This window comes from Caretta caretta, chromosome 1, assembly GCF_965140235.1.
Source record: "Caretta caretta isolate rCarCar2 chromosome 1, rCarCar1.hap1, whole genome shotgun sequence".
Lineage (NCBI taxonomy): Eukaryota > Metazoa > Chordata > Testudines > Cheloniidae > Caretta > Caretta caretta.
In genome coordinates this window covers 213,178,527-213,237,355 of record NC_134206.1, presented here as the reverse complement: position 1 = coordinate 213,237,355, position 58,829 = coordinate 213,178,527, and the positions used below count along the sequence as shown (strand labels likewise).

General features: G+C 49.6%; 1 protein-coding gene and 1 long non-coding RNA gene across 2 annotated transcripts; one reads left to right on the top strand and one right to left on the bottom strand.

Annotated features, from left to right (window-relative positions):
* The first annotated feature begins 6,693 nt into the window (after positions 1-6,693).
* On the top strand, positions 6,694-58,281 carry LOC142070623 (uncharacterized). The gene is made up of 2 exons (XR_012666535.1): positions 6,694-7,130; positions 57,691-58,281. It is a non-coding gene; the product is annotated as an uncharacterized LOC142070623 (long non-coding RNA).
* TMEM139 (transmembrane protein 139) lies at positions 40,457-46,749 on the bottom strand. Its single transcript, XM_048821473.2, has 3 exons — positions 46,270-46,749; positions 43,455-43,763; positions 40,457-41,750 (listed from the first exon to the last, which is right to left on the bottom strand). The coding sequence occupies exons 2-3, from the start codon at positions 43,700-43,702 to the stop codon at positions 41,339-41,341; spliced, it is 660 nt and encodes a 219-aa protein (XP_048677430.1). The 5' UTR covers positions 43,703-43,763; positions 46,270-46,749; the 3' UTR covers positions 40,457-41,338.
* Positions 58,282-58,829: the final 548 nt, after the last annotated feature.

Below are 58,829 nucleotides of genomic sequence, written 5' to 3'. Positions count from 1 at the left end.
AGCCCTATTTGGCCTCCTGTTTTTACCAAATTGTCTTAATTTTTAGCTTTTTGGAAGGTATCACTCAGTAGCACAATATTGTCAGCAAAGTTCTAGGTATTTGCCATCTATCCATGCTATACCAGAGTTTGTGTTGCTCGTACACTTCTTCACTCTCCAGTCTATGGCAATGCCAAACAACAGTAGATATATCAATTATTTAGATAATGGCATAGAGAGTACACTTATAAAGTTTGTGGATGATACCAAGCTTGGAGGGGTTGCAAGTGCTTTGGAGGATAGGATTATAATTCAAAATGATCTGGACAAACTGGAGAAATGACTGAAGTAAATAGGATGAAATTCAATAAGGATAAATGCAGAGTACTCCACTTAGGAAGGAACAATGAGTTGCACCCGTACAAAATGGGAAATGAATGCCCAGGAAGGAGCACTGCGGGGAGAGATCTGGGGGGGGTCATAGTGGACCACAAGTTAAATATGAGTCCACAGTGTAATACTGTTGAAAAAAAGCTAACATCAGTCTGGGATGTATTAGCAAGAGTGTTGTAAGCAAGACATGAGAAGTAATTCTTCCGCTGTACTTCATGCTGATTAGGCCTCAATTGGAGTATTGTGTCCAGTTCTGGGCACCACATTTCAGGAAAGATGTGGACAAATTGGAGAAAGTCCAGAGAAGAGCAACAAAAATTATTAAAGGTCTAGAACAGAGGTTAGTTCCCTCTAAGGTGCATGCCTGGGCAGCCGCACACAAGAGAATGAAGGACCATCCACCTAATTAGTGGAGCTGTGCAGGCATGGCTCCACTAATTAAGTGCCTGGACCCTGGAGAAGACCCACATGTAAGGTGAGGTGGTGGTCTTGGGGGAATAAGGGATAGGTGGGAGGGGGAAGTGGGGTGATAAGAGGGGGTGGGAGGAATTTGGGATGTGCAGGGTTGCAGCGGCCAGAGAAAGAGGTGACTTTCCCCAGCTCCGGGTCTGTGGCTGCCGGGAGAGACGGCCCTCCTTCCCAGTCTCAGCTCTGTGGCTGCTGTAGCGGGGGAGAAATGCCCCTCCTTCCCAGCCCAGCTCAGTGGCTGCCGTGGCAGGGGAGACCCCCTTCCTTCCCAGCCCCAGCAGGGGAGAGAGGGCACATCCATTGCATTAGAAAGGTAAGACTACTGATATTAAAATATGAGTTGTGTGTTCTTATTTGTAGAACAAAAAAAGTTTATTATTTTTAAGTTTTTATTATATAGCGCTTCTATCCAAAATGCTTTACAATAGTTAGCTAATGGTACAAACAACATTTGGAAAGACCCTCAGCAGTTTTCAAGTGGTCCGCAAAAAAAAAAGTTTGAGAACCACTGGTCTAGAAAACATGCCTTATGAAGGAAGATTGAAAAAATTGGGTTTGTTTTGTCTGGAAAAGAGAAGACTGGGAGGGGACATAATACTTTTCAAGTACATAAAAGGTTGTTACAAGAAGAAGGGAGAAAAATTGTTCTTGTTAACCTCTGAGGATAGGACAAGAAGCAATGGGCTTAAATTGCAGCAAGGGAGGTTTAGGTTGGACATTAGGAAAAACTTCCTAGCTGTCAGGGTGGTTAAGTACTGGAATAAATTGCCCAGGGAGGTTGTGGAATCTCCATCATTGGAGATTTTTAAGAGCAGGTTAGACAAACACCTGTCAGGGATGGTCTAGATACTTAGTCCCGTCATGAGTGCAAGGGATTGGACTAGATGACCTCTCAAGGTCCCTTCCCGTTCTATGATTCTATAAAGTGCAGCCTTGTTTTATGCCAGTGTCCATATTAAATCACTGTGTTGTCTGGTTGTTCACTCTTACAGAGCAGAGTGCATCTTTATGCCTGGTCTTGATGATGATGTCAGCTTTAGCTGGGGTTCCATAAGATGAGAATATTCCATAATGTTTGTCTGTGTAGGCAGGGCCTGATTAACCTTTTGTGGGCCCCAGCACCAAACATATTTGTGGGCTCCGAGTGTGGGCCTGGTGTGGCAGTGCCATTGGTGCCATAGTATACCCAGTACTAAATCTCTGAGACACAGTCCAAAGGGGCCCCAGCCGGCCCAGCCTGCTCTGCTTGGGCTGCAGCCCCATCAGCTCTTCTCCGCCCCCCGCCTCTGTCCCATACTGTTAGCCGACGGCCAAGGATGTTTGGTGAGGTGCCAGCTATGCCCGTTTATACCATGCGTGACTTTAACCGCTAGGACGCACTGTCCCTTCACGGCGGGCAGCCCGGGCTAGGCTGACGGATGCCCCAAGGTCCTAACCACCCGTGACTTTAACTGCTAGAGCTCAGAGCTCCTTCGCAGCGGGCAGTCAATACTGACTGACAGGTGCCCCAATGGCAGCACTAAGAGCCTCTCCACACCCGTGACTTTAACTGCTAGAGCTCAGAGCTCCTTCGCAGCGGGCAGCCAGGATTGACTGACAGGTGCCCCAAGAGTTTGCCCCGTGGAGGCAGCACAACTCAACGCTAGGCTCTTAGTACTCTCACCTAATGGCCAGGCTTTAGAGCCAAAACGGCTGAGGTTCTTTAATTGTGTTGGCTGCTTTACAGTAAACCAGAGAAAACAAGTCAGGCTTATGCACAAATGGTTACCAAAAATTTATTAAGCTAGATTCTAATCATGTGGTTACAAAATTGCTAGTGCCTACTTATTTAAATGTAGAGATGTTACACACACAAACAAGTTACAAAACTGAAGCCACAATCCCAAAGAAAGAAAACGAAGTATAGAGCTCTATTTCAAAATATGTGTACACTAAAGATAGGAGATCAGGTGTGGGTGCTTTTTACCCTCCTTGCATCTCTCGATTCCAGCGGTGCCAAGCCAGGATCGGTCACTCAATTCTGCGGAAAGACGAATAAGGGACAAGGCTTAGGGACCCTCTTAGCTGCAGAAGCCTTGGGAGGCTGTCACTTATCTGACCAGCAGATAGATAGTGAAAAGCACTCAAAAATCATGGTGCTGTAGGTCCCCTACTTATACCTCTGTACTCCTTTATTCTCTTTTTCCTTTCTTATGCCAAATTGAGGCTGGTCTGTCGGGGTGACACCAGCTTTCGCAAGAGTAGTTTACACTTGCAAGGGAGAGAAACAATAAGTTTTGACTACTGGACATTTCTTTTATCAGGGTAAATATTTTCCCACCTAGGATGTTGGTGTGTGTGCATCACGCTGTTTAGTAGGGGCTAAGAGCCATGTCTGTCACAGGGCCTCTGCCTGCTGTGAGCTTAATCGTTGTATATGTTCCCAGAGGCACATTGTAGCAGCACACCTGTGCTTTTCACAGCTTCAAAGGCTGTGCTGGAATATATGTTAAGTGCCCTGTTCCGGCTTCCTCCTGTGTTTCCAGCAATGCTGGTCTGGGGGGGGGGGGGGGGTGGCTGTCTGTCTGTCTGGCTACACATACCCACCCACCGGCAGCCAAGTTCCCACTTCTGCCTCCTCCCCTAGTATGCTGTGTTCCCTCTCCTCCCTCCCAGCGCTTCCCCCGCTGCTGAACAGCTGTTTGCTGGCGCCCCTGGAGGGAGCGGGAGGAGCAGGGCTACAGTGCACTGGGAGAAGGAGGCAGAGAAGAGGCAGGGGCGGGGCCTTGGGGAAGGGGGTGGAATCAGGGTAGGGCAGAGCAAAGGTGGGGCCCCTGCATTCCCCCTACACATACCCCCCCCTGCCCTGAGCCTCTCAGGGCAGGGGGCTGGGAGCACAGAGCCCCCCCACGACCCCAGCACCGTGCCCTGACTCCTGCATCCCCCCCTCGGACACTGTCACGACACCAGCCCTGACTCCTGCACCCCCCACACATACCCAGCCCCCCCACACCCCATGCCCTGACTCCTGCACCGCCCCCTCCACATCCCCACCCTGAGCACCAAACGGGAGCTCCTGCACCCCCCCACATTCCCACCTGCACCCCTCGCACCAAATAGGAGCTGCCCCAGGTAAGTGCTCCGCACCCAAATGTCCTGCCCCAACCCTGAGCTCCCTCCTGAATCTTAACTCCTAACATAACTCCTGGCCAGACCCTGCACCCCAACCCCCAGCTTGCTCCTGCACCCTAACTCCTGCCCAGACTCTGCACCCTGAGCCCCCTCCCACACCTTAAGTCCTGGCCAGACCCCGCACCTCAACATTTTTTTTTACTTTTTTTTATAAAGCACTCTTATCCAAAGCACTTTACAATAGTTACCTAACGGTACAAACAATATTTGAAAAGATCATTAAGTGGTCCGCCGAGACTCCCAGCGATTTTCAAGAGGTCTGTGGAAAAATAAGTTAGTCTACAAAAACAATCAAGGTACCTCACTTTATTTTCATTTACTTGCTATTACTTATAGGAGGAGGATGAAGAAAAAAAGAATGAAAAACGGGGACGGGAGGGAGATAAGAGAGAATGTTCTTTTTCTTGGCTCGGTCCTAAGGAGGGGGCCCCAAAAATGAAGCTGAGCACAGAGCCCCGCTAACTCTAAATCCGCCACAGCTCCCCATGCTACAGCCAGGGGCTGACCACCCCCACCCCCCCGCCGAGCTCCACGTGCTGCTTGCAGGACAGGGGCTGATCCCTCCCTCGCCCCAGTTCACCGCACCACTGCTAGGAACTGAGGCTAACACCTTTCCCACACCGCTGCCAGAAGCTGGGGCTGGCTCCTAACCACACACCCCCCCTCAGCTCCATTCTACCTGGGGCTGACCCCCCTGGCCCTGCTGCCTGACACCTCACATTGCCCCACCCCCCCACACACACTCCTCCACACCCCGCTGGGGGACACACAGGACTTTTTTTTGTAAACTGGGCATTTGTTCATTTGCTGATCAGTTGGCAAGAGCAAACAGGATAAAAGCCCATTTTTGTCAAAAAATGTCAGGATGGCCAGGACAAAGCTTAAAAAGGGAACTGTCCTGGCCAAACGGGGACGTATGGTCATCCTATCTCCAGGCAAGTGGGTCCTGAGGCAGTCCGGCCAGGGCAGGAGCAGACCCTGGCCTGGCTAATTGTGCCACTCCCAAAAGGCTGGAGTGATTCTACGCCCTGGCACTGGGCCGGCCCCAGCTGCGCTGCCACCTCAGCCTGGCAGACACCGTCACCTTCCAGCTGGGTCAGTGAGTGTGGCCAGGGGGCAGGGTGTGAGGGGGGAGGGTCTCTGGAGGTGTGGGGGGGCTGCTGGCCAGTGGAGGGTCTGTTGGGGGGTGGTGCAGGAGGTCTGTGTGTTGGGATGCTGGGCAGTGGCGGGTCTGAGTGAGGTGATGTGTAGTTGTGGTGGTGGGCTGTGGGGAAGTGCATTGGGCAGCAGTGGTGTGGCTGTGTGAGTGGGGTGCTGGGCAGGGATGGTGGAGTGTCACACCACATCTACGTCAGCTCAAGCTTCAGGTCATCTGTTCGATAGGCAAAGGCCTATCAAGCACGAGATGTCAGCAGTCACCACATATCTTTGCATTGCTAAACTGAAATTAAAATAGAAAAAGATCAGCTTTAAACAGAAAGTTGTAAAGAAATCAATAATACAAAACTGGAAACAAAGGAGTACACACAGCCATTTACCGAGTAACTAAAATCCAGTGTGGAAATTTCAAAAATTTAAAAAGCAAAGATGGAAAAATGTTTACAACTGAGTTAGTTCTCAAGCTGTCTGGCAGCATAGAGGACACCAAACACATTATGTGCCTCCACATCAACTGAGGTAGAACAGAGAACCAGTTTGGCAGAGCATTTCAAAGAAGTCCTCAACAGAGCCAGCCCCACCTCAGCAGCAGATTTCAATGAAACAAGCAAACTTGATCAACTTGACATTAGCATTGGTCCAATAGAGATGTCAGAAGTACAGGCTGTAATTAAGAAGCTGAAAAACAACAAAATGGCAGGAGGTGATCAAATCACAACAGAAATGCTAAAATCATTTACCACAACCCTAAAGTCTGAGAAAAGGAAACACCCCTGACCAGTAGTAACATGGAATGATTGTGAGAATACAAATGAGTGATCTTATTGACTGGAGAGGAGTTAACTCTACTTTGTTATGGGGAAAGCCTTCTGCAGTCTGGTACTACACAGGATGAAAGAGGCAGGATTGGTAAACATGTCTTATAGTGTTCCTTGACTCTGTCTATTTAGTTTAACAAACAGAAGGTTAAGAGGTGACTTGATTACAGTCTGTAAGTACCTCCATGATGAACATATATTTAATAATGGACTGTTCAATCTAGCACAGAAAGATATAACATGATCCAATGGCTGAAAGTTGAAGCTAGATAAATTCAGACTGAAAATAAGGTGTATATTTTTAACAGTGAAGGTAATTAACCATTGGCACAATTTACCAGGGTCATGTCGGATTCTCCAGCTGAAATTTTTACATGAAGATCAAATGTTTTTCTAAAAAATATGCTCTAGGAATTATTTTGGGCAAGTTCTACTCCTGGGGGAATTCTGCATCACTGTGCAATGCAGAATTTTGCAGAAATTAATGTGTGTGCAGAACTTCCTTTCCTCCTCCCCCCTCCCCCCCTGAAATGGGCTGCAGAAGTATTGGCCACCACTAGAGGCCGCTGGACCCAGCAGAGCCCAGCTCACAAATAGAAGACAAGGCCAGGGGGAGGGGAAAGGAACCGGAGGGTTCCCAGCAGCTGAAGTTCCCAGCATGCCCTGAAGGAAGGAGCAGTAGCGTAGCTATGGGGGGAGCGGGGCAGTAGCTGCTCCCGCACTGAGCAGAAGTGGCGCCTTTTTAATTACTTGGCGCCTTTTAAATTTTTACTCACCCAGCGGCGCTCTGGGTCTTTGGTGGCGGGTCGGGGGAGTGGAGATAAAAAAAGGCACCACCCCCTGGTACTCACCCGGTGGCGCTCCGGGTCTTCAGCAGCCCTTCTGTGTCGGGTCTTTCACTCGCTCTCGTCTTCGGCGGCATTTGGGGGGGTAGGGGGGTCCTTCAGTGCAGAAGACTGGAGCGCCACCAGGTGAATACCAGGGAGTGGCGCCTTTTTTTTTTTTTAATCTCCGCTCCCCCTGTTTTTTCCACCTGGCTACGTCACTGGGAAGGAGGCTGCGGTGCACAGAAAACTCTGCAACCCTGGGAACCAGCATCAGGCTATTTCTCCCTCCAGATCCTTGGGCTCTGAGGAGTAGAGGGTGAGTGTCTGGGCTGGGAGGGTGCGGCTGGGCTCTTGGAGAGACGGGGTGTAAGTGTCTGGGCCAGGCGGGCTCCGCAGATGGCCTTTTGGAGGTAGGGGATGTGAGCGTCTGGGCCGGGGGGCCTCAAGGCTGACCTCTGGCAGTGGGGGTGAGTGTCTGGGCTGCGGGGAGTTGCAGCGTGCCTCTGGGGGGGTAGTGACTGTGAGTGTCTGGCCCCCCGGCTGAGCCCTGGGGTGTGTGTGTGTAAGGGGCAGAGAAACAGGAACTGGGTTGTCATAGGGGTTTAACTCTCTACTCCTGGGGGAATTTTTGTATATGTCTATATTGTGACAGACATACTTGCTGACAGGTATTTTGAAATAAATTACCAAAATAATTGAAACTGGGTGTTATTTTGTGTTATTTTGACAAATAAAATTTGCAGAATTTTAAAATATTGTGTGTAGACTTTAATTTTTTGGCGCAGAATTCCCCCAGGAGTAAAGTTCTATGGCCTGTGTTATACAGGAGGTCAGATTAGATTAGATGATCACAGGATCCCTTCTGGTCTTGAAATCTATGAATCTAGGCAGTGGATGCAAAGTTTACACAAGAACAGGCTGGATTCAAGCCCAAGAGATCCTGTGTAGATCAGATAGTCATATTAAGGACCATTATAGAAGAATGTACAGAATGGCAGGCTCGCTCATCAATTTCATTGATGTTCAAAAGGCATTTGACAGCCTACACACAGTACCGGATATACCATTTCACCAATGGCTCCATAGCTCCAGGCCCAAGTTCAGAAGGGGCCCCATAACACTCACTTCCTCCCCTCTCGCAGCACGGCAGATGCTGAGGCCCTGAGCGTGAACCTCAGAGCAGCAGGGATCCAGTATGGGAGCTGAGAACCCAAGGGGCCTTGGCCAGCTCCCTGCCTATAGAGTTCCTGGAGAAGGGAAGGAACTACATTTCCCAGTATTCCCTGGCACTGCAGCTTGCTGTGAATGGAGAGCTGGCTGTTAGAAGGGGGAACAAGTATAAACAAGGAGTAGAAGGCTTTGACCCAGATATCACCCTCAGAAGACTTCCCCAGACTGGATTAGGGATGCTGGTGTGACCTCACCTGGCAGCCCCCAAAGAAGGAATTGGGTGGACTAAATGGACAGTGCACCTCTCTATCTGAAGCCTAGCAAGGGAGGTATGTGGATCCCACCAGAAGTTAAAATGATAAGTAAGGGAGGGAAAGCTCTACTAGAGGACCTGGGCAGCTTTAGATGCAGTATCAGGCACGTAGGAGGATTTCCACATCTGAGCTATGGAAGCAGAAATTGGCTTTTCCTTTCCAGATTTATCTAGTATTCAGAAAGGGAATCTTAGCACCTGCCTTCCAGATTTGAACACTCCCAAAATTCAGGAGTGCTGAAGCTCAATTAGAAAAGGAGTACTTGTGGCACCTTAGAGACTAACCAATTTATTTGAGCATGAGCTTTCGTGAGCCACAGCTCACTTCATCAGATGTGTACCGTGGAAACTGCAGCAGACTTTATATACACACAGAGAATATGAAACAATACCTCCTCCCACCCCACTGTCCTGCTGGTAATAGCTTATCTAAAGTGATCAACAGGTGGGCCATTTCCAGCACAAATCCAGGTTTTCTCACCCTCCACCCCCCCACACAAATTCACTCTCCTGCTGGTGCTAGCCCATCCAAAGTGACAACTCTTTACATAATCAAGTCGGGCTATTTCCTGCATAGATCCAGGTTTTCTCACTTCCCCCCCCACCCCCATACACACACAAACTCACTCTCCTGCTGGTAATAGCTCATCTAAACTGACCTCTCTCCAAGTTTAAATCCAAGTTAAACCAGAGCATCTGGGGGGTGGGGTAGGAAAAAACAAGAGGAAACAGGCTACCTTGCATAATGACTTAGCCACTCCCAGTCTCTATTTAAGCCTAAATTAATAGTATCCAATTTGCAAATGAATTCCAATTCAGCAGTTTCTCGCTGGAGTCTGGATTTGAAGTTTTTTTGTTTTAAGATAGCGACCTTCATGTCTGTGATTGCGTGACCAGAGAGATTGAAGTGTTCTCCGACTGGTTTATGAATGTTATAATTCTTGACATCTGATTTGTGTCCATTTATTCTTTTACGTAGAGACTGTCCAGTTTGACCAATGTACATGGCAGAGGGGCATTGCTGGCACATGATGGCATATATCACATTGGTGGATGTGCAGGTGAACGAGCCTCTGATAGTGTGGCTGATGTTATTAGGCCCTGTGATGGTGTCCCCTGAATAGATATGTGGGCACAATTGGCAACGGGCTTTGTTGCAAGGATAAGTTCCTGGGTTAGTGGTTCTGTTGTGTGGTATGTGGTTGTTGGTGAGTATTTGCTTCAGGTTGCGGGGCTGTCTGTAGGCAAGGACTGGCCTGTCTCCCAAGACTTGTGAGAGTGTTGGGTCATCCTTTAGGATAGGTTGTAGATCCTTAATAATGCGTTGGAGGGGTTTTAGTTGGGGGCTGAAGGTGACCGCTAGTGGCGTTCTGTTATTTTCTTTGTTAGGCCTGTCCTGTAGTAGGTAACTTCTGGGAACTCTTCTGGCTCTATCAATCTGTTTCTTTACTTCTGCAGGTGGGTATTGTAGTTGTAAGAAAGCTTGACAGAGATCTTGTAGGTGTTTGTCTCTGTCTGAGGGGTTGGAGCAAATGCGGTTGTATCGCAGAGCTTGGCTGTAGACGATGGATCGTGTGGTGTGGTCAGGGTGAAAGCTGGAGGCATGCAGGTAGGAATAGCGGTCAGTAGGTTTCCGGTATAGGGTGGTGTTTATGTGGCCATTGTTTATTAGCACTGTAGTGTCCAGGAAGTGGATCTCTTGTGTGGACTGGACCAGGCTGAGGTTGGTGGTGGGATGGAAATTGTTGAAATCATGGTGGAATTCCTCAAGGGCTTCTTTTCCATGGGTCCAGATGATGAAGATGTCATCAATATAGCGCAAGTAGAGTAGGGGCTTTAGGGGACGAGAGCTGAGGAAGCGTTGTTCTAAATCAGCGTTGTTCCCTCCTCAGGCCCTACGCTACCAGCACTCCCAGCTACCTTAGAGACACCACTGACTTCCTGAGGAAACTTCAATCCATCGGTGATCTTCCTGATAACATCATCCTGGCTACTATGGATGTAGAAGCCCTCTACACCAACATTCCACACAAAGATGGACTACAAGCCGTCAAGAACACTATCCCCGATAATGTCACGGCTAACCTGGTGGCTGAACTTTGTGACTTTGTCCTTACCCATAACTATTTCACATTTGGGGACAATGTATACCTTCAGATCAGCGGCACTGCTATGGGTACCCGCATGGCCCCACAGTATGCCAACATTTTTATGGCTGATTTAGAACAACGCTTCCTCAGCTCTCGTCCCCTAAAGCCCCTACTCTACTTGCGCTATATTGATGACATCTTCATCATCTGGACCCATGGAAAAGAAGCCCTTGAGGAATTCCACCATGATTTCAACAATTTCCATCCCACCACCAACCTCAGCCTGGTCCAGTCCACACAAGAGATCCACTTCCTGGACACTACAGTGCTAATAAACAATGGCCACATAAACACCACCCTATACCGGAAACCTACTGACCGCTATTCCTACCTGCATGCCTCCAGCTTTCACCCTGACCACACCACACGATCCATCGTCTACAGCCAAGCTCTGCGATACAACCGCATTTGCTCCAACCCCTCAGACAGAGACAAACACCTACAAGATCTCTGTCAAGCTTTCTTACAACTACAATACCCACCTGCAGAAGTAAAGAAACAGATTGATAGAGCCAGAAGAGTTCCCAGAAGTTACCTACTACAGGACAGGCCTAACAAAGAAAATAACAGAACGCCACTAGCGGTCACCTTCAGCCCCCAACTAAAACCCCTCCAACGCATTATTAAGGATCTACAACCTATCCTAAAGGATGACCCAACACTCTCACAAGTCTTGGGAGACAGGCCAGTCCTTGCCTACAGACAGCCCCGCAACCTGAAGCAAATACTCACCAACAACCACATACCACACAACAGAACCACTAACCCAGGAACTTATCCTTGCAACAAAGCCCGTTGCCAATTGTGCCCACATATCTATTCAGGGGACACCATCACAGGGCCTAATAACATCAGCCACACTATCAGAGGCTCGTTCACCTGCACATCCACCAATGTGATATATGCCATCATGTGCCAGCAATGCCCCTCTGCCATGTACATTGGTCAAACTGGACAGTCTCTACGTAAAAGAATAAATGGACACAAATCAGATGTCAAGAATTATAACATTCATAAACCAGTCGGAGAACACTTCAATCTCTCTGGTCACGCAATCACAGACATGAAGGTCGCTATCTTAAAACAAAAAAACTTCAAATCCAGACTCCAGCGAGAAACTGCTGAATTGGAATTCATTTGCAAATTGGATACTATTAATTTAGGCTTAAATAGAGACTGGGAGTGGCTAAGTCATTATGCAAGGTAGCCTGTTTCCTCTTGTTTTTTCCTACCCCACCCCCCAGATGCTCTGGTTTAACTTGGATTTAAACTTGGAGAGAGGTCAGTTTAGATGAGCTATTACCAGCAGGAGAGTGAGTTTGTGTGTGTATGGGGGTGGGGGGGGAAGTGAGAAAACCTGGATCTATGCAGGAAATAGCCCGACTTGATTATGTAAAGAGTTGTCACTTTGGATGGGCTAGCACCAGCAGGAGAGTGAATTTGTGTGGGGGGGTGGAGGGTGAGAAAACCTGGATTTGTGCTGGAAATGGCCCACCTGTTGATCACTTTAGATAAGCTATTACTAGCAGGACAGTGGGGTGGGAGGAGGTATTGTTTCATATTCTCTGTGTGTATATAAAGTCTGCTGCAGTTTCCACGGTACACATCTGATGAAGTGAGCTGTGGCTCACGAAAGCTCATGCTCAAATAAATTGGTTAGTCTCTAAGGTGCCACAAGTACTCCTTTTCTTTTTGCGAATACAGACTAACACGGCTGTTCCTCTGAAGCTCAATTGTGGCTGCTGTTACTTCATTTCTCCCAAATCAAATATGCTGATCCACTGTAACTTGCTGTAGAAAAAGTAGGATAAAATTGAGCAACAAATGGTGGCATCTCCCCAGCACTAACTAGGACTGGAATTGCGATTTTCAACAACCATTACCATTTTTTCTTTAGTTTTGTTTGTTTAAAAGGAAGACAGTAATATTCTATTGGCAAATTCCCCATAGAAACGAAGAGTGGAACAAAAGAATAATAAAGGCAACTCAACTTTTCCTCATTTATGTAGGACAGTATTATAATATGGACCCAAATATCCTCCAATCACACAAGCTGAAAATTGTTCCACTTTACTGCAGTTCTGTAACCATGCAGGAACCAGTCCTGTCTGTGTTCTGTGCACATCCAAAATTCCTACTGAATTCAGAAGTGCCTTGCTTTTGTGACCATACTACCTGATATTTTCAGCCCTTGTAAGTGAAGCAGGTTTACGTTTAGTAATTGGGTAGGAAGCCTCTCAGAAAAAGTTAGGTGCTGTGGGAGGTGTTGCTTATTCACTAGGTAATGTGAGACCTTCCTGTTACAACAGTAAACCTGTGCAGCATAGAATGCACTTTGTTCCTAAAGTCTAGTGTTGTTCAGGCTTCTAACCAGGGCAAGACAGTACAATTGTGGGGTGCAAGGCTGGGGAATTGGCTGGAGCCTCTCTATTGTTGGTTCATGAGTGGCTGGCCAACCATTCATGTAACTCAGTTGGGTGTGTCCCTGCCTGTGGATGTCTGTAAGTGGCTTAAAGGCTTGTGGCTTAAAAACAACATCACAGTGCAAGAGGGATACCCTAGATTGGTGGGACAGAGGGCTCAGTGGTCCCACAGTCCAGGTTGCACCCCAGGAACCCCATCATATGGGGTCAATCTGGTTTTTCATTTTGCCATCTTATGAATTCCATGTTCTTCAAGTAGTATCCCTATGGGTGCTCCACTGTAGGTGTATGTGCGCCCCTAATCAGAGATTTTTGCTAGCAGTAACTGTTGAGCCCGCGTATCTGCCCTCCCTCCCTCATGGTCTGCCTCCAGGCTATTTAGCACTGCACGGGCAAACCCCCCTCACTTCCTTCTGTACTGCCTTGAGCAGTCATCCCTTCCTTATCTGTGTCATTAGCACAGGGCTGGCCTTACCATGAAGCGAACTCAGGCAGCTGCCTCAGGTGCCAGACTGTGGGGGGGCGCCACTAGGACCCAGACTGTAGAAAATGTGTCTGCTGCTGGTGCATATGTATTCTCTCTGCTCTAAATGCACAGAGATGGTGGAGTGCTGTGCTAGAGGAAGGCGGGCACAAGAAGCATAACAGGCAGGCAGGCGAAAAGGTGAGAGGGAATAACAGAAAGCAGCAGGAGCTGCAGGGAGATAAAGGAGGAGGAGTGTACCTCTCTAGCACCCCCAGGAGCCTGGACTGATTAACACCAGCTTCTCAGGGAGCTTCCTGTTGCTTCCCTGAACCCACTTGAGGAGAACAGGCAGATAACTGAAGTAGGAGCCAGTTAGGCCCTTAAGACGCTGTTATCTTGCCTCACTCAGGCCTTGCTACCAGCCTGCTTATTTGTCCCCTTCAACTGAGTGTTGAGAGCCACTATACCTGGCACAGAACAGCAGTCGTGAGTGAAAGAAAAAAACACCCCTCTGGGACAGCATTCAGAAAAAGAAAGAAAGCAAAGGGAAGCTTTTCTAGCTAAGCAGAAAGGAGCTCTCCTGAGATACATAGAAACAAATGTTCATGCTGAGCCTTCTGGCCCCACGGAGGATGTGAGTGGTGAGGAGATGCCTGATCTTCCAGTTAGTCAGAGTGCAGGTGACCTGGCAGTTACCGCAGCATCCATATCTCCATCTCAAATGGATGTAACCGTGCACACTCCTGAAGAAAAGTGTAGATCAGAGAAGAGTGTGGTGGAGGCACAAGAAACAGCTGCTGCTGAGTTTAGTTCCTTAAGTCTAGATGATCCAGGACTGTGGACCCACTTGAGCAGTAGCCTGAGGGACTTCCTTATACTGCATGCACCACAGCAAGTGAAAAACTTCATGTTCCCCAAAGACAATGAAAATAGAAGTTTCCCTCCAACACGTTACTGGCATGAAATCCCCAATGGTGACAAAATGGAGAGGCCATGGCTTATGTACTCAAAAACCCAGAATGCTGCGTACTGTTTTGTTGCAAACTCTTCCAGTCTAATGTTCCAGCCACGTTGGATTCTACAGGAACAAAGGACTGGAAAAATCTGGCTAGAAATCTGGCATGCTATGAGAAGGCAGCAAATCACCAGAGAGCATTCCATAGGTGAAAAGAGCTTGAGATGAGACTAAGGTTAAAGGCCACCATCGATGATCAGCATCAAGAGAAGATTGCATCAGTGTCTCTTTACTGACAAAATGTTCTGAAAAGGCTCATTGACATTGTGAGAATGCTTGCTACATAAAACCTAGCACTGCATGGCACTTCAGATCAGCTGTATGTGCCAAACAATGGAAACTTCCTTAAAATTGTGGAGCTGATGGCTGAGTGATGCTGTACTCCAGGAGCATCTAAGAAGCATCACCACCCAAGAAATGTACACACACCACTGCCTTGGGAAAACAATTCAAAATGAGATCATACAGTTACTGGCAACAAAAGTCAAACAGAAGATTGTGGCAAATCTGAAGTCAGCAAGATATTACTCTGTTATTCTGGACTGCACACCTAATGTCAGCCATACAGAACAAATGACTTTAATGGTGTGTTTTGTAACAGAACCTAGTGAAAATGTCCCTGCAATGGTGACTGTCAGAGAGCATTTTCTAGAATTTATTCACATTGATGATACTACGGGAGCTGGTATAATAAATGTGTTTCTTTTTTTGTCCCATTCATGCAGTTCTCATTCATTGAACTTGGTGGTCAGTGATGCAGCATCAGCTTATCGTGAGGCTGCTGAATTTTTTTAATGTATTTTTCTTTGCATCAACTCATCAATGGCAAATTTTGAAGCAACTTCTGGGAACATCCTCTCTGACACTGAAACCACTGAGTGCCACACGATGGGAAAGTTGAGTGGAGGCGATAAAGCCTATCAAACACCACATTGGTAAGATAGATGATGCCGTAGTTGCCATTATGGAATATAATGCTATGACAGGAACTGTTCGTGGGAGAACAGTGGCAGAGGGAAATGGAATCACCAGAAACATACATAACTTCAAATTTCTGTGTGGCTTAGTGTTGTGGCATGACATACTGTTTGAAGTAAATGTTGTAAGCAAGAGACTCCTAGGTGTTGACCTTGATATATCTGTAGCAATGGAACAACTGGGCAAAGCGAAGTCATATCTACAGTCTTACCGGTCAGATGAGGGATTTCAATATGTTCTGAAGAGTGCACAGAAGTTGGCAGAGGAACTTCACACTGAAGCTGTTTTCCCATCCATTCAAGAATACAGGAGTCACCGAAGAAGAAATTTTAATTATGAGGCACGGGATAATCCCATAAGAGACCCCAAACAATAATTCTAAGTTGAATTCTTTAATCAGGTGCTAGATTGTGCAATACAGTCAGTTGAACGTTTCATGCAGCCCAAGGTACACAGCAGTATATTTGGGATGTTGTATGATATTCCAAAACTCCTCACTATACCTGAAGAAGACCTACACCAGCAATGCAGGGCACTAGAGACAGTGTTGACTCATGATGACATGCGCAATATTGGTGTGAGTGATTTAGGTGATGAACTTGAAAGCCCTTTCAAGATACAATTCAGCAGGATCAACTCCAAAGGCTGTTCTGGAATATATGTGCACAAATAAGATGACCACCCCCTTTCCAATGCTTTTGTTGCTCTGCGCATACTTCTAACACTTCCTGTAACAGTTGCCAGTGGAGAACGCAGCTTCTCCAAGCTGAAGTTAATAAAAACACATCTATGCTCCTCAATGACACAGGAGAGGCTGGTCGGCCTTGCAACCATCTCAATAGAGCATGAGCTGGCCCAGACTGTGGACCTTCAGCAGGAAGCTGTTCAGCTCGTTGCAACCAAGAAGGGATGGAAAGCACCACTTTGATTATTCAAACAGATAAAAATGCCAGTGTTTACTACACAGACAAGAAAAGTTACATTTGCTGTTCAGGCATTTGAAAGTTAAGTGTTACTTAAAATTTGTGAACAAGGCATTTTATTGGGGTAGGTAGCAGAGCAGTACCATGAGAGGAGTAGAACAGGAATAAGGCAGAATTGAGCCTTTCCAAATTTTGGCCCAAATGTGGGTGCATGGGGGCGCCATTTGAGCTATCCGCCTCAGGTGCCAAAATGTTGAGGGCCAGCCCTGCATTAGTATAATTAGTGTTTGTTTTGTTACCTTTGTTCTCCTTAAAAGTAGTTAGGCTAGTGCTTCTTTATTTTATTTTATTCTAGTCTAGTCTAGTGTATTCCTTGGGGTTAAAAAAAAGAGAGAGAGAGAAAGAAACAGAACGTCAATTTTCCTGCCCTCTCTGGGGGCATTCCCAGATATCTAGTAGACGCATTCTTTTTTTTTTTAAACAAAAAGTAAAGACGATGTTCTTCTGCATTCCTCACTGCTAGAGGATGACAACCTGCTGCCTAGGGGCATGCCTGGCTCCCTCTGCTCCAAGCAGTGCCTCTCCTGCCAGGAGTCAGTTCCTGTAATGGCTAGACACTCTCACTGTGCCTGGGAGAACCTCACAGAAGTGCTTTACTTGCCACAGCTAAAACCGCAGCCTCACAGAAGCTGGGAGCTGAAGTTAAAACTCCTCCCTATGGAAAAAAACACTTCAGTCTGCAGGGGACTCTGGTGGGTGCTGACCCTGGATCATCCCCAGAGCCTTCACTTCAAAAGGGGTCGAGTTGTGAAGAGGAGAGGAGAAGAAGAAAAACAAACAAACCACCAGCAGACTCCCCCCCCGCCCCCCGAGGCTCCTCCAAGCAGCTGGCTAGCCAGAGGGGTTCCCCAGCGTGGCCATCTCGGGCACCTATCCAAACACATGGGTTCTTCTTCGAGTGCTTGCTCATATCGATTCCAATTAGGTGTGCGCACGCTGCGTGCACAGCAGTCAGAGAATTTTTACCTTAGCAACACCAGGTGGGTCGGCTGTGGAGCCCGCTGGAGTGGCATCTTCATGGAGCCTCCTGCCAGACACTAGTTTCCAAGCTTTGTTGGGCCTCAACCAGAGCCTTCAAAGCTTCCCAACCTCGACAGCAAGAACGTGCTTGAGTCTTGTAGGGCACATGGCTTCCTGCACATACGTGACCTGGCATGCCAGATTACAGCTCCGCCCACTTCAAGCCTGGCTGGCATCAGTCTATCGTCCAGGTCGAGACAGCCTGAACCTGGTGGTCACAGTCCCAGAAAAGGTCCTTGTCTGTCTCCACTGGTGGCTAGACCCCAGGGCAGTATGTGAAGGGGTCCCCTTCCACACCCCTCAGCCCTCCTTGTCCCTCGTCACGGACGCGTGAGCCCTGGGATGGGGCGCACATCTTGGGGACATCCAGATGCAGGGTCTGTGGGCCCCGTCCGAGCTCTCTCTTCATATCAACGTGCAGGAGCTGATGGCGGTGCATCTTGTGTGTCAAGCCTTTCGGGAATGGTTGCATGGTCGTTGTGTGGCAGTCCTCACAGACAACAGCACGGCCATGTTCTACATCAACAAGCAAGGGGGGGCCCGTTCCTCCCTCCTCTGTCAGGAGGCCACTCGACTGTGGGAGTTCTGCATAGCCTACTCCATTCACCTGGTAGCGTCTTTTCTCCCAGGGGTCCAGAACACATTGGCGGACCACCTCAGGAGGTCCTTCCAATCCCATGAGTGGTCGCTCCGTCCCGATGTCATCCACTCCATCTTCCTAAAGTGGGGGGGTTCCTCAGGTTGACCTGTTTGCCTCGTGCAGCAGTCAGAAGTGCCTGGTGTTTTGCTCCCTTCAAGGCTGCTCTCCGGGCTCTCACAGTCACCTTCCTACTCCCATGGACGAGCTGATTGTTTTACGCCTTCCTGCCGTTTCCCCTTGTACACAAGGTCCTGCTCAAGGTGCACAGGGATAGAACACGGCTGATTCTGGTCACCCTGGCATGCCCCAGGCAACATTGGTACACCACACTGTTGGAGATCTTGGTGGATGCCCCAGTTCCACGGCCTCTTTTTCTGGACCTGATCACTCAGGATCACAGTTGCCTCTGTCATCCCGACCTACAATCCCTCCACTTCACAGCATGGATGCTGCATGGCTGAGCCACTCAGAGCTCCTCTGTTCTCATTTGGTGCAGCAGGTTTTGTTGGGTAGCAGGAAAGCTTCCACTCGGGCCACATATATGGCTAAATGGAAGCGATTCTCATGCTGGTACACTCACCATGGCATGCCCCCCCATCCAAGCGTCCATGCCTCTCATTTTGGACTATCTCCTGAGCCTGAAACAGCAGGGCCTAACAATATCATCCATCAGGGTCCACCTAGTGGCCATTTCAGCTTTCCACCCGGGAGCGAATGGCCGATCTGTCTTCGCCAACCCCATGGTCGGTAGGTTCCTTAAGGGCCTGGTACGGCAGCCAGTCCCCACGTGGGACCTTAACCTGGTCTTCTCCAGGCTTATGGGGGCCCCGTTCGAGCTGTTGGCCACCTGTTCCCTCTTATACCTCTCTTGGAAAACAGTGTTCTTCGTCACTATTATGTCGGTGAGGCGTGTATCCGAGCTCAAAGCTCTTACCTCGGAACCACCATACACGATCTTCCATAAGGACAAGATGCAGCTATGACCCCACCCAGCCTTTCTTCCCAAGGTGGTATCAACCTTTCATATCAACCAGGACAATTTCCTCACAATTTTTTATCTAAAACCGCATGCTACTCGTCAGGAACAACAGCTACACTCCCTTGATGTTTGTAGGGCCCTTGCCATCTACAATGAGCATACGAAGCCGTTCAGGAAAACGACCCAGCTCTTCATCGCAGTGGCAGACCGGATGAAGGGCCTCCCAGTCTCCTCCCAGCGGATCTCCTCTTGGATCACGTCCTGTATCCGTGCTTGCTATGATCTGGCCAGTGTTCCAACCCCGCCCCTCAGCGCTCACTCTACAAGGGCTCAGGCCTCCTCGGCAGCTTTCCTGGCCCAGGTTCCAATCCAGGAGATCTGTAGAGCTGCTACTTGGTCTTCAGTACATACTTTTGCCTCTCACTATGCCATCGTCCAGCAAGCAGAGAAGATGCGGCATTAGATAGAGCAGTCCTACAATCTACGGTACTTCACTCCAACCCCACCACCTACGTGAGGCTTGGGAGTCACCTAATTGGAATCGATATGAAGAAAAGGCGGTTACTCAGCTTTGTAACAGTTGTTCTTCGAGATGTGTTGCTCATATCCATTTCAAACCCGCCCTCCTTCCCCTCTGTCGGAGTAGCCGGCAAGAAGGAACTAAGGGGGCGCTGGGTTGGCTGGGGTATATATCCAGCGCCATGAAGGCCCCACTCCAGGGGGCTCCACAGCCAACCCACCGGGTGTTGCTCGGGTAAAAATTCTCCGATGGCTGTGCATGCAGCATGCACACACCTAATTGGAATGGATTTGAGCAACATATCTCGAAGAACAACAGTTATAAAGGTGAGTAACTATCTTTTCCGAGTAGCTGGCCAGCCAGTGGGGCTCCCCAGGGCAGCCACCTCGGTCGGACAACACCAGCAGCTCTGAAGTACGGCACCGAGAAGGGGCCTCCAAGCTCTGCACCACGGGCACCCAGAAGAGGCCCCCTGCTGTGAGGTCTGCCTCCCCAGCACTGACGGAGAAGCCTTCTGCAGTCAGGCTCTGAGGCAACAGTACCGCCCACTAAGGAGAGGGGACAATTACCGTACCATCTCTGAAAGAGCAGCACAGAGAAACCCTTTGGTACCAAATGCAACAAAACTCCCATCTAGGAAGCCAAAACTCCCAATCTAGTTTTTCACCTTCCCAACCATTGATACTGACAACATACTACGGGCACTGCTCTGTGGTACCATGTGAGCCCATGGTAACACACGTGCTCTGGTACTCTGGAGACCTGTGGCCTCAGTACCCAGGGAAAGACAATTACCGTACCATCTCTAAAATAGTGGTACCAACAAACTTTCTGTACCGGACAGAACAAAACTCTCATTTAGGGAGTGCTCTGCCCAACTATTGGTACTGACAATGTACCATGGACACTCCTCTGTGGTGTCAAATGAGCCCATGGTACTGCATGAGCTCTAGTACCCTGGAGACCTGATGGTTGGGGAAGAACCGCAATCCCCATTACTGGTACCAGGACCCCGGCATCGAGCACATTCCAGCATCCAGAATCGCTTAGTACTGGGCTGTATGCTGCCAATACCCCAGTCAACACCACCCTTACCCACTGAAGAATCTGACACTGGCCAGGAGGAGATCATTTCCCTGGCCCCTCATTGTGGGCACCGTCACACTACAAGTGTCCTCCCCAATTCCATCAAGCCAACCTACAACTGCAGTGCAGGCCCCCTGAGGTAAGCCCACCTCCCATGCCCGCCTTCCTCCCTCTCCCAAAGACCATATTGTAACTCTTGGGTGATGTATACACTCATGTCGTGACCGTCCCCGGTGTCTCTCAGGGAGAGTCCACCAGATGGTTTGCTACAACCTGGCTGTCCAGAGCACCTGAGCCAGGTCAAGAGAGCTTTTTCAGAACAGGAAAAAAGAACCTGAAGAGGAAGGTACCCCTCCAGCACACTTCTCCTAATCTCTACCAGATGAGGCTGTGCTGCCCAGCCCTCATCACTAGGTGAAGATTTTAAGAACTTTCTGGATTTTACCAAGAGGGTGGCAGACGAGCTGCAGATTCCCCTACAGAAGGTGGCGGATACACATCACAAGTTGGTGGAAATTCTGCACACCACCTTCTCCTCTAGAATTGTCCTCCAAATTAATGAGGCGATTCTAGATCCTCCTAAAGTCATCTGGCAGACACCAGCCTCCTTTGCACCAAACAACAACAGAGTGGTTAAAAAAAAATCCACCCTACGTCTCTACCCAAAGAGGCAGACTTTGTTTTGAACATCTGCACCCCAACTCCATCATAGTGGATGTGGTTAATGGACGAAGCAAGCAATATAATGCCAACTCAACTCCATACGATCAGACTTGGCAAGATGGCATATTCATCGACAAAATTACTGTTTAGAGTCATGAATTCCCAAACTGTCATGGCCAAATACAATTTTACTAATTATGGGAAACCTAGTGTGTTTCTGGAACATTACTGGAAACACAAAAAGAACAGATTCAGACCATTCTTAGAGACAGTCAGTTAATAGCCACACTGGTCCTAGAGACAGCACTGGATGTGTAGCTGTTACAGCTGCCTTCCCAGTCTCCAAGACAGTGGTACTGAGGCAGGTTGTGTTTTTGTTTTTTGTGGGGTTTTTTTGGCAACATCTCTCTAGATTGCCCAAAGAGCTACAGAATTCCAGTTTGAAGGGCCAAACTCTTCGCGTAGAAGACAGGTTTTCTTTCCAGATCCTGAAGGATTCTCGGACCACATTACACTCCTTAGGAATCTACATTGTTGGACAGAAGAGAAGATATACCTCTCAGCCACACCACAGGTCACAATCTTCTCAATACCCACCATCTCAGTGCTGTTATGAGCCACAGTGTAAGAGGTCCAGAGTTCAAAAGTGGGAACAGTCTGCACCCCAGTCCATGACCTCTCAAACTGCCTCTTATAAGCACGTTTGATGAGCTGCTCAAGGGCCTGAACAATGATACCTTACAACATCAGCTGCCATCTATACACCTGTCACGCCACTCAGAAATCACCTTGCCCTACTTCACAGCAGTTAAGACCAGTTCTAGAGCATATTCTAGCCCTGAACCTACAGGGTGCCTGTCATAAATAAAGGGAAGGGTAACCACCTTTCTGTATACAGTGCTATAAAATCCCTCCTGGCCAGAGGCAACATCCTGTTACCTGTAAAGGGTTAAGAAGCTCAGCTAACCTGGCTGGCACCTGACCCAAAGGACCAATGAGGGGACACGATATTTTCAAATCTTGCGGGGGTGGGGATGCTTTTATTGTGCTCTTTGTTTACGTGGTGGTTCTCTTTTGGGACTGAGAGAGGTCGGACAGAAATCCATCTTCTCCAACCCATCCTAATCCAAGTCTCCAATATTGCAACCAGTATAGGTAAGCCAGGCAAGGCAGATTAGTTTATCTTTTGTTTTATGTCATTTTTCCCTGTTTTAAGAGAGAGGTTTATTCCTGTTTTCTGTAACTTTAAGGTTTTGCCCAGAGGGGGATCCTCTGTGTTTTGAATCTGAATACCCTGTAAAGTATTTTCCATCCTGATTTTACAGAGATGATTTTTACCTCTCTTTTTTTTAATAAAATCCTTCTTTTAAGAACCTGACTGATTTTTCCATTGTTCTAAGATCCAGGGGTTTGGGTCTTTGATGATTTTGTAACAAATTGGTTAGGATATTATTCTCAAGCCTCCCCAGGAAAGGGGTGTGTAGGGCTTGGGGGGATATTTTGGGGGAAGACGTCTCCAATGGTCTCTTCCCTGTTCTTTGTTTAAAACGCTTGGTGATGGCAGCATACTGTTCAAGGACAAGGCAAAGTTTGTACCTTGGGGAGGTTTTTAACCTAAGCTGGTAAGAATAAGCTTAGGGGGTCTTTTACACGGGTCCCCACATCTGTACCCTAGAGTTCAGAGTGGGGAAGGAACCTTGACAGTGTCTACTTCCATATCTCAATACAACCATTGTACAGGAGATTTCCTGTTGCTTACCTTTGGGACAGGATCATTATCAGTACAGACTACTCCACACAGGGTATTCTCCAAGGTTCTCTTCATTGTAGTGGCATACTAACCCCAGTACAGTGACTGGACTTTATCAGCACCAGCCTTGATGCAGTATAAGTGACAGCGTTCCTCTCGCTACCCACATTCACCACTCTGGGACACATCTCCCTAATACACTGGGGAGCTCACCTACACAACCACAAGGTCCAGGACAAATGGCCTTCCACAGAAATGACCTTCCATATCACTCTTTTGGGGCTAAGGGTTGTCAGGAGTGCCTGTGCACAGTTTCAGCAACACACAAAGGTCATGATGGACTTAATGTGACCTGTATGTTTTGTATAAACCGCCAACAGGCTGCCAGCTCTCTTTCCCTTTACAAGACAGCACTCAAACTTTGTGATGGGCGCATCAATTCCATTGTGCCCATCTCAGCTGTCTACCAGGGATACAGAATGTGACAGCCAACAGTCTCATTTGGAATTTTCTCACGACAATGAGTGTGTACTGAATTAAGAGGTGCTTCAAGATATATCCGCCCTTTGGGGAACCCTGACTATGGATCTCTTCTCTACTTAAGGGAACAAGAAAGGTCTTTGTTACTGCTCCATGCTGGCCTGGGAAAACATTCGCTGGCAGTTGCCCTCATCTTCCCATGGACAGGGCCCATTTGTATGTCTTTTCCCAGTTTCCTACTCTATCCAAGATTCTATTGAAAATTTAACAAGACGAAGCGAGAGTTATTCTGATTGTCCCTCTTGACCATGACAAGTCTGGCTCCCTTACCTGACACAGATGGCAATATGCCCTCCTGTTTCTCTTTAACCCATTCCTCATCCGCTTTCTCAAGACAATGGGCTGACCCTTCACTCCAACCTGCGGGTCCTCTGCCTCCAGTCTTGGCTCCTTCTTAGTTCCAAGGCTTAGAGGCAGAATGCTCTGACAAGCTGAAAGAAGTGTTACAACACAACCAAAAGTTGACCACTCGACATACTTACCTACAAAATGGAAAAACGACTCCAAATTTGCATCATTCCAAACACACAGACCCAATCTCATCTTTCCTCCCTCTGATTTTGCACTACATTTTAAATTCTCACTCAGCAACCTTAAGGTACATCTTGCAGCAAAAATGGCTTCCCACCTGGTGTTTCCTCACCCACTAAGGCGTAGATTCTTTACGAGTTTTGGGAATCTCTTCCCGCATGTGACACCACCCTCTCCAGCCTGGGACTTTAACCTAGTTCTCAGAACTTTGACTAGACCTCCCTCCAAGTCCAGGGCAACTTGTTCTCTCTTACACCTGTCCATGAAGACAGCATTTCTAATTGCCATTAGATCAGCTAGGCACATAGGAGAAATAGCAGCCCTGTTGGCACACCCACCATTCACAGCCCCTTTTTAAAGACAGAGTAACTCTAAGGCCATATCCCAAGTTTCTCCCTACTTTCTCTACACTTTCCATATGAATCAATAGATCCATCTCCCTGTTTTTTCCCAAAACCATCGTGACAACTGGGAGACAATTGTGCATATGCTAGATATTAGAAGGATATTAGCATTCTACTTGGACAGGACTAAGGACTTCAGGAAATCCCCTAAACTCTTCCTTTTGTCCACAGAAAGATCCAAAAGCTCTGTGATATTGGCTCAAAAACTATCCATATGGGTTCTAGTTGCATTAGTCTCTTATCAAGGGCACAACTTGCTTCTGTCCAGAGTCCTTACGCACCCCACAAGGTCAGTTTCTACCTCAATCACATTCCATAGGGATACCCCTATCTCAGCAATCTATAGAGCAATGACTTGGGCCTCTGCCCATACTTCTGCAGAACATTATGTGATCACTGAAGATTTGGCCGCTGACACCATCTTCGACTCCACACTGCTCTTTGTAGTAAAAGACATCACTCCAAAGTCCCAGCCTCCAGTGGTGGGTACTGCTCAGGAGTCACCTACAGTGGAGCACCCATAGGGACACTACTCGAAGAAGAAGAGGAAGTTAACTCACCTAGTGCCGTAACAAAGGTTCTTGGAGATGTGTGTCCCTATGGGTGCTCCACAACCCTTCCTCCTCCCCTCTACTTTGGAGTTCTCTATAGGGATCTGCGGTGGAGAAGGAAGTGAGGGGGGTTCGTCTGTGCAGTGCTAAATAGCCTCGAGGCAGACCACGAGTGGGGGAGGGTATATGCACCGGCTCTATGGACACTGCTACCAAAAATCTCCGATTAGAGGTGCAGGGGCTCACTTACACCTACAGTGGAGCACCCATAGGGACGCACATCTCAAAGAACCATCGTTACTGCACAAGGTGAGTATCTTCCTCTTTCTTTGTGTATGTCTTTGTGAGGGAACAGGTTACTTGCAAGAACTAGGTCGGACACCAAGGACAATTCAACTATGCATCCCTATTGGTCTTTCATTTCTTCAGTGTCACATCGTACTTTGCATATAGTATTGTTGTAGCTGTGTTGGTCCCAGGATATTAGAGAGACAAGGTGGGTAAGGTAACAGAAGTTGGTTCAATAAAAGATATCCTACTTCAGCATTAAAGTTGCACATTGCAAGGAATAAGGCATGTTTTGGTATTCTGTCAAGCGCAGTTTGGAGGCATTTGTAGAACTCATCTTTATCCTCATCACTATATTCCTCTGTCAGAGCATAGCACTGTAAAATTGACATTTTTGGACTTTGGTGTATATGATGTAGGGGCATTGCCAGCAGATCGAGGGACGTGAGCGTTCCCCTCTATTCGACATTGGTGAGGCCTCATCTGGAGTACTGTGTCCAGTTTTGGGCCCCACACTACGAGAAGGATGTGGAAAAATTGGAAAGAGTCCAGCGGAGGGCAACAAAAATGATTAGGGGACTGGAACACATGACTTATGAGGAGAGGCTGAGGGAACTGGGGATGTTTAGTCTGCGGAAGAGAAGAATGAGGGGGGATTTGATAGTTGCTTTCAACTATCTGAAAGGGGGTTCCAAAAAGGATGGATCTAGACTGTTCTCAGTGATAGCAGATGACAGAACGAGGAGTAATGGTCTCAAGTTGCAGTGGGTGAGGTTTAGGTTGGATATTAGGAAAAACTTTTTCACTAGGAGGGTGGTGAAGCAGTGGAATGCGTTACCTAGGGAGGTGGTGGAACCTCCTTCCTTAGAAGTTTTTAAGGTCAGGCTTGACAAAGCCCTGGCTGGGATGATTTAGTTGGGGATTGGTCCTGCTTTGAGCAGGGCGTTGGACTGGATGGCCTCCTGAGGTCCCTTCCAACCCTGATATTCTATGACTCTGTGATGTGTAGGTTGGTAGGTTCCCCACTGATGAGTGATTTTTCTGCAGAATCTGTCATAATAAGTTTTAGTCCCTCTGAGTGTTCATTGTCACTGTGACCTGAATAAATGAGATGTTTCATAGAATCATAGAATATCAGGGTTGGAAGGGACCCCTGAAGGTCATCTAGTCCAACCCCCTGCTCGAAGCAGGACCAATTCCCAGTTAAATCATCCCAGCCAGGGCTTTGTCAAGCCTGACCTTAAAAACCTCTAAGGAAGGAGATTCTACCACCTCCCTAGGTAACGCATTCCAGTGTTTCACCACCCTCTTAGTGAAAAAGTTTTTCCTAATATCCAATCTAAACCTCCCCCACTGCAACTTGAGACCATTACTCCTCGTTCTGTCATCTGCTACCATTGAGAACAGTCTAGAGCCATCCTCTTTGGAACCCCCTTTCAGGTAGTTGAAAGCAGCTATCAAATCCCCCCTCATTCTTCTCTTCTGCAGGCTAAACAATCCCAGCTCCCTCAGCCTCTCCTCATAAGTCATGTGTTCTAGACCCCTAATCATTTTTGTTGCCCTTCGCTGGACTCTCTCCAATTTATCCACATCCTTCTTGTAGTGTGGGGCCCAAAGTTTTGGGACACAGTACTCCAGATGAGGCCTCACCAATGTCAAATAGAGGGGAACGATCACGTCCCTCGATCTGCTCGCTATGCCCCTACTTATACATCCCAAAATGCCATTGGCCTTCTTGGCAACAAGGGCACACTGCTGACTCATATCCAGCTTCTCGTCCACTGTCACCCCTAGGTCCTTTTCCGCAGAACTGCTGCCTAGCCATTCGGTCCCTAGTCTGTAGCTGTGCATTGGGTTCTTCCGTCCTAAGTGCAGGACCCTGCACTTATCCTTATTGAACCTCATCAGATTTCTTTTGGCCCAATCCTCCAATTTGTCTAGGTCCTTCTGTATCCTATCCCTCCCCTCCAGCATATCTACCACTCCTCCCAGTTTTAGTTTCTTCTGTTGCTTGAAATGCTTCTTATCCGTACCTGTCAATTTGCTCTCACTGATGCCTAGGATTTTGAGTCCATAATTGTTCATCTTTCTTATGGATCTGTGAGATTTTTGATGTTTGAAACATTTTCCATTAACCAACCTTGAAGTGTTTTCTTGCTGCCAGCATCAAACATTTTCATGTCTTGGCTTCCAGAGACTGACTTTCACCAGGAGCCCTCATGCAGCATGAGGGGTTGGTAGTATTCTCTGCTGACCAGCCATTTTTACTGTAATGGTAACCTGGTTCAGTTTCTACAACCAGTGAGTTTTTTACAAGGTGTGGGAAATTGCCAGCACTACAATGATAGGTCCCATGCTTTCTCTTCTTGTGGGGGTGGGGGGGGTACAGGGTACCATTTTTGCCCCGATCTGGGGTATTAACTATCCCACTAGTATTCCAGAGAAGGGGAGTGGAGAGGGAGGGACTCAGGCCCACCCTCTACTCTGGGTCCCAGCCTAGGGGCCCTAGGGATAGTGGCAAACCACTTGAACTAGCAATTCCTTCCCCTGGGCTACTTCTCTCTCTGGCCCTTCAGCTTGTGGGACTTCCTGCCCTCTCTCTGCTTGGGCTAGGTTTCTCCCAACCCCTTGTGTCTGTGGAGTCCCTCTGCTCTGCACAAGCCAGGTTTCTCTTTACCTAGGGTCTTGGTCTTCTGGCCCACCACAGTACTTCTCCAAACTCTCCTCTGCTTCCCTTCAAACTGCTCTCTGCTCCAACACCAAACCACTCTGCTTCAACTCCTCCAACTGTCTGATTGAAGTGGGGGGGGGTTATCAGGTGACTGGCTACAGGTGCTCTAATTGGCTTCAGGTGCTCTAATTAATTTATAGCAACCTCTCTTCCCTCTACAGGGAATAAAGCTCTCCTCATCCTGGGGCTTACAACTCTCCTCTCTATCACTCTTCTGCTGCTCTTTAGCAAGGAGAGAGAGAGCCAGCCAGCCGCCGCCGCTGCCGCCGCCGCCACCACCACCAGGCCCTGGGCTCTCCCTGTTGCTGCTCCAGCTGCTTCCCTGGCTAAGCTAGACACCACCCCTCTTCTCTGCTGCTACCTGGTTGCTGTCCGGCTGCTGGACCTTCCCCCCCCCCCACACCTTTGGGTGCTGCTACTGCAGTCCCTTGGGGGGAGTTGCTGGCCTGCTCCCCAGAACGGAGGAGTGATGGGACCCCAGCCTCAGCTGTTGCTGCTGTGGACACCACCACCACCTGAGAGAGGTTCTGTCTGCCTGCCTGGATCACCACCTGGAGCTGCTGCTGCGGACGTTACTGCCTGGAGCTGCTGAGGCCCCAAGGAGGAGAAGAGGAGGACCATCTACCAGTGGAGGAGCACCTAGAGACTCTGCAGACCACCATGGAGGGGGCCTTAAGACTGAGTAACTTTTGAACTGTGCTCTTGTGGTGGGGGTCTCGACTGTGTTTGTAGGAACACAGGGGGTGTGGTGTGGAGCTGCCCCCCAATCCATCTGTGTCCCCCCCCCCCAAACCCCACCACTACCACCACCACTGCCCCCTCCACCACCCCCACTGGCTGTATACCATCTGCCTCAGCTCCTGCCTCTGGACTCAGCTGCTTGCTTGGCTTGCCATGCCCTGATTCCACCCTTTGGGCCAGAAGCAGCAGCCAGCCAAATTGACTTTGTGCAAGCGCACGTGGGCGCACGTGGGCGCACGTGGCCCCCCCCCCGGACTGCCCACCTCACAGCTTTTTCCCTAGCTACCTGCCCCCTTTGCAGCCTTTGCCCCCCCGTTTTGCCCCAGCCCCCTTACTAGCTTCAGTTTCTTTGCCTGCCCTGCTGGTTTTCCCTCTGCAGCCTTTGTTTGTTTGCCCTGCCCCAGCCTTTGAAGCTAGCCCTTTGGTTTCCCTGCCCTAACTCCAGCCTGCTTGGCCCCTTGCTCCATGTGCCCATGCCCCCTCCCATGTGCTTGTGCCACTCCCCATTTTAGTTTCAACCCTCTTCACTGCACCCCCAATGTTGTTGTATCCCGCCCACCTCTAGAGCAGCTAGAGGAGCCGGAATTCCACCCCGTGTTGGCGACTGACCCCTAACCCTTGTTTTGTCCCTGCATCCAGCCCACCCCTTTTGGTGCCCTCCTCCCCTCCCTGCAGCCTAGCGGGAAGGAGGGGTTGACCTGCTTCCCCTTTCCCCTCCTCCTTCTGGTGTCTCCCCTTCCCTCCCCACTCACGATGGCGGGGGACGAGACGGGTGGGGTCCCTCCAGCAGCCCCAGCTACCCCTCCCCTGCCTGCCCCTCCGTCACCCCACCAAGCCTCTACCACCGCTGCTGAACCACCTGCTACCACACCCATGGTGACCTCCGCTGCTGCTGCGTCCCTCGCCCCCTCAGATTCGGAGGGAGCCCCCCCAGCCGGCAGGAAAGGCCAGGGTAAGAAGAAGGGCCCTGCTAAAAAGACCAGGCCCTGCATGGCAGGGGCTGCCCCCACTGCTGCGGCTCCACCACCGGCCGCAGCGTCCCTCCCCACTGTTCCCTCCTCCAGCTCTGTGGGTGTCCCTCTCCCGGCTCCCAGGGCATACGCCCAGATGGTGGCAGCCCCCGCCCGCTTGCCGCTACATCATCTCCCCCGCCCACCGCCTCCACTACCATCTATAGCGGCCGGGGCCCCTTTCCCACCATGACCAGGAAGCACGGCGTCCGTTGCCTCCTGGTGCCCGCCTCTCCCCATGTGGAGACCTACGTGCGGGTGTTGGCAAGGGTGGTGGGGCCCACGGCCATTGTGGCAGCCTCCAAAATGTATGGCAAGGTCGTCTTCTTCTTAGCATTGGAGGCCGCTGCCCAGGAGGCGGTGGAGAAGCCCCTGGCAGTGGGGGGAGGGAGGAGTGTTCGTCCCCCTGGAGCTGCTAGAGGACCTGAGCATCCGCCTGATCCTGACCTCCGTCCCTCCCTTTCTTCCCAATGCCGCTCTGTTACCCGCCCTCTCCACCCTGGGGAAACCTATCTCTGTGGTCAGCCCTCTCCCATTGGGCTGCAAAGACCCCACCCTCTGTCATGTCCTCTCATTCCGCCGGCAAGTGCAGCTTCAACTGCCGCCAGCGGTGCATGACGGAGACGCGCTTGAGGGGTCCTTCCTGGTCCCGTACCAGGGTGCCCATTACCGGGTGCATTACTCTACAGGGGAGGCCCAGTGCTACCTCTGCCGGGCAATGGGGCATGTCCGGAGGGACTGCCCCTTGGCCCGGCAAGAAGGGGCATCTGGGACCCCCGAGCCCCAGCAGGGCACCGGCCCCATCATCACCAGTGCCCGGAGCTGCCCAGCCCCCGAAGCCACCCCTTCTCCTTCTCAGTCTACCACTGCTCCCGCTCAGGCCCAAGAGGCACCTCCCCCACTATGCCCAGATGAGCGAGAGAGCCCCGCCCCTGCTGCTTGCAATCTGGTGAGGCCCTGGTGGAGGAGGGTGCGGCAGGGACACTGCCGGGCATGGGAGAGGGCCCGCCCCAGGGGGAATCCTCCCTCCCTCGTGCTGCCCCACCATTAGCCCCCGAGTCCCTGAGCCATCGCCTCTGCCCCCTGACACGACCCCTGCTAGCCAGCCCCCAGATGATGCCATGGAGGGCTGGGCTCTAGTCCAGGGGAAGCGGGGCAAGCGGAAGGCTCGAACTCTGCCCCTCCCATCTGATACGGAGGCCCCCCGGAAGACCAGGAAGGGGGGCACCAATGCCGAGCCTTCTGCTTTGCCCACGGGTGTATTCCATCCACCGGTGCCGGCTGGGGAAGATGTGGCAGCACTGGAAGGCAGTATCTCCCCTCCATGGGAGTCCCTCCCCTCCGAGACCCCCAAGGGGGCCCCTTCTGCCCTGGTACCATCTGAAGCCTCTGTAATCCCTGAGGCGACCATCGCATCGGGTGCCAGCGGGGAGAACCCCGGGGTGGCAGAAAGCGATCTCCCCTCCATGTACGAGGAGATCGAGGCCCTGGGTCTGACCCCAGTCCTCCAGGGGGAGGACGACCCTATGCCAGTGGGCCTCGATCTGGGCGACCTCACTCCAGCCCTCCTTTTCCCATGCTCCCTCCCCCTAACCATTATTTCCACTCCCACCTCTGAGGAGCCCCTGACTCCTCCATCAACCCGGCCACAGATGACACCCCACTGACGGCCACCCAGCCTGTTCAGGCGACAGCCAGTGCCACACGGCCGGGACCCGAGCCACCAGGGGCACACCCTTGTTGGTGTGGAGAATCTACTTCCTTCCTTCCTTCCCACCCCCTCAACCCTTGAGCCTGATTGGGAGGCACCACCATCCAGCTGCTTGGCTTCTGAAGCCCAGAATCTCGCCCCTGACCCTGTCCCTATCCCGTCCACCTCCCGCGATGTTATTGCCGCCCCTGGGGCTGTCTCCTTCCCTTTTCCAGGAGATGACCCCCAGGGAGCAGCCTTTGTGTTTACCTGTCCCGACCCACTAGGAGCTGCTATCCTTATTGCCCCAAGGTTCAAGGCAGGCCAAATGGCACCAGTCCATCAGGCACCATGTTGGGGGTCCGCACCATGTCTGCCTGTCTTGGTGGGCCACGGGGCTGTACCAAGGTCCATGTCTGGGAATAACCAGGAGACCGTAACCCCAACCCCCCATGCGCTGCAAGAAGAGTTGCAGGAGTTTTTAGAAGATGTCCGTGGCTCCCACAACAAGGTACAGCTTGCTCTCCAGCGATGGGGGGGACTTTCATCAAACCCTCTGGGCCGCGAGGTCCCTCATGGGGGAGGGTAAAAGGACCAGGAAGCAGGGTGCTGCGGCCTACTGGCGGGTCTGCCTCTTCCGTGACTCCTTACTCACTTACAGGGTAGCTCACGGGCTGTTGCGCGGCCCATCGGGAGCCGCAAGCGTCCCTGCCGGTGCGGATCCCCCCAGCCCTCCTCATGGCACCTCTCACCATCGCAACATTGAACACCCGGGGCTATAGGATGGGTCTCCGCAGGTCCCAGGTGCTCTCCTTCCTTCGGGAGGGGGGTACTCTGTGGTTTTCCTGCAGGAGACCCATATGGATCTGACCGCCGAAGACAGCTGGTAGCTGGACTGGGGGGACAGGGTCTACTTTAGCCATCTCACAGTTCGTACAGCTGGAGTGGCGACCCTGTTCTCCCCTGACCTATGGCCCGAGGTGCGCCAGCCGACAGAGAGATGTGGCGATAGAGCAGTTGGAACAGGAGGACTTAGAGCTGGAGAGGCGTCTGGCCACCAGCCCCGAGGATCCGCCCCTCTGCGGAGCGTGCTGGGAGGAGCTCCGGGCCCTCGAGGACCATCGGGCCCGGGGTGCCTTTGTTCAATCCCGCATCCACCTCCTTCGGGAGATGGATCGTGGCTCCCGCTTCTTCTACGCCCTGGAGAAAAGGAGGGGGGCCAGAAACACATCACCTGCCTTCTGGCAGAAGACAGCACCCCCCTCACGGATCCAGTGGAGATGTGCGGGAGGGCAAGAGCCTTCTACGCAAGCCTTTTCTCCCCAGATCCAACTGATCCTAACGCTTGCAGAGTGCTCTGGGAGGAGCTCCCTACGGTCTCACTCTGGCCGAGTTCTCGGAAGCCCTCCATTGCATGCCCACCAATAAATCTCCGGGCATGGACGGGCTGACCGTGGAGTTCTACCGCATGTTCTGGGACATCCTCGGCCCCGACCTAGTCACCGTCTGGGCCGAGTCTTTGCAGAGCAGGGTCCTCCCTCTTTCGTGCAGGCGAGCCATGCTCACCTTATTGCCAAAGAAGGGGGACCTCCGCGATTTACGAAATTGGCATCCCGTCTCTCTCCTCGGCACGGACTACAAAGTCATGGCAAAAGCAATCTCACTGCGGCTAGGGTCTGTGGTGGCAGACGTGGTCCACCCAGACCAGACCTACACCATCCCAGGCTGCAGCATCTTTGACAACCTATATCTGGTCCAGGACCTTTTAGAACTCGGGTGTAGGGATGGTCTGTCATTCACTCTCCTGTCCTTGGATCAGGAGAAGGCGTTCCACAGGGTGGATCACGGGTATCTCCTGAACACTCTGCAAGCATTTGGCTTCGGAACCCAGTTTGTGGGTTTTCTCCAGGTGCTGTACACCTCCGCAGAGTGTCTGGTCAGGCTCAACTGGACCCTGACCGAACCGGTCATCTTCGGGCGAGGAGTACAGCAGGGGTGCCCCCTCTCGGGCCAGCTGTATGCTCTGTCGATTGAGCCCTTCCTCTGTCTCCTCCAAAGGAGGTTGACAGGAGCTGTGGGAGCTGCGGCTGGTCCTGTCGGCGTATGCCGATGACGTGCTCCTCGTGGTCCAGGACCCGGTCGACTTGGCACAGGTGGAGGCTTGCTAGGCCATCTATTCGGCAGCCTCCTCCGCCCAGGTCAACTGGGTCAAGAGCTCTAGCCTGGTGGTCGGGGACGGCTGGCAGGTGAGCTCCCTCCCACCCGCGCGTCAGGCCATCCGGTGGAGCGTGGGCCCACTGCTCTATCTCGGCATTTACCTTTCTGCCACACATCCCTCTCCACCGGAGAACTGGCAAAATTTAGAGGGCGGGGTGATAGAGTGGCTCCAGAAATGGACAGGACTACTCCAGTGCCTCTTCCTTTGAGGGAGAGCACTGGTGCTTAATCAACTAGTCCTGTCCATGCTCTGGTGCCGGCTCAACACCCTGGTCCTGGCCCCGGGTTTCCTGGCCACCCTCCGGACATCAATTCTGGAGTTCTTCTGGTCAGGACTGCACTGGATCCCTGCAGGGGCTCTCCATCTACTCCTGGAGGAGGGAGGGCAGGGCCTGAAATGTCTGAATACTCAGGCGTGGAGCATACTGGTGCACGCCTTCCTGCACTGTTTCCGAGAGCTCCGATACGACCAGCAGCTCCTTTATCTCCATCCGAGAGGTCTTCCGCGAGACCTCTCCATGCTGCCGGTCTTCTACCAGGACCTCCTCCGGACCTGGAAACTGTTTTCAACGACCAGGTCCGTGGCGGCCACCGATGGGGGCAGATCTCCTCACGAAGCCCCTGCTACACAACCCCCAGGCTCGCATGCAGGCGGCAGAGTCCCCCTCGTGCGCCAGAGGTTGGTCCTGGCAGAAGTCACAAGAGTCGGAGACCTCGACTACAACCGGGGAGACTGGCTGCATCCCCTGACACTTGCTCAGCGCATGGGGCTCTCCAGACCTCATACTCCCCAGCGCGTACTTCAGGAGGTGAAGGCTGCTTTGCCGCCCGCTGCTCAGGTTTACCTCAACCGGGTCCTGCACGAGAGCGCGCCCCACATACCCTCTACCCCAGGCCCGCCGGACCTTTTAATTGGGCCCCTGCCCTGTGGACCCAACCGACTCGCTCACCCCTTCACTATGAGCCAGCTGCACAAGCTGCAGCCGATCTGTTTCCAAACCATGCCAAGGAAACATCTATACATGCTCATACTCCACAACCTACACGCCCTCACCCTGGTGTCCCACCCTGATACAAAATGGCGGGACCTCCTGCCACCTTTGGAGGGTTAGGAGCCCCGGTGGGCCAGCCTATATTCCACCTTGGTCCCGAGGCCCACCGGGGATATCAGTTGGCGGCTCCTTCACGGAGCCATGAGCACGGGCGTGTTCTTGGCGCGGTTCACCTCTATCCCAGACACCTGCCCCCTTTGCGGCGTGAGGGAAACCCTGGCACACATATATCTGGAGTGTGCCAGGCTGCAGCCCCTATTCCAGCTCCTCACAAATATTTTATTACGTTTTTGGTTGCACTTCTCCCCACACCTTATTTATGCACTCCTTATCCATGGCCCCACAAAGTCACAGGACCTCCTGGTCATCCTCCTCCTGGCCCTAGCTAAAATGACCATCTATAAAACCAGAGTGAGGAGGCCGATGGAGTCTCCTGTGACTGTGGGGCCTATTTCCGATCCTCGGTCCATTCATGTATCCAGGCAGAGTTCCTCTGGGCGGCGTCCACTGACTCCCTTGATGCCTTTGAGGAGCAGTGGGCGCTGTCCGGGGTTCTCTGCTCGGTGTCCCCGTCCGGTTCCCTTCGTTTGACCCTTTGACCACACTCCTGTCCCTGTTATTTCATTAGTTGTCCCCCATAATCATTTGGTATCCAGGTCCTGTGGATCCCCCTCTTAGGCTGGGGGGAGATCCTTTAGCAGTGGATGGGCTTTGCCTGCCCACTTCCCAGATCCCAATAGGGCTGTTTCTCCAGCTGCTTCCCCCCCCCCCCCCCCCCCGCTGGGCCAGACACAACCCCCTCCTTCTCTGCTACCTGGTTGCTGGTCAGCTGCTGGACCCCCCCCACACACCCTTGGTTGCTGCTACTGCTCCAACTACAGCCCGTTGGGGGGGGGGATGCTGGCCCACTACCCAGAGGAGGGGAGTGAGGGGCCCCAGCTGTTGCTGCTGCAGACACCACCATCACCACCACCACCACCTAAGAGGGGTCCTTTCTGCCTGCCTGCACTGCCACCTGGAGTTGCTGGAGCTACTGCTGAGGAGCTTGCTGCCAAGAAGCTGCTGGATCCTCAGGGAGGAGAACGAAGAGGACCATCTACCAGTGGGGGACCACGCAGAGGCTCTGCAGACCACCGTGGAGGGGGCTTTCCAACCCTGGACTGAGTAACTTTTGAACTGTGCTCTTGTGGTGGGGGTTTTGACTGTGTTTGTGGGGACACAGTGGGTGTGGCATGGAGCCTGCCCCCCAATCCATCTGTGTTGTCCCCCCACCACCACTGCTACCCCCTCCACCGCCCCCACTGGCTGTTTACCATCTGCCTCAGCTCCTGCCTCTGGACTCAGCTGCTTGCTTGGCTTGCCATGCCCTGCTTCCACCATTTGGGCCAGAAGCAGCAGCCAGCCCAAACGAGGACTCTTTTTTTGCATGTGGGCGCATGTGCCCCCCTTTGAACTGACCTCCTCCCACAGCTTTGCCCCTTGCTACCTGCCCCATTTGCCCCTAGCAGCCTTTTGCCCCTCCCCTTTGCCCCAGCCCCCCTTACTAGCTTCAGTTTGTTTGCCTGCCCCGCCCTTTTCCCTCTGCAGCTTTTGTTTGTTTGCCTCACCCCAGCCTCTGAAGCTAGCCCCTTGGATTCCCTGTCCTACCTCCAGCCTGCTTAGCCCCTTGCTCCATGTACCCATGCCCCCTCCCATGCGCTTGTGCCCCTCCCCATTTTAGTTTGAACCTCTTTCACTACACCCCCCCAATGCTGTTGTATTTCCCCCATTCCCTAGTGCAGCTAGAGGAGCCTGAATCCCACCCCGTGTCAGTAACTGACCCCTAGCCCTTGATTGCCTCCCCCCATCCAGTCCACCCCTTTTGACGCCCTCCTCCCCTCCCTGCAGCCTAGCGGGGAGGAGTGGTCAACCGCCTTACCCTTTCCCCTCCTCTCTCCGGTGTTTCCCCTCCCTCCCCGCTCATTATTGCAGGGGACAAGGCGGGTTGGACCCCTCCAGCAGACCCAGCTGCCACTCCCCCACCTGCCCCTCCGTCACCCCCCCAAGCCTCTACCTCAACCACCGCTGCCAAACCATGTGCTACTGCCCCAGCTGGGGCATCAGCAGCAGCAGGCAACAGGGTGACCTCTGCTGCTGCCACATCCCTTGCCCCCTCAGATTCTGGGGGAGCTCCCCCAGCCAGCAGGAAGGGCCAGGGTAAGAAGAAGGGGAAGGGCCCCACCAAAAAGACCAGGCCCTCCATGGCAGTGACTGCCCCCACAGCCGCGGCCCTCCCCGCTGCTCCCTCCGCCAGCTCTGCAGATGCCCCTCCCCTGGCCCCCAGGGTTCATCAAATCCTCTGGGCCGCAAGGGCCCTCATGGGGGAGGGTAAAAGGACCGGGAAGCAGGCCGCCGCAGCCTACCAGCGGGTCCGCCTCTTCCGTGACTCCTTACTCACCTAAAGGGTAGGTCACGGTGTGCTGCACGGCCCGACGGGGGCCATGAGCGATCCTGCCGGCAAGGATCCCCCCCAAGCCCTCCTCATGGCACCTATCATCTTCGTAACATTGAACACTTGGGGCTGTAGGATGGGTTTCCGCAGGAGCCAGGTGCTCTCCTTCCTTCGGGAGTGGGGGTACTCTGTGGTTTTTCTGCAGGAGACCCATATGGGTCCGGCTGCCGAAGGCAGCTGGCAGCTGGAATGGGGGGACAGGGTGTACTTTAGCCATCTCACAGTTCGTACAGCTGGAGTGGCAACCCTGTTCTCTCCCGACCTACAGCCTGAGGTGCTGGGGGTCTCCGAGACTGTGCCGGGTTTCCTGCTGCACCTCTGGATCTGTATGGAGGGGCTTGTGATCAATCTCGTCAACGTCTCTGCCCTGACATCGAGCCCGGAGCGGCTGCGTTTCTATCAGCAGGTGTCCGCCTTCCTTGGCACCTTGGATCCTCGTGAGTGCCTGGTCCTGGGCAGGGACTTTAACACCCTCGAGGAGTGGGACTGCTCAGGGACCGAGCAGTGCCTGGCCACCGCAGACGTCCTCCGGGAGATTGTCAGACTTCACTCCCTGGTGGACATCTGGTGTGACCACCACCTGGACAACATCTCGACGTTCACCTTTGTCCGGGTGGAGGCCCATTGCTCGCGCCACTCCCGATTGGACCACATCTATTTATCATATTTTCACCTTTCACAGGCCCACTCCTCCAGAATCCAGCCGGCCCCGTTCTCCGGTGGTTAAATGATGATCAGAGAGGCCGGGGCTGGCCTATTGGCATTTCAACAACAGCTCGTTGGAGGATTTGGGCTTCGTGGCATCCTTCCAGGAGTTCTGGCTGGCCTGGCAAGGGCAGCGGTGTGTCTATTCCTTGGCACGACGGTGGTGGGACCTGGGGAAGGTGCGAGCCCGGCTCTTCTGCCATGACTACACCCGGGGCGCCAGCTGACAGAGGGATGCGGCGATAGAGCAGTTGGAACAGGAGGACTTAGAGCTGGAGAGGCATCTGACCGCCAGCCCCGAGGATCCATCCCTCTGCGGAGCGTTCCGGGAGAAGCGGGAGGAGCTCCGGGCCCTCAAAGACCATCGGGCCCCAGGCACCTTTGTTCAATCCCACATCCGTCTCCTTCGGGAGATAGAGGAAGTGGGAGCCATGATCCATGCCCCGTAGAAAAGGAGGGGGGCCAAGAAGTATGTCACTTACCTTCTGGCAGAGGATGGCACCCCCCCTCACGGATCCAGTGGAGATGTGCGGGAGAGCCAGGGCCTTCTACGCAGGCCTTTTCTCCCGGGATCCGACCAATCCTAACACTTGCAGAGTGCTCTGGGACAAACTCCCTACAGTAAGCGGGTGACCGAGACCAGCTAGAGCTGCCTCTCACTCTGGCCAAGTTCTCAGAAGCCTCTGTTGCATGCCCACCAATAAATCTCTGGGCATGGATGGGCTGACCGTGGAGTTCTACCGCATGTTCTGGGATGTCCTCAGGCCAGACCTAGTCACCATCTGGGCCGAGTCCGTGCAGAGCAAGGTCCTCCCTCTTTCGTACAGGCGAGCCGTGCTCACCTTACTGCCGAAGAAGGGGTACCTCCGTGATTTACGAAATTGGCGTCCCGTCTCGCTCCTTAGCATGGACTACAAAATCGTAGCAAAAGCCATCTCGCTGCAGCTAGGGTCCATGGTGGCGGACATGGTCCACCGAGACCAGACCTACACCATCCTGGGCCACACCATCTTTGACAACCTGTATGTGGTCCGGGACCTCTTGGAGCTCAGGTGTAGGGATGGTCTGTCGTTAGGCCTCCTGTCCCTGGGCCAGCCTTTACTCCACCTTGGTCCCGAGGCCCGCCAGGGATATTAGTTGGCAGCTCCTTCACGGGGCTGTGAGCACGGGCGTGTACTTGGCACAGTTTACCCCTATCCCAGACACCTGCCTCTTTTGCAGCATGAGGGAAACCCTGGCACACATTTACCTGGAGTACACCAGGCTGCAGCCCCTATTCCGGCTCCTCTTAGACATTTTGTTAAGATTTTGGTTGCACTTTTCCCCTCACCTTCTTATTTATGCACTCCCTATCCATGGCCCCACAAAGTCACAGGACCTCCTGGTCAACCTCCTCCTGGCCCTGGCTAAAACGGCCATCTATAAAACCAGCGTGAGGAGGTTGGCTGATGGAGTCTCCTGTGACTGTGGGGCCTATTTCCAATCCTCCATCCGTTCACGTATCCGGGCAGAGTTCCTCTGGGTGCCATCCACTGACTCCCTTGATGCCTTCGAGGAGCAGTAGGCGCTGTCCGGGGTTCTCTGCTCGGTGTCCCCATCTGGTTCCCTTCATTTGTCCCTTCAATCGCACTCCTATCCCTGTTATTTCATTAGTTGACCCCCATAACCATTTGGTTTCCAGGTCCTGTGGACCCCACTCTTAGGCTGGGGGGGATCCTTTAGCAGTGGGAGGGCTTTACCTGCCCACTTCCTGGATCCCAATAGGATCACCCTCCTGCTGCCCTCTGGCCTGGAGGGAGAAAGGAGAGAGAGGGCTTCTGCTCCTGTTGCTGGTGCTGCTGCTAGGCCATGGGCTCTCCCTGCTGCTGCTGTTTCTGCTCCAGCTGCTCCCCCCTGGCTGGGCCAGACACCACCCCCTCCTTCTCTGCTATCTGGTTGCTGGTCGGCTGCTGGACCTCCCCACCCTTGGTTGCTGCAGCTGCTTCAACTACAGCCCCTTGGGGGGCCGGGACTGGGCTTAAAAAAGGGACTGTCCCAGCCAAAACTGGATGTATGCTCACCCCACCCCTGCTGCTGGCTATGATACCTCCATTCTCTGATCTAGGGTTCATTCCTTTAGTCCACTGTGCTTTGCAGTGTGCATCTGGGCTTCTTGTTCTAGATCATACTGCTTCATTCTTTGTCTCTCTATGCCCCTTCTGTCAAGAGGGTCCATTGCAGTATTGTTTTGAACATGCAAAGGATTCCAGTAGAATCAAAAGCTTTATTGCAGAAGTTCTAATGTGGTTCAAGGAGTGGTAGACCTGCTACTGTTTTAAGTATGAAGAGTACTACTTCTCTCTCTCTCTCTCTCTCTCTGCAATAGTGCCTCTATGGGAAACAAAATTAATATATTTCAACGCCAAAAGAGACTGCCATGTAAGGTGTCACACACACTTTTTTCTTCCTATCCATTGTCTTGTAAGTTGTTTGGGACAGCAACTGTCCTTTACTATCTGTTTATCACTGCCTAGCACAATGAGGTTCTGATCTTGGTTGGAACATGTAGCCATTACTGTAATACCAGTAATATTTAATAAGTCACTGGGAAGTGAAGCTTTGGCTGAAACACACTTAATTGTATTTTTAAAAAATCATAAATCAACAGCACTAAAAATACAAGTTTAAAAAAATATATAAATTCAAGACTGTAGTAAGTTGGAACCTAGATTTCTGGTTATTCTCCAAGGATGCAGGGCAACTTGGGCTCCTGCAACTGATGCAGCTGCACTGGGCTGTGGCCTTCACTTTTTGCAATCAGTTCCACATGCACAGACCCATCTGATTCTGGTCCCAGCAGTCCATGGCAGACAGTTAAGTCCCTTAATTCCTTCTCCTAGCTTCCTTTAAGACAGTTGTGTTTCTTCTCCACCTTTTGGCTCTATGGAGAGAAGGCAAAGGAATCTGTGGGGTCCCATAAATAGCTTTTCAGGAGGGGATGCAGACAGACAGGGACTCTGTGTAGTGTAGGACCCTATAAAATGTAGGGCTGTCTCTGCAAGGCCGTTAATGTCTTTGGTACCTGCTGGTGAGTAGTCACTCATTTCTGTTTCTCATCTAAGACTACCCTGGTTCTGAACAACCCACTTTAAGGGATAGTTTCTAACTCACAGCCCATCAGTTATTGTATTGTTTCTGGAAAAACCCAAAACTTAATTTCTGAGGAAGATGCCAAGACAGCATGAAATCTAAGGAATGATCCAGGATGTTGGCAAATATGTGGGCTCAATGTTCCATCTTTGCCCCACATCCTCCATTGTGGACCCTTTGGTGCTTCCATGACATGGCCCGCAGCACTGACCCCCTTTCTCCAGTTTGTGGTGATACTAGATAGGTTTTGTGCCTCATCCACAACAAGCAGGCTCTGTCTGTTTTTAATCATTGTCTTGAGGGTTGGAAAGCTTCTGCAAAGACATCATCATCAGTGGGACTCTCATAAGCAGGTGGTGGGGTGAGTGGCTCCAGCCGCTCCAGCCTCTCTTCAACACCTTTGACGTCATGGATATCTGAGACAAAGCGCTGCATCCTCGGGGGCAGCACCAACCTAAGGTGCAACCTGGAGCCTGCGTCTGTCTCAGAGGCACGCCTGATGCCTGATGCCACTGAGATGCTGAAGGTCTCCGCCCCAGTTTCTGCCATGCTGGGCGGCTCAATGACCACACTGTATGGTGGGGGCTCCCCCACTGTTGAGGGCACTGTGCCTGAATTGGAGGTGATCGTCCAGACTGTTGGGGCTGGTGTCATTGTCACCACCTCCTCATAGGCTGGTGCTTCATAGGCAGCATTCACCCTACACACAAAAGATAGGGACATTGACTAAATAGGACATTGTGATGTTTATACTCTACACAGAGATAAACCCATGAGGGAGGGGATCTGAGTCCTCCAGAATGGGGGCCATGCAACAGACAATAGCTCAACAGGTCAGCAGTTCTCAGATCATTAGTCCATATGGTCCTGTATGCCATGTTCTGCCACTCTAAATCAGAACACTGGTTCATATAATTCAATATCCCACCTCCTGTTGTGCAGGATCCAAACAATGGTTCATCTAGCCTGGTATTCCAACACTTGCCACAATGGATCATACTAATCTATCTAGTCTGGTTTCCTCCTGACCCATCAACTGGTGCTCAGTTTAGCAGACATAGCAGATCTGCCAACATTTGAAATCAATTAATAGGGAGAAAAAACACTGCACCTTTTAGCTCTACCGTACTATATCAGACTGGCAGTGGTGGGTTTTTTGAAGACAAAGAGTAAGGAAAATAAGAAATTTCTATTCCATGTAGAGTTAACGGGTATCTGTCAGGAGAACTGACAGCCCTTGTCATTTTTATCCTAGGTAACAACATTGTAGATGCAGTTCTTCCTAATAATATCTAATCTTTTTTTTTAACTCTCATGAGCTATTTGCCTCCAGAATAGGCAGCGGCAACGAACAAATATCTAAAAAAATATTTAAATCAGTTTTTAATATGTTGCCTTTCTAATAATAAATAATCTTTTCCTCTTATACAGCATATGAGGATCTGAAAGTATTTTACCAAGATGGGTAACTTCTTATCTCCATTTTACAGATAGGGGAAACTGAGGTACAGAGAACTTAAGGCCCTGTGTGGACTCTATTTTTGGGTGTCTAATTATAGACAATTTGGGTCTAATTTATGTAGGTGCTCAGCACCTACAACTCTAATTGAAGCCAATAGGAGTTGTGGGTGTTCAACGCCTCTCAAATTCAATCCCTGTGTGTCTCAAGTTGGACAGTCAAAACACAGAGGCACCAAAAATTAGAGACTACTTTTCTAGGGAATAATTGCCCTGGAGATGAGGTTTGGAGAAGCGAGCAGCAGAAACCCAGCTGAGCATATACCATACCATAGCATTTCCCCAGCTATTTCTATCTCCTATCTTGTGTGGCTCATTTTGTTGCAAGATAGTAGTTGTTCTGTTCTGGCTCATTAGTGATGCTAGCATTCAGGAAAGCGTTGCAGGGAAGGTTGGGGTAAGACAGGATTACTGAGGGGCAGAGAAAACTGGGCTGGATCTATGTGGCCTCTGAAATGGGCTCCGAGTCAGTGAAGGGAATACCATGAATGTGATATCTGTGTTGTAAAAAATACTTAGCCCAGTCTTAACAGGAGGATGGACAAGATGACTTCTAAAGGAGTGTTTCTCAACGACTGGTCCATGGACCAGCGCCAGTCCCTGAGATCTCCCTGACACAGTTTAGGAAGGCAGCAAACCAGTACCTGGTATAAAAAAAAATGGGAAACACTGCTCTAGAGGGCCCTTCTAGTCCTACATTTCTAAAATCCTGTGACTTTGGGAACCTCCATATGGGAGGAGAAGAGATTACTGTGCCTCCTGGAATGGACTTTGACTTTTGCCTCTTGGGAGAAGGGTAGCAGAAGGATGAGGAAAGGGAAAGATTAAAATGGTTGTGGCTGAAGGAAGGAGTAAATAAAGGGAAGTAATAGATATAGTTGCTTACCCTGCCTGGCTCTGCCTCCTTGTGGCTGCCTGATTTGTATCCTGTGGGTGCCGATGCTTCAGGAAGCATTCCACAAACACACTCAGCAGGTAGCCAATCAGGCACATGCCCCCCACCCCCAGGAAGAAGAATCCCACTGGGTTGATGGTAGAGGAGATAGCCAGCATGGTGACCCCAGTGAGAAGTGCAGCAGTGAAGACAAACAACAGAGCTTGGCGGATGCCTCTCCAATGTGACTCTACCCACATGGTGATGTGGATGGTGATGGCAGGCAGTGGGAGAAGGCTGGGCAGCTGGGGAAACAGAGATCTGTGGAAGATATGGAGGGGTTTTGAACATAAAACATGAGACCACAAAACATGTCAACATGGGTGCATGCCTGTGCAAATACATGCCACCACAAGAACATGCACATGCACAACACAGGGACACAGGTATATAAATAGATGTCAATATCAATACACATCACCATGAGGACATGCTTATGCAAATACACACCAAATGTAGGATACGCATATGCAAACATGTCTACAGGTCAACATGCACAAATATGAGGAAATTAGTGTGGACAAATGTACACATACAGACATGCAAATACTCTCCCATGAGGGCATATATAAAACAAATGACAGGCAAACCAATGGAGTAACAAAAGATAATGGAATGTGGCATGTACACACTTGAATCCTTGAACACAGGAATATCAGTTGCCTGAGCATAAGCGTCTGTTGTCAAATAATGTGCAACATGCAGCCATATACCTAGAGCCCTGTGTGGCTACATAATTTGTATCCACATCTGATCTGCAATCCACAAAAAATGGTCTGTGGATATCCACATCCACAGATGTACATATCTGCAGATATAAAGTAGATATCTCCAGATTTGCAGGGCTCTATGCATACCCTATGGCTGTGACCAGACTCAGCTTTGATTCCAGCACACAGGCAAAACTCAGCACAAATCTTGGGGTTTATTTTAGATGCACTGTGGCCCCTCCAAATTCCTTCCTGTTGGCTGGCTCTTTCCCACCTCCACGTTCCAAGTACCCCAGTTGACTCCCTGGTTGACTCTCCCTGTCATCTTTTCTTTGTTGCAGGAGACAGGGATTATCATTGTGTTGCAGCCTGTATGTCACAAATACCAGGGACCTCTGGTGCTGAAGCAAAGACCAGACGTAAGGAGTTGTCCCCTCCTTTACCCTGCTTAGTGGGAAAACTCAGAAGAATAGAGCAGGCAAACCTCAGAGTCAGTACTTACAGCACAGCAAAATTACAGTGCAAGGACGCCCTCTATCGTCTGACACTAGCACAAGTCTCCTCTAACAATTGGTCAATCCTAGGGAAACACCTGAGGGAGCCCTCTCCTTGCTTTATGGTGTTAGTGAACATTGGTCCCATAGGCCAGCCACAAGCTCATCCCAGGCTAGGGAATGCTCTCATTATGTGAAGTCAGTGCTGTATTGAACGCTGCTTCTAAGGCCACCCTGTCCCTATCTAAGATCGACGCAGACTTTGTTAGCAAACACGACAGTTCCAGGAACATTCTACAGAGAGAGGGCCCTTGCCTCCCATGTTGCTAGTGCAGAGCCTGAGACTAGAAATGGAGCTGCATACCTAAGAAATCCCAGACTCAGGCTGGGGAGAAAGGAGAGAGGGACAGAGAACAGGAAAAAGACAGAAATAGTGACACAGAGAGGGAGAGAAGTGATAGGCATACAGACACCAGTGCTGGACATTTGCCTGGACTTACACAGGATTTTTTAAATTTTTTAACTTTTTAAATTTTTTAAATCAAATTTCTTTTTATTTAATGCTTACTCTTGCATTCACACAGATTATACAGATTCACACAGCTTCAAACACACACGCATACAAACGATATGCAGTGGGGGAGGTTTAGGTTGGATATTAGGAAAAACTTTTTCACTAGGAGGGTGGTGAAACACTGGAATGCGTTGCCTAGGGAGGTGGTGGAATCTCCTTCCTTAGAAGTTTTTAAGGTCAGGCTTGACAAAGCCTTGGCTGGGATGATTTAATTGGGGATGGGTCCTGCTTTTGAGCAGGGGGTTGGACTAGATGACCTCCTGAGGTCCCTTCCAACCCTGATATTCTATGATTCTGTGATAGATATACAGATATAAAAACACATTTGCATACATACTTTCATAGGCATACACTTGCACATACATGTATTCACATGCAGGTGAATACACCCACACAAGCATGTACACATTCACAAACAGGCACATACATGGACATGTTCATGCATGTACCCAGACATACCACAGACACACAGTAATATAGGCAACCACATCTACTCCCAAGCACACTCTCAAGTATTCTTACTTAGATAGGCACACTCACAAACAAATGTTCATACACACATTGTATCAAATGCCATGCCTAGATTTAAAAAAGGGATGGGTGATATTGTGAGCATTAATAGTTGTACAAACCAGACTAGGGCTAATCAAATCTTATGTTTCAAGACATCAGGAGGGAATATCCTCATAACATTTGCCTTTCTCTGAAGCACCTAGTATGTGCACTGTTCCAGTGGGGGCTAACCCTGTAAGCCTACTTATGTGTGCACTCACACTCTCTTTTACACACCTCCCTTCCCCCATAGACAAATACACAGCTGTGGTATACATACAGTTATACCTATGCACATCTGAACTCCTGCAAGCACATATGCACATTCATACACGTTGATTCACACAGCAGTCGCACAGACACACATTCTTCAGCTGCCTCCATCAAGACAGTCTTTTGCAGCAGCCTTTGTGCCATCACTTTCAGCATACACTCACCAGAGAGAGCCTTCTGGAGCCAGTACCAGCCGATATATTCTCTTGCCTTCTCTCTTCATCCCAAGGAACTATCTGTAAGCCTCTTTTGAATATATTCCTTGCCTTCCTCTCCCTGACCTGAGAAAGAGACGCTACCAAAAGCTCTCCCTTCTCTTCCCTTGACTCCTTTCACACTCCCAAGGGAGCTCTTTATATGCTGGTGAGCAGTGAATGTGGGAAGGTAGCAAACCACAGCGAGACCTTGTTACAGTGGCTTGGCCTCCTTTTTCCAAGCACTGAATCCAAAGTTTCACTTCTGTATGATCATCTATTTTCTCTTTTTTCTCTCCTCTTTTCTGTGCTCCTTCTCGCTCCTCTTTTCTCTTCCTCGTTCTTTCCCTAGCTGTTCTGTCCTAGCAGAGCAGGAAGCTAGCTGGGGGAAAGGGCGGGGTATGTAGTGTGGGTGTGCTTGTGTCTGTGTTTCTGGCCCACCTCCCTCTACTAATATACGTTCTCTCCTTTCTCGGTGAGGATTTTATTCTTTCTCCCTGCCCTGCAGAAAGGCCCCTGATCCCTGTCCAGGCCCAGCCCAGAAGCATCATGGCCCACACATAAAACTTCTATGAGCTCTATGAAAATGTAAGTTATGTACCCGCATTGGCTGCTGGGTCTCACATACTAGTTTATGCCCTTTTGGACTTTAAGAACAAAAGAGGAGAAGCAGACAATCAGGTTATTAACTCCCAGAGGGCTGAAGTGGAGTTCCTGCTATCATAGACACATCTGGAGATGAGGAGTACAGATAAGTGGGAGGCCTGTATTGAAATCTTCCCCAAATCTAGTGATCATTTGAACCCTTAGTAAAAATCATGATAAGCTCTCAAACATGGATTTTCCACATGAATGGCCTCCAGAAACTGGCAGTTGCAAGGGTCTGTCTGTACTAGGAAGCAGTCCTATTGTTGACAATAAGAAAAGGAGTACTTGTGGCACCTTAGAGACTAACCAATTTATTTGAGCATAAGCTTTCGTGAGCTACAGCTCACTTCATCGGATGCATACTGTGGAAAGTGTAGAAGATCTTTTTATATACACACAAAGCATGAAAAAATACCTCCCCCCACCCCACTCTCCTGCTGTTACTCTGAAACCTGTCATTGTTGACAATGATTGTTAACAATAGTTTGCCCCTTGGACTTCCTTCAACTGGAGCTGAAAAAACATTTTGGCTGCTAGCATAGATGGGGCTAAACCACTTTCAGCTCTTTTAGTTTTTGTGGACTGAGGCCTGATTGTCCTCTGACTTACACCTGTAGGAGAACTCCATTGAAGTAAATGGATTTACATCAGTGTAAAGAAGGGACAATCAGGTGCTGGTTTCTAGCACACTTTTTGCAAGGTTTCCATCTACAGTAAAATCTTGGTGGAACATGACTTCTTGGACTTGTTTACAACACAGAAATGATGCATTATTGACAATGATTGTCAAGGACAGGTGCAGTATTAGAATACAGTTTAGCTTCAGTATAGGCAAGGATAAACGAATGTGAGCGTTGTTGCAGAAACCACGTCAGCACAGTGAATATGTGCACTGTAGACAAAACTTGGAGATGACTCTCTATCTCCCCTGCTGTGCCTTCACTAGAGAAGTGAACCATTGCTAAGCACCAACAGGGCATTGCACCCACACTAGCTGTACAGGTTTGGGTGATGGACCATTTGGAATTTTGCCCCCCATGTACACAACTGCTCTTCTACAGTAATGCAGTAATACTGCTTTCTGGGTGCTTATCCCACAATTCCTGGCACAGCTCCCAGAAGTAATGGATTCTAGGAGATTTTGAAAGGTCTTCTGGAATTCTCAGGAAGTTGGAAAATATGGGAGAAGACTTCAGACTCCCATAATTCCTTGTGACGCTCCCCAAAGTCCTATAGAATCATAGAATATCAGGGTTGGAAGGGACCTCCAGAGATCATCTAGTCCAACCCCCTGCTCAAAGCAGGGCCACTCCCCAATTTTTGCCCCACATCCCTAGATGGCCCCTCAAGGATTGAACTCACAGCCCTGGGTTTAGCAGGCCAATGCTCAAACCACTGAGCTATAACTCCTGTGGTGCCAGTGTCAGGATGTTCATGGATATGTACGTAGGGCAGCCAGACAAAATGGATGATATCAGGATTTCCACAAATTCTGGACTTTTCAATAGTGGATGAGGTTGAACTCTCTTCCCACTGAACAACCATGACATTAGTGGCCCTGCACACTCCCTAGTGCCATGGCTTGTGCAGTCTTGTCTACTCAAACCTGGTGAGAAGAAGATTCATCTATACACCAAGCAGGTCCAGGATTGTGTTTTTTGGAGACTGAATGTGAGCTGGAAATGGCTCTAGACCTGTGGTGACTGTTCAGCAATTAAGGTTGTCATTATCATATCTGCTTTCTGTATTGTGCATTTTGATGTGCGAAGTACATGGATGCTTTTATGTTAAAAACATGCTTTGTTATATACTTTAACACACTAGCATGCTGGCTGTAGACACCATAAAAACCCTTTGGACAACGGCAATGTTATTGTTATAGGTTGGGTTAAACCTCTTTGAAACTGGTGGATGTAAGAATAACTCCTCATTCCTGACAAATGTAAGAAACAATTAAGTTTCTTTATGGAACCAGATAGCTGAAATAATGGGGACCTCTACCCAAAACAAAGCCACGTGCAAGGCTGCAGTAGAAGCTGAACTATACAGCCCAATCGGGTTCCTCTATGATCTAATAAACTCAGGAGCAGGGGCTTGATTGGCTTGGAGCGAAGTGCCTATGTGTATGAGAGAGAAGCAGAAAAAGAGAAACACCAGAGAAGCTGAAAGAGAAGCATCAGAAAGCCAAAGATACAGCCAGAACAAACACTTGGAATGTGGTCCTGAGCAAAAGCATAGAGAAAGTGATATTTTGGGCTAAGTGCTGGCTAATGTGGGGCTTAGTGCGGTGAGCAAATATATTGATTCCTGCTGTGTTCAGGGAAACAGCACCTTTATGTTCTTTGTAAAGAAAATGGATTGCATCAAAGAAATACCTGAATCCAACTTTAATTTCTCCTTCTAAATGAAGCAGCCCACTCACTATTGTTACATCTTGAGATCCCAGTTCAGTCCCCAGTGTGCTGGCCAAGATAGTGGCCATCACCTGTGCTCCTCAAGGGGGTATGTTTGCTCTGAGTTCCTATTCATGTCCATGTGCAGTTCTATGAGAAGGCCCTCAAAATGATTAGGCTGCCATGATCAAGGAACCAGCCTGCCTTGTCCTACCAGAAGGCCCACCATCTGGGATAGACGCTGTACTGGGAAACAGGAAACAGCAGCGTTATAACCAGAGCAATTGCCCATACAGTCCTTGATATACCAAAACAATGAGATAAAAGAAATGCTTTTGTTCATTCTTTAGAGGGCATATGTCATAAATATAAAGGGAAGGGTAACCACCTTTCTGTATACAGTGCTACAAAATCCCTCCAGGCCAGAGGCAAAACCCTTTCACCTGTAAAGGGTTAAGAAGCTAAGGTAACCTCACTGGCACCTGACCCAAAATGACCAATGAGGGGACAAGATACTTTCAAATCTGGAGGGGCAGGGGGGGAACAAAAGGTTCTGTCCGTCTGTGTGATGCTTTTGCTGGGAACAGATCAGAAATGCAAGCCTTCCAACTCCTGTTAAGTTAGTAAGTAATCTAGCTAGAAAATGCATTAGATTTTCTTTTGTTTAATGGCTGATAAAATAAGCTGTGCTGGAGGGAATGTATATTCCTGTTTTTGTGTCTTTTTGTAATTTAAGATTTTGCCTAGAGGGATTCTCTATGTTTGGAATCTGATTACCCTGTAAGGTATTTACCATCCTGATTTTACAGAGGTGATTCTTTTACCTTTTCTTTAATTAAAATTCTTCTTTTAAGAACTTGATTGATTTTTCATTGTTCTTAAGATCCAAGGGTTTGGGTCTGTGTTCACCTGTACACAGGTGTACACAGGTGTAATCCTGGTGAGGATTATTATCAAGCCTTCCCCAGAAAAGGAGGTGTAGGGCTTGGGGGGGATATTTTGTGGGAAGACGTCTCCAAGTGGTCTCTTTCCCTGTTCTTTGTTTAAAACGCTTGGTGGTGGCAGCATACTGTTCAAGGACGAGGCAAAGTTTGTACCTTGGGGAATTTTTAACCTAAGCTGGTAAGAATAAGCTTAGGGGGTCTTTCATGCAGGTCCCCACATATGTACCCTAGAGTTCAGAGTGGGGAAGGAACCTTGACAACATACAATTAGAATCCTTATACACCAATTAAAAAAGTAAGAGGTGGTGAGGGAGCTTATTCAATAGCAGAATAGGCAGGCAATGAAAAAGCAAGAGAGTGGGATGCATGCGGTGGTCATTGCAAATGGGGCGACAAGGGGTTGGTTACTAGAAGCAAACAGGACCTTAGAAAATATCTCCATTAAGAATCTCAGCAAATGAAAGAAGGGAGCTGTCAGAGAGTTAAAAAGCTGGGTACATTGGCATTAGTTGTTGGAGGAGAGGCTTTATTAGATTTTGGGATAAGTGGAGAGAAATTTGCCTTGCCTAAAAATGTAATAGCGAAGTAAGCCGACTTGTTTTATGAAAAATTTCTGGATATTGGCATTGAAGATCAGGGTAAAATAAAGGCTAGAATTAATAGATATCTCTGCTGCATTGTTGTTTTTATCTCACTAGTCATGACCTGTGTTACTTGTACATCAGTTTAATCAATATCTGCTATATAGAGTATTAATGGAATTACATAAATAGCTGGAGTGAATCTTCTTAGGACTGACTGATTTAGTTGGGGATTGGTCCTGCTTTGAGCAGGGGGTTGGACTAGATGACCTCCTGAGGTCCCTTCCAACCCTTATATTCTATGACAGTCATAGGACTGTCATGCATTCATGAGGAAGACAGTTTGTAATGCAATTGTAAATACACAGTCTGAGCATTTATGTTTCTGTAGCTTCTGCCAGCTGGCATATGGACTCAGAAATACAAAGCAGTGTAAATATTTTGACCATAATAGCCAACACATAATTTCTTGCAATAAAATCCTCCTATTTTTTGCCTCTTTACATGCTGATTTTGGTGTTACTTTTGGCATTTTTCCTCATTTGTCTGCCATTTAGAGTCTCACAATGTGGCATGGCTCAGCCAGATGCTGTGCACTGAGCTGGTCACATCACCATGACTGGGAACAGTGGACCATACAGCCAAATTGGGAAGTCCATGGAAATTCCAAGACCTGGGGATTTAAAAGGGGACAGGATGGGTGGGAAAGAAAAGGCCTTGCTGGTGATTAGTACAGTGACCGTGAAGGGAGAGGGTGTTATATGCAGGGGGAGACATGGACACCTCTACTCATATGTGAAGCTATATCTACTCTTTCATGGACACTACTGGCAGTGTTCATGGAATCTGGAAATCTCCACCTCACCCCACCCGCCAAGTCAGCAAACTCAGTCCCCATTAATATATTTTACAATAAAAAGCTACATACCTGCTGCAGAGGGTCCATCATCCCCAGATTCCTCCTCTTTCTGATAAATTGGCTTGGTTGCACTATACACTCTTGCGATCTCCCCTTCTCCTCCCACCCAGAATTCCTATAACCGTGGCAACGTACTAGGCATCTCCTGATGTGGCTCCTTGGTCCGCAGGTGTTTTCTTTCCCCTGCTCCTGGCCCCCCCATGGCTACATCTCAAGGTACTTTGGGGCTGTCTAAGCACTCCCGGCTGGATGAGAAGAGAGTCCTGATGGACTGTTTAAGTTAATCATAAAATGGGCAGAATTCCTATGCAGAGCTGGACTGATTATTCTTGGCCTTGCTGTATTGTACTTTAGGGACTTACTGTTCTCACAGCCTGGCTTGCTGGTCCTGGTTATACTAAGCTTGGCCAGGATATTGCTAGTTACAAGGCTCAGTTGGGTCTGGATCTCCTCCTCTTCCCAGGGCCCAAATGTCAGCTGGCCAGCTGGCAGCCTGTTCACAAAAAGGTCTGGTCTGAGACATGCGTTCATGGCAATCAAAAGCATGACTAAAACAAAGTTGATCATGGTGGAAGTGCTATTATAGCAGAAGAAATTGCGTATCGTGGACAGAGGTTCCAGCTGACTTCCATGGTGTGTGCAGAGCTATTTGTACAGATAAGTGGCATCCAGCCAGGCAGGTCTGTGTACAGTGGAGTGCAGCAAAAAGAGCAGGCAAACCGCCTCAGCAATGACACTGCCTCAGCAATGTGGAGCAGCGTTTGCCCCACATGCTATTCTGTCTGCAATTTTTGTCCACACTGAAACTGGCATTGCACAAACTAACATGATGGCTAGCCTTGTTGGAATCAGCTCTAATTGATACACATATCAACTGTTGGTGACCACACACTGAAAGGGTTCCAAGTGTGGTAGAGTCATGCTCAAGTGATCGCACATTTCTTTAGTGTAGACAAGACTATTACTTCTCTCTCTCTTGCTCATGGTATCACTATCTGTCTGTCTTTAAGTTATTCTTTCAATCTCTGGTTAGTAATTCATCTCTTCTCTATTTCCTCTCATCTTCTAATTTTCCCTTGCCTCCTGTCCAGACTGCTATTAATTAACCTGCTCTTTGCAGCAAGCTTTCTTATCAAAACAGTCTGGAGGAACTTGCTCTGCTCCCTTGAGAGGTGCTGCTGGCATATGTCATAGATTCCATGATGCCATTAATACCTGTATAATTAGAAGGGTTAATGTCACTGGTGGTATGTAGAAAGAAATTACAGAAAGTCAGAGCAACCACCTATGGGACCCATGCATGTCCAGAGGGTCTGGCTCCCTTCTCTCTGTTCTGCTGAAATCCTGGACATTCTCTGCTCTGGGAACACAGTGCCTTTGCATCTGCTGCTCCCCACCCCTTTTCTCCTAGGTCCTGCCAAGTCACCCTGAGGGAAGGTGACCTTGCTTTTCCTTATCAGCTTATGATCCAGAGAATGGTTGTGCACTGTGTACATAAGCCATGGGGCAGCAGATGAGGTGGCAGATGTGGTACTGCTCCCTCTAGGCGATCCTGAGTGAATGGGGTGGGGGGGGCAGAGTCCCAACTAAATTATGCTATTCCTCAGCACTTTAGAGAAGCATGTGGAATGTCAGTTGTGCTTGAGCTGTAGCCTGTCAGAGGCTGACTATTCACTTTTGTCCTACTAGCTGGTAACTTCCTCCCTGTCCTCTGACGCACTCCAGAACCTGTGGACTATGTATACACACCATAAAAACCTCTCACATCACCTCTCTGGTTGCTGCCTGGCCCCTTTTTGTCAGGGTCAAAGTCAGGCCATGGAAACAGAGCTATTCTCTATGTTCCTACTATATAAGGGTTAAAGCACCTTGGGAGGGGCTCTAGTGTTGCAGAGGAAACCTGCACTGCTGCTGCTGAAGCCTAGCCAGTTTGGGGGATATGCAGAAAGGCAGAGATTGCTCGGACAGATGGAAGCATTGCATTCCTAACAGAATTCCTCAAGCCTGCACATGCAGAGTTGCATTTGTGGTGAGGAGTTGCTCCAGGATTGCAGGTCTTGAAAAGGAACTAATTAACCAAGATATAAGGTTTCCAGGAATCCTCAGTATTTATCCACCCCAAGCATTCAAAATTCACAAGTTAGGCCCCAAAATCATGAAAATGGCCCCGAAATTGTGAGATTTTTACAAAAATAATGAGTGTTGAGTTATTTTTCTTTGCATTCTGGTTTCCTAGCCTCTAGGATGCATTTGGGTCACATTTTCAAGCTTTTCTCTACAACAAAGAAATCTAGAACATTTTTCTTTTAATGAAAGCTGAGATTCTCTTGTAACCCCTGGGCTCCAGGAACAGGGCTCTCAGAGAGGAAAAACACAAAATATCACAAGACTTGTGATAAAATCATGAGTGCTAGCAACACTGTTGGTCCTAATAATGACCCATCAGAGCCCAGTGGCACCATAGGGTGAAGGGGATATGTACAGATATGGATTTTAATGTAGAGCCAAACATGAGCACACTGGAGAGGGGCTTCCCCTCAGGGAAAAGTCAAGTAGAACTGAATATGGATAAAACCAGTGAGCTTCTACAGACACCACTCTAAAATCCAACAGGATTTAAAAGAGAATAAGATCCTTTCATAGGCTCTTATGACCCCTCAATGAGAATTCTAGAGCAGGAACAATAATATTTAAGTTCTATAGGACTGTTCAGAAAACCCATAAAAAGCATCCCATTTTCTGTCAAATTCTATAGGACTTTTCCCTAATACATTTGTGCCAGAATCCCAAAATGAAAAGGAACTGGTGGGAAAATAATCCCTTGAGCAGGTATTCACCCATTCCTATCTAACATCTCTGCAACCCAGACAAACTCCCTTTGTTTTACTTTTTATTATTTTTTAGCTGTCTGTGGCACTTCAGGCACTAATCATAATAGTGTCATGGTCCCAGTTTAAAATAACATCAGTTGCAATGGATTATGAGCCAGGTTTTCTGAACAGAACAATGGTGTGCTTCTAAGTGTACCATATGGTATATGCAGACTGGCTGGGTGCTGTATGAATTGCACAGGCCACATCCCTCACTCCTGTCTAGGGACACCGACTACCAACACCTAATGGTCTTTCTCACCTAGTGAAACAAAGGCACCCAGCTTTTGGGGCCTGTGTGCTGCTCCTGGGTAGAATGCTGCAGTTGCCTTGGCTTCTGATGCTGGGCTGGAGCTATTAGTGTGGTGCTGAGCATGGAGGGGAAACCTGATGCCAAGGTAGGAGAAGAGGATTTGGGAGTACAGCAGGGAACCAGTGTCAGGAGAGCTGGAGGGGACCCCTTGCTAGAAGATGGTACAAAAGGAAGGAAGAATAGAGTACTGTGGGAGGAACGAGAGAACAGGAGGAAATATTGTAGGGGAGGAAGAAGGAAGGTTAATTGAGGAGGGAGAAAGCAGATAAGGGAGACACATGGTATATCTACATGACAAGTGCTAAAGTGGCACAGCTGTAGCTACGCTGCTGTAGCCTAGACACTTACTACAGTGATGAAAGGGGTTTCTCTGCTGCAGTGGTAAATCCAGCCCCTCAAAAGGCCATAGGTGGAACAGTGGAGAATTCTTCTGTCAACCAAGCTGTGTCTACAGTGGGGGTTACGTCGGCATAGTTATGTCATACTGGGCATGAAGTTTTTTACAGCCCTGAGCAATGTAGCTAGGTCAATCTAAGTTTTAAGTATATGTGGTGTTCTTGTAGCAATGTTGGTCCTAGGATAGTATATAGACAAGGTGGGGGAGGTAATATCTTTTATTGGACCAACTTCTGTTGGTGAGAAAGACAAGCATTAGAGCTTATGCAGAGCTCTTCTTCAGTTCTGTGCAGAACAGCTCTGTGTAAGCTCAAAAGCTTGCCTCTCTCACCAACAGAAGTTGGTCCAATAAAAGATATTACCTTACCCACCTTGTCTCTTTAAGATTTAGGTGCAGACCAGGCCCAAGTGTGGTGACACTAGGCAGCACAGGCTGCCTTGTCACCCTGTGAGCCAGAGAGAACTACAAGGTCTGTCTGTGTCCTGCAGCCCCGAACAGAATAGCTTTTGCATTCGTAAAAGTCCTGTCTCTTCTCTGTCAGAAATAACATAAATATCCCCTTACAGTTACAAGAATCCCAAACTGTTTTACAAACAATGTGTACCAGCATAATCACCCACCCCTAAAATGCTGCCACCTCTGGGGTGGAATGCCACAGCTATCTAACAATTTACAGTAACAGTAAATAACAGCTTAAGGCAGGGAATAAAAAAGGATGGGGGATTTTAGGAATGTAGAATGTCATTATCAGAGCTGGAATTTAGCCTAGATCTCTTTAGTTTGCGGGATCACACACCATCCCTGCCCAGAGGTGCTGTGGGGGATGGATATGGGCCACATTATATCAGCTAGAAATTGAAACTCCATATTTGGCAATACTAAGGCCTGGTCTACAGTACGCAGTTATTTCGGAATTAGCCTAGTTACCTCGAAATAAAACTGTCTGTCCACACGACCAAACCAGTTTTTTCGATTTAAAGGGCTCTTTACTCCAATTTCTGTACTCCACCTTGGCAAGTGGAGTAGCGCTAAAATTGAGATCGCAGTTACAGGTACTGTGGACGCAATTTGACGATATTGGCCTCCGGGAGCTATCCCAGAATGCTCCCTTGTGACTGCTCTGGACAACACTCTGAACTCCGATGCACTAGCCAGGCAGGCAGTAAAAGCCCTGGGAACTTTTGAATTTCCTGTTTGGTCACCATCAGCACAGGTGACCATCAGCACAGTCCACCATCACAGGCAACCATGCAGAGTCCACCATCACAAGAGACCACACAGCCCTGGATTCGCAGATGAGCTCCAGCATGCTCTGAACGGGAGGTACTGGATCTCATTGTATGTTGGGGAGACAGATCTGTTATGGCAGAACTACCTTCCAAAAAAAGAAATGCAAATACGTACGCTAAAGTCTCCAGGGCCATGACGGAAAGAGGCTACTCCAGGGACACAGAACAATGTCATACAAAAATCAAGGAGCTCAGGCAAGTGTACCAAAAAGCCAGGGAGGTGAACGGGCACTCTGGTCACAGCCCCATACATGCCACTTCTACCGTGAGCTGCATGCAATTATGGGGGGTGACGACACCACTACCCCACCACTGTCCGTGGACACCTGCAAGGGGGGAGTAACATGGAGTGAGGAGGATGAGTTTTTGGAGGACGAAGAGGAGGAGGAGGAGGACAGTGCATAGGCAGCAAGTGGGGAATCCGTTTTCCCCCCTAGCCAGGAACTATTCTTAACGCTGGAGCCAATAGCCTCACCCCACTCCCAAAGCATGGTCCCGGACCATAGAAACATAGAATCATAGAATATCAGGGTTGGAAGGGACCTCAGGAGGTCATCTAGTCCAACCCCCTGCCCAAAGCAGGACCATGACCCTGGAGAAGGCACTTCTGGTGAGTGAGAGCTTGATCAGAGCCACACAGGGAGGGACGGGAGGGAACCCAGCCATGCTGGGCTGGTCGCGTTTAGTTTAAAGGGCTCATCCCTGCTCAGAGCCTCATCGGAACCCCGCAGTGGGTGCGGGGAGGGGAGGGTGTTGTGTGAAGCGATCATCCCAGAGAGCCCGCAGGCTGCCTGCATGCTGAATTCTGTTGCCTGGCCACTGCCTGCAAGCTGAATTCTGTTGCCCAGCCGCATGTGTTAGCTTACTCACACCAAAGTGGCAGGCACTTCAGCATAAGAGGCAAAATGAGACCTTGTACAGAAAGAACATGTGCTGTGTACTATGAATTGCCTGTTTCACTGAGAAAGAGTGTCCCCTTTGTTCTCTAAAATGTATCTTTTAAAATACTACCCTCCCTTTTTCTCCTCCCGCAACAGGTGCAAGTGTTTCAACGCTGCCTCTATGTACTCCATCCCAGAGGCTGGTCCAGATTAGAAGGCGGAAAAAATGAACTCGGGATGACATGTTTGCCGAGCTCATGCAGTCCTCCCGCACTGATAGGGCCCAGTTGAATGCGTGGAGGCAAACAATTGCAGAATCGCATAAAGCATTACATGAATACAAAGAGAGGAGGGACGTGTGTGATGAGAGCAGGCAGGATGCTATGGTCAAGCTCATGGGGGAGCAAACTGACATGCTCCACTGTATGGTGGATCTAATGCGGGAAAGGCAGCAAGACCACAGACTGCCACTGCAGCCCCTGAATAACCGCCCTCCCTCCTCCCCAAATTCCATAGCCTCCTCACCCAGACACCCAAGAACATGGGGGGGGGGGCTATGGGGACCCACACAGTCAACCCCAGAGGATTGCACAAGCAGCAGAAAGCTGGCATATCCTAAATTTTGATTTCGTTTCTGGATTTGTCCTTCCTTTCTCCTCCACCCCGCAACCCAATACCCCCTCCCGCATCTAGCTTCTGATTTCTCTCAATGTTTTGTGCAACAAATAATAAAGAATGGGTTTTAAACCATTGTGACTTTATTTCCTTTCATATATATACATAGGGGGCAGGTAACTTTAAGAGAAACAAACACAACTCTCACAGCGTACCCTGGCAAGTCATGAAACTGGCTTTCAAAGCTTCTCTGCTGAGCAGCGCGTCCTGCTGCACTCTTCTAATTGTCCTGTTGTCTGGCTGTGCAAAACTGGCCGCCAGGCAAGTTGCCTCAACCTCCCACCCTGCCATAAATGTCTCCCCCTTACTCTCACAGATATTGTGGAGCACACAACAAGCAGCAATTACAATTGAAATATTGGTTGTGCTGAGATCTAACCGAGTCAGTAAACTGCACCAGCGCACTTTCAAACATCCAAATGCAAATTCTACCACCATTCTGCACTTGCTCAGCCTAAAGTTGAACACCTCCTGACTACTGTCCAGGGTGCCTGTGTACGGCTTCATGAGCCAGGGCATTAAGGGGTAGGCTGGGTCCCCAAGGATAACTATAAGAAAAGGAGTACTTGTGGCACCTTAGAGACTAACCAATTTATTTGAGCATGAGCTTTCGTGAGCTA

Excerpts from the sequence above, each read along its gene's own strand:
- TMEM139 (XM_048821473.2), bottom strand. The coding sequence starts at position 43,702 with ATGTGGGTAGAGTCACATTGGAGAGGCATCCGCCAAGCTCTGTTGTTT. Across the intron at positions 41,751-43,454 it reads AGGAGGCAGAGCCAGGCAGG|GGTGAATGCTGCCTATGAAG; the intron begins GTAAGCAACTAT and ends TTTTGTGTGTAG.